Source organism: Oncorhynchus keta, chromosome 29, assembly GCF_023373465.1.
Source record: "Oncorhynchus keta strain PuntledgeMale-10-30-2019 chromosome 29, Oket_V2, whole genome shotgun sequence".
Lineage (NCBI taxonomy): Eukaryota > Metazoa > Chordata > Actinopteri > Salmoniformes > Salmonidae > Oncorhynchus > Oncorhynchus keta.
The window spans coordinates 26,113,199-26,181,198 of record NC_068449.1 but is presented as its reverse complement, the minus strand read 5'-3'; the positions used below and the strand labels follow the sequence as shown (position 1 = coordinate 26,181,198).

At 43.1% G+C, this 68,000-nt stretch overlaps 3 protein-coding genes across 4 annotated transcripts; 1 reads left to right on the top strand and 2 right to left on the bottom strand.

Moving 5' to 3' along the window:
• The first annotated feature begins 7,296 nt into the window (after positions 1-7,296).
• LOC118362180 (XK-related protein 6-like) lies at positions 7,297-17,716 on the top strand. The gene is made up of 6 exons (XM_035742363.2): positions 7,297-7,393; positions 7,504-7,633; positions 7,722-8,171; positions 11,921-12,126; positions 12,225-12,642; positions 12,765-17,716. The coding sequence occupies exons 1-6, from the start codon at positions 7,297-7,299 to the stop codon at positions 13,255-13,257; spliced, it is 1,794 nt and encodes a 597-aa protein (XP_035598256.1). The 3' UTR covers positions 13,258-17,716.
• Positions 17,717-23,190: 5,474 nt separating this feature from the next.
• On the bottom strand, positions 23,191-29,728 carry enpp4 (ectonucleotide pyrophosphatase/phosphodiesterase 4). 2 transcript variants are annotated; one of them, XM_035743102.2, is made up of 8 exons: positions 29,579-29,728; positions 27,846-28,104; positions 27,384-27,668; positions 27,005-27,124; positions 26,720-26,918; positions 26,457-26,627; positions 26,098-26,367; positions 23,191-25,795 (listed from the first exon to the last, which is right to left on the bottom strand). In XM_035743102.2, exons 1-8 carry the CDS (start codon positions 29,707-29,709, stop codon positions 25,695-25,697), a joined length of 1,536 nt encoding a protein of 511 aa, XP_035598995.1. In that variant the 5' UTR covers positions 29,710-29,728; the 3' UTR covers positions 23,191-25,694. The 2 variants fall into 2 exon arrangements, with proteins under 2 accessions (XP_035598995.1, XP_035598996.1); XM_035743103.2 differs by lacking the exon at positions 29,579-29,728 and adding an exon at positions 29,149-29,317.
• An 11,865-nt stretch (positions 29,729-41,593) lies between these two features.
• On the bottom strand, positions 41,594-60,196 carry LOC118362617 (cell division cycle 5-like protein). The gene is made up of 19 exons (XM_035743101.2): positions 59,989-60,196; positions 54,469-54,572; positions 54,182-54,343; positions 53,972-54,099; positions 53,770-53,869; positions 53,421-53,547; positions 53,251-53,342; positions 52,395-52,539; positions 52,068-52,262; positions 48,850-48,998; positions 48,607-48,775; positions 48,352-48,516; positions 48,190-48,270; positions 47,948-48,082; positions 47,772-47,876; positions 42,656-42,853; positions 42,479-42,541; positions 42,195-42,344; positions 41,594-42,063 (listed from the first exon to the last, which is right to left on the bottom strand). Exons 1-19 carry the CDS (start codon positions 60,031-60,033, stop codon positions 41,956-41,958), a joined length of 2,421 nt encoding a protein of 806 aa, XP_035598994.1. The 5' UTR covers positions 60,034-60,196; the 3' UTR covers positions 41,594-41,955.
• Between the last annotated feature and the right edge of the window lie 7,804 nt (positions 60,197-68,000).

Below are 68,000 nucleotides of genomic sequence, written 5' to 3'. Positions count from 1 at the left end.
ATCTCTCCACTGCCGCCTTCACCAAAGAAGAGAATGAAGAGGAGGGTGCGATTGGCCGACAGTGAGAGGGAGGGGATGGCCAAGAGAGTGATGGGGGTGGGAGAAACCTCTGGGTTGCTGCTGGTTTCCCCAGGCCCTCAACTTCTGTTGGGTGGGGACACACCTAACAAGACTCAGCACTGGGTACAGGAGGAGGTGGGGAGTTTTTTGTTTGGGGACTCAGCCTCCCCAATTTTTTTCCAAACCAGCTACAACACTGGGGAGGGGGAGGATTGTGGGGGTAGACCCAGTGTGCAGGACACCCCGGAGCCAAACACTATTCCTGCATCCTGGGATGGTGAGATGGAGGAAGAGGGGGGGATGTCGGGAGTACGGATGGTGTTCTCACCGGTAGATATGGAGCAGGGGAGCATCGGGTGAGTCTCCTGTTTTAGTTTTTTTTCTGTCTGGGTTTAGAATTTGAGTGTATTACATGTTTTTATTTTTTCATGGGGTCTAATTTTACTTTTGTTAGTTTAAATGTAAGGGGTTTAAGGGATTTTGTTAAGAGGAGGGAGGTTTTTAGTTATTTGGAGGGTGTGGGGTTTGATTTTTGTTTTTTACAGGAGGTTCACCTGAGGGATGGAGGGGATGTTAGTAGGATTAAGAGGGAGTGGGACAAGGGGGAGTCGGTTTGGGGTATTGGGAGGGTGCACTCATCGGGGTAGGGATTTTGTGTGGGCACAGGGAGGTAAAAGTGGAGGATTCTTTTGTGGTAATGCAGGGGAGGGTTGTAGGGGTGGATGTCACGATAAGGGATTGTAAATTTAGATTAGTGGTGGTGTATGGGCCACAGGTGGTGGCAGACAGGAGGAGATGGTGGACTGTCTGACGCCCCTGTGTGTCACAAATAGGAAATTAGTGATAGGGGGATTTTAATACAGATTTAGGAAGAGGGGGATAGCAGTGCAGGCGCCATTGCCAGGCTAATGGCTTGCCATGGTCTGATAGATGGTGGTCTGCACACTACTCCGAAAATGGACGGTCCTACATGGCGCAACTCCAGGGGGGTTGAGCGGAGGCTCGACTATATTTTTGTACCCAGGTCTTTGGGTAAGTTGTCTGGGCGGCTGTTGCCTGTTTTCTTTTCGGATCACGACGGGGTGGTCCTGCAGGTGGGGTCGCCAGTCTGCCTCTTTGGTAGGGGGTACTGGAAGCTAGATCGGGATGTGCTGGAGGAGCAGGCTTTTGTTGACGGGTTTTATGGTTTCTTTTGGAGGATTGAAGGCCTCCGGTCCATGTTTTAGTTTAGTTTATTTTATTTTTACAGGGACAGTGCACATTAATCAACGTTTCAGTAAAAGTGCTGGTTTTAGCCAGCCGGCTAATTTTCAACCGCAGTCCCTGGGCAGGTTATTAAAAACAATTACAATATAGACAATAGCACCATAGACATAGCAACATAGGACAAGTAAGACATAGCATACAGACAGAGCAACATAGAACAAAAAGCAGCAAGACAAAATTCATAAAAGCAACAAAGTGTTTCCACACCTCACAAGCTACAGACAACATGGAAAGCGGCAACACACAGCTAGGGACCATGTTCACAAATCTGATTGACCTTTAGCCATGTCTTCAAGCATTTTGTGAAAGTGTGATATGTGGTGCAGTTATGTGTGTCTGATGGCAGTGTATTCCAGACATGGGAAGCTCTCACAGAGAATGCAGATTTACTAAAGGTGCTTTTCCTTAGGGGAACTATACAGTCACCTCTCATGGCAGACCTTGTGGATCTGCTGCCATATGTCTGGGTTTTCTGTTTAACAAAAATATTGAGTGGAGGGGGAGCCAGGCCATTAAGGATCTTGAATACAAGACATGCGTCGGTGTATTGCACAAGATTTTCCCAACTCAAGAGCTCATGTTTTCTAAGGATGTGACAATGATGATGGCTATTGGGCTTCCTATCAAGCACTTTGAGAGCCTGTTTGTAGACAGACTGAATAGGTTTTAATGTTGTACAGCAAGCTTGGGCCCAACTCGTCAAGCAGTATGTTAAGTGGGGGAGTATCATAGATTTGAAGTACAGTTTTTCTACCTCTGTAGTCAAACAATTTCGTATAAATCGGAAATTAGCTAAATTGAATTTAGTTATTTGAATTACCTTTTTCACATGCTTTTTAAAAGAGAGGTTGGAATCAAGTATGATGCCAAGGTACTTAAAATCGGATACCACCTGGAGCTTCTCCCCTGACACATAGACATCTGGCTCAGTAGCATCTGTTGCCCTCTTTGTGAAGAACATGCAAACAGTTTTTTTCACATTGAGATGCAAACACGAGTCACTGAGCCACTTTGTAACCTGGACCATTACAGTAGTGAGTTCTTGTGCAGCTTGTTGTTTGCTAGTCGGAAGACTTCCAGTTTGGCAATGCAGGTGTAGAAGCATGGCTGTTAGGAAAAACTCCTTAGAAAGGCCAAAACCTAGGAAGAAACCTAGAGAGGAACCAGGCTATGTGGGGTGGCCAGTCCTCTTCTGGCTGTGCCGGGTAGAGGTTATAACAGAACATGGCCAAGATGTTCAAATGTTCATAGATGACCAGCAGAGTCAAATAATAATAATCACAGTGGTTGTCGAGGGTGCAACAGGTCAGCACATCAGGAGTAAATGTCAGTTGGCTTTTCATAGCCGATCATTCAGGGTATCTCTACCGCTCCTGCTGTCTCTAGAGAGTTGAAAACAACAGGTCTAGGACAGGTAGCAGGTCCAGTGAACAGGTCAGGGTTCCATAGCCACAGGCAGAACAGTTGAAACTGGAGCAGCTGTCACGCCCTGACCATAGAGAGCTGTTAATTCTCTGTGTTGGTTGGGGTGTGATAATGACTAGGGTGGGTCATCTAGGTGATTAATGGTTTATTTTGGCCAGGTATGGTTCCCAATCAGAGACAGCTGTTTATCGTTGTCTCTGATTGGGGATCATATTTAGGTAGCCATTTTCCCCATTGTGTTTTGTGGGATCTTGTCTACGGTTAATTGCCTGTGTGCACACCAGTAGCTTCACGTTTCGTTTGTGCTTGTTTATTTTGTTTGGTGAGTTTCATTTAATTAAAATATGTGGAATTCTACGCACGCTACGCCTTGGTCCAATCATTATGACGATCGTGACAGGAGCAGCATGACATGGGGACAGCAAGGAGTCATCAGGCCAGGTAGTCCTGAGGCATGGTCTCAGGTCCTCCGAGAGAGAGAGAAAGAAAGAGAGAAAAAGATAGAGATAATTAGAGAGAGCATACTTACATTCACACAGGACACCGGATAAGACAGGAGAAATAGTCCAGATATAACAGACTGACCCTAGCCCCCTGACACAAACTACTGCAGCATAAATACTGGAGGCTGAGACAGGAGGGTTCAGGAGACACTGTGGCCCAGTCCGACGATACCCACGGAACAGGGGCAAACAGGCAGGATACAACCCCACCCACTTTGCCAAAGCACAGCCCCCACACCACTAGAGATCTCCGCCATGGCGCCAACCCAGACACGAAGATCACGTCAGTGACTCAACCCACTCAAGTGACGCACCCCTCCTAGGGACAGCATGGAACTCAGCCCCTGTAATACGGTTAGAGGCAGAGAATCCCAGTGGAGAGAGGAGAACCGGCCAGGCAGAGACAGCAAGGGCGGTTCGTTGCTCCAGAGCCTTTCCGTTCACCTTCACACTCCTGGGCCAGACTACACTCAATCATAGGACCTACGGAAGAGATGAGTCTTCAATAAAGACTTAAAGGTTGAGACCGAGTCTGCATCTCTCACATGGATAGGTAGACCATTTCATAAAAATGGAGCTCTATAGGAGAAAGCCCTGCCTCCAGCTGTTTGCTTAGAAATTCTAGGGACAGTAAGGAGGCCTGCATCTTGTGACCATAGCATACGTGTAGGTATGTACGGCAGGACCAAATCGGACAGATAGATAGGAGTAAGCCCATGTAATGCTTTGCAGGTTAGCCCATGCCTTAACAGGAAGACAGTGTAGAGAGGCTAGCACTGGAGTAATATGATCACTTTAAAAAATCTATCATTTATCACTGCTGAAGTGAAAGCCATCCTCTCTTGAGGAATGCTGATTTTAAGTTAGCTTTGCGACAGTAATAAAAATACATTTTGGATTGTTCTTATTTTATTTTCAATTAAGTAAAATAGGATGATGGAGCAGCAGTGAGGGCTCTTCAGTACTGCATGGTGCTGTCTTTCCAAGCTAGTCATAAGACTTCCAGTTTGGTGTAGCGCCATTTCCGTTCCAATTTTCTGGAAGCTTGCTTCAGAGCTCTGGTATTTTCTGTATACCAGGGAGCTGGTTTATTATGAGAAATGTTTTTTGTTTTTAGGGGTGCAACTGCATCTAGGGTATTGCGCAAGGTTACATTGAGTTCCTCAGTTAGGTGGTTAACTGATTTTTGTACTCTGATGTCATCTATTTTGTCAGAGTATAAGTCAGGGCTTTGTGATGGCCACTCCAATACCTTGACTTTGTTGTCCTTAAGCCATTTTGCCACAACCTTGGAAGTATGCTTGGGGTCATTGTCCATTTGGAAAACCCATTTGCGATCAAGCTTTAACTTCCAGACTGATGTCTTGAGATGTTGCTTCAATATATCCACATAATTTCCTCCTCATGATGCCATCTATTTTGTGAAGTGCACCAGTCCCTCCTGCAGCAAAGCACCCCACAACATGATGTTGCCACCCCAGTGCTTCATGGTTGGGATGGTGTTCTTCAGCTTGCAAGCCTCCCCCTTTTTCCTCCAAACATAACTATGGTCATTATGGCCAAACAGTTCTATTTTTGTTTCATCACACAAGAGAACATTTCTCGAAAAATAACGATATTTGTCCCCATGTGCAGTTGCATACCATAGTCTGGCTTTTTTATGACGACTTTGGAGCAGGTTATGTCGATATAGGACTTGTTTTACTGTAGATATAGATACTTTTGTACCTGTTTCCTCCAGCATCTTCACAGGTCCTTTGCTGTTGTTCTGGGATTGATTTGCACTTTCCGCACCAAAGTACATTCATCTCTAGGTGACCGAATGCGTCTCCTTCCTGAGCGTTATGACCGCTGCGTGGTCCCTTGGTGCATATACTTGCATACTATTGTTTGTACAGATGAACGTGGAACCTTTAGGCGTTCGGAAATTGCTCCCAATGATGAACCAGACTTGTGGAGGTCTACAATTTTTTTTTCTGAGGTATTGGCTGATTTATTTTGATTTTCCCATTATGTCAAGCAAAGAGGTACTGATTTTGAATGTAGGCCTTGAAATAAATCCACAGGTACGCCTCCAATTGACTCAAATGATGTCAATTAGCCTATCAGAAGCTTCTAAAGCCATGACATCATTTTCTGGAACTTTCCAAGCTGTTTAAAAGCACAGTCAATTTAGTGTATGCAAACTTCTGAACCACTGGAATTGTGATACAGTGGATTATAGGTTAAATAACCTGTAGTAAACAATTGTTGGAAAATTAGATGTAGATGTCCTATTCGACTTGCCAAAACTATAGTTTGTTAACAAGAAATTTGTGGAGTGGTTGAAAAACTAGTTTTAATGACTCCAACCTAAGTGTATGTAAATATATGTAGATGTAGATATTCAACTGTAGATATTCCATAAAAAAATCTGTCGTTTCCAGCAACAAAAGTAATTTACAACATTAACAATGTCTACACTGTATTTCTGATCAATTTGATGTTATTTTAATGGACAAAAATGTGCTTTTCTTTCAAAAACAAGACATTTCTAAGTGACCCCAAACATTTGAATGGTAGTATACATAATTATTTGTTTTTGATACTTCAAGGGGTCTTAAAATTCAAAATCAAATAGCTAAATTATCCTTTGTATGACCTTAAAACAATTACATATAGCTTAGTAGATTGCCAAGCAACAGAAGAGGGAGGAGCTCCGGAGGCTTAGAGAGGAGGAGGGGCCACAGGGGTCAGTTAGACTGGACACACCCCAGGACCACAGACTGGACAGACAGGTACACACCATAAATACACATTGCAGAGCACCAATAGTCACATCAAATAAAATCACATACAATCCCGCTTCTAATGACCAGTCATTATGTTAATCCCAAGTGAGTACATCTTCCTCTCTCCCTCAGTCCAATTTGATATAGCATTTTGTTGGCATTATGAAATATGCAAATATTGCATAAGAGTCCCTGTAGCCAATAGACTAGTATGGTTTGTATCTGATCCACATTAGGAAAAACATGGAGAAATTGATTTTAGAATAAATTACAACCAATTACCTATCCCTACTCTCTCCATCTCTCTCTCTCTTACTCTCTCCTTCACAGACACCAAATGACCACACTCCCCTTCAGCCACACTGGGATGGTAGTCATGGCAACATCGATGCTAATCTCCAGTGGACACGGAAAGAGAGAGGCAGAAAGTGAGGAGGCTGGTTTGTGCTTCATCCCTCCTTCATCCCTCTAATTTTTAAATACTTAGATTTGCTCCTCCTCTACCCCTTACACTCTCTCCCAACTCCCACTCATATCTACCTCCTCTCTCTCCCTCATTCTCTCCATCTCTCCATCTCTTCTCCCCTCCCCTTACTCTGGCAGATCTCACGCACACACACACATATGTTATGGGTGATTAGGCTGGCTGAGCTGTTGGCCAGAAGCCTTCTGAGGGAGAGAAGAGAGGGGGGTTGGAGAGAGTGTGTGTGTGTATAGATGTTGTATCTAGATTTACCACTAGGAGGCAGAGTGTGTTGAGTTTAGCAGCGCAGAGGGCTCAAGCAGCGGGGAGGAGCAGACAGCTCATAGGCTGCTGTGGTGTGTGTGTGTGTGTGTGTGTGTGTGTGTGTGTGTGTGAGTTGATCAGTGGAATGATGCACACGGACAGACAGTCAGAGAAGCAGGCAGTGGAAGGCTGAATTGTTACCACAGCTCCACATGGATGAGGATTAATTAATTAGATTATCACACAATTACTTCTCAACACACACACACACCCACACAGGTATGTTAGCTGGAAGATGCTGCATTAACTCATTACAAGCCACTGTCTCCCTAGATGACCGTGGTGAGTCAGCCATGCAGGAGATGCAGAGGGCGAGAGAGAGAGGGGGATGAAGAGAGGCTAGAGGCGAAGAGGAACAGGAACGGATTCCACAGCTGCCGCTGGTCGCGAGGAGCACCTGGTATGAGAGGGGATAGAGTGTTTCCTAGAGAGGAGGAAGGGGAGGAGGGATGGAGAGGAGGCTGTCGTGCAGTGACAGGCTCTGATGGCTCCTCGCTCCCTGGGAGAGTCAGAGACAGAAACACAGCGGCTGAGGAGGGACAGGAGGTATTTGGAAAGTGAAGTGGGATCAGAGGAGGAGGGTGTGTTTTGGTTCGGGACGAAAGGAACAGGAGTAACATGGCCGCTCAGTCTGATGGAGGGGGATGGGGAGGAACGGGGGAGGGTGTGGGGGAGGGGGTGTTTGATGGAGACACAGAGGGAGACTGTCAGCCTCTGGAATCTGCAGCCATTCACATCTGTCTCTGTTGCCACTCTGCTGTCTGCTATTGGGGCTGTCGCTCCAACTGCCTGGGAAACCTGCTGGGGGAGGACACTACTGGGTAAGTGTGTGTGTGTAGTATGATAATTGTCTCTGCTATTCTCATTTTTACCCTTTTACCATTATTATTATGATCATTCCTATTATAGAGGGATTGGAGGGACCGGAGTTGGCAGTGGTAACGATTTAAGGGAGACTCGCTGCCCCCCAGAGGAGGGCCTGTGGCTGGACTGCCTCTGGCTGATCCTGGCTCTTCTCGTCTTCTTTTGGGATGTGGGAACAGACCTACTTCTCGCTGCGGACTACTACACCAGACAGGACTATCTGTGGTTTGGTCTGACGCTTTTTCTTGTACTGGTGCCGTCGATGGTAGTTCAGATCCTTAGCTTCCGCTGGTTCATCCAGGACTACAGCGGAGAGTGTCTGACAACCTGGCTGGGGACAGTGGACTGCAGCAAGGGAGGAGAGAGAGAAAAGCTGACCAGGCGAGGTCCAGCCGAACAAAGATGGATTTATCCCGGGACAGACCGGGTCAGAGTGGCCTCAGTGTGGCTGTGGCAGATCACCATACACATTCTACAGCTGGGACAGGTCTGGAGGTAAGGACAGAGCTGGTCACCCTGTTCTCTCCTCCTCTACTGTCCATACAATAGATGACATGTTCACCTCGCCTCACACACACTTTATGTGAGTTTGCCTGCATGCATCTGTGTTTGCAATTTACCTCCCTTAGATAATATTTTTTATTATTATTTTTTACCTTTATTTAACCAGGTAAGCTAGTTGAGCACAAGTTCTCATTTACAACTGCGACCGTGCCAAGACAAAGCAAAGCAGTGCGACAGAAACAACAACACAGAGTTCCATGGAATAAACGAGCGTACAGTCTATAACACAATAGAAAAAAAGAAAGTCTATAATCAGTGTGTGCAAATGGCATGAGGAGGTAAGGCAATAAATAGGCCATAGTAGCAAAGTAAATTACAATTTAGCAGATTAACACTAGAGTGATAGATGAGCAGATGATGATGAGCAGATGATGGTGTGTAAGTAGTGAAACTGGTGTGCAAAAGAGCAGCAAAGTAAATAAAAACAATATGGGGATGAGGTAGGTAGATTGGGTGGGCTATTTATATGTTTAAAGTTAGTGAGGGAAATGTAAGTCTCCAGCTTCAGCGATTTATGCAATTCGTTCCAGTCACTGGCAGCAGAGAACTGGAAGGAAAGGCGACCAAAGGAGGTGTTGGCTTTGGGGATGACCCGTGAGATGTACCTGCTGGAGCGCGTGCTACGGGTGGGTGTTGTTATCGTGACCTGTGAGCTGAGATAAGGCAGACCTTACCTACCATAGACTTATAGATGACCTGGAGTCAGTGGGTCTGGCGAGGAATATGTAGCAAGGGCCAGCCGACTAGAGCATACAGGTCGCAGTGGTGGGTGGTAAAAGGCGCTTTGGTAACAAAACGGATGGCACTGTGATGGCATTCAATTTGCTGACTAGAGTATTGGAAGCTATTTTGTAGATGACGTCGACGAAAGTCGAGGATCGGTAGGATAGTCAGTTTTACTAGGGTAAGTTTGGCGGCGTGAGTGAAGGAGGCTTTGTTGCGAAATAGATAGCTGATTCTAGATTTGATTTTGGATTGGAGATGTTTGATATGAGTCTGGAAGGAGAGTTTACAGTCTAGCCAGACACCTAAGTATTTGTATTTGTCCACGTATTCTAGGTCAGAACCGTCCCGAGTAGTGATGCTAGTCAGGCGGTCAGGTGCGGGCAGCGAACGGTTGAAAAGCATGCATTTGGTTTTGCTAGCGTTTAAGAGCAGCTGAAGGCCACAGAAGGAGTGAAGTATGGCATTGAATCTCGTTTGGAGGTTAGTTAACACAGTGTCCAAAGAAGGGCCAGATGTATACAGAATGGTGTCGTCTTCGTGACACTCTTGTTTGGGTCTAGCTTTCCAATTTTTAGGGATCTCGGACGAAATGAAAGAGAGGTTGAACAGGCTGGTAATAGGGGTTGCAACAATGGTGGCAGAAAGAGAGGGTCCAGATTGTCTAGCCCAGCTGATTTGTACGGGTCCAGGTTTTGCAGCTCTTTCAGAACATCTGCGATCTGGATTTGGGGGAAGGAGAAGCTGGGGAGGCTCGGGCAAGTAGCTGTGAGGGGTGCAGAGCTGTTGGCCGGGGTTGGGGTAGCCAGAAGGAAAGCATGGCCAGCCGTAGAGAAATGCTTATTGAAATTCTAGATTATCATGGATTTATCGGTGGTAACCGTGTCGCCTAGCCTCAGTGCAGTGGGCTGCTGGGAGGAGGTGCTCTTGTACTCCATGGACTTTACAGTGTCTCAAAAATTTGGGGAGTTAGAGCTACAGGATGCAAACTTCTGTTTGAAAATGCTAGCCTTTGCTTTCCTGACTGACTGTGTGAATTGGTTCCTGACTTCCCTGAACAGTTGCATATCGCGGGGACTATTCAATGCTATTGCAGTCCGCCACAGGATGTTTTTGTGCCGGTCGAGGGCAGTCAGGTCTGGAGTGAACCAAAGTCTATATCTGTTCTTAATTCTACATTTTTTGAAAGGGGCATGTTTTCTTAAGATGGTGAGACGTGAATAGCTTTGCTTTTGTGTGAGTGAAAGTCTAAGATCGAAATAGGGGGTGTTTATGTTTGTCCTATTTCAGTGCATGTCAAAGTGGGTAACCTGTAAGTGTGAGGTACGAAATGGAAATTAGTTTTTGCATATCCCAAGTCCCCCTGAGACACCCTTGGAGAGTGAGGTCACAGCCAGGGATCAGCCATTATTGATGGCGACCTTGGAGCAATTGGGGGTTAAGTGCTTTGTTCAAGGACAACGGCAGATTTTTCACCTATTCGTCTCAGGGATTTTAACCAGCGACCTTTTTAGTAACTGGCCCAACACTCTTTACCAGTAGGCTACCTGCCACCCACGCACGACGCGCGCACACACACACACACACACACACACACACACACACACACACACACACACACACACACACACACACACACACACAGAGCTCTAAAAACAGGCAACACTGAATTACAGTCAGTAGCATTAGCAAGGTTACTCGAACAATCCAAATGGCCATATAAGCGACAAAGGGCACATGTGCGGAAGCTGCATTGACCTGAATAAAGCTTATTTCCCCACTGTTTGGTAAAACAGTTTTAAACTATTTGGGCTCAATCGATTTTCATCTTCTCTTGCGTTTGCGCTACACCCTGACTAAACACCAATAGTCAAAGCCCCCCCAACCACACACACACACTCTCTCACTCCCGCTCTCTTTCAGATTAATCTTTAATGGCCTAGGTGCCTGAGGGAGATGTTGAGTGGGTTTAAGAGCGGGTGTGCATGTGTGTGTATGTGTGTGATGGGGGTTGGGAGGCAGCTCAGTGATTTGTAAATGAGAGTTGTCTGAGGAGCGTTTGGACCGTCCACGTTTGTCTAGTAATACACTGAGCATTCAAATACATGGTGGGGTGGGGTCTCTGACTGACTGGATGACACCTGTATGACTGTTTGACACACACAACGGGTTGTGTGGTTTCTTGCATGTTTTTTATAAAGGCTCACAGTGAAAATAACAACCCTGCTCCTCCCCAGTGGTGTGTGTCTGCATGTGTGCCCATGTGTAACACTTCCCCTAATGGTGTGGGCTGTCCCAAAGAGTGGTGTATGTGTGTGGAATGGTTCAGTCTGATTGAGATAGATCACTGTGAGGTGGAGCGACGGAGTAGAAGGAAGAGAAAGAAGAGCTTGAACACACATAACAGTAGTGAAGGGGGAGGGGACTGAGGGAGAGAGTGAAAGGATGGATAACAACAAACTTTTTATGCAAATTAAACACAAATCAATAAGTTCTAATATAATAATAATATATGCCATTTAGCGGACGCTTTTATCCAAAGCGACTTACAGTCATGTGTGCATACATTCTACGTATGGGTGGTCCCGGGAATTGAACCCACTACCCTGGCGTTACAAGCGCCATGCTCTACCAACTGAGCTACAGAAGGACCACAGTTCTCTCTCTCTGTTCTTCCTCTGTTGTGATGTGGCATTTTTCAGGTTTCTCTGGTGAAATGTGTTTCTAAGTGGCCAGTGAATTATTGATGTCATATGAAATTTGCTCATATGATGCAGCCCAGATGGTTGTATGAGCATGACTACGCACATGCATACACACACCCACAGCCTGGGGTACTCCGTAATTGACATTATTCATTCAAACAAGTTCTGTCTCTCTCTCTCTCTCTGGGCCATGATGGCGGTATTACAGAGACCATGATGATTGACGTCTCACCTCCAACTTCTGACCCCCAGGTATATCCGTACGTTGTACCTGGGTATCCAGTCGCACCGTATGAAGGAGCTTAAGGAGGCCCAGAGGAGGTTCTACTGGGCCATGATGTTTGAGTATGCAGACGTCAACATGCTGCGGCTACTGGAGACCTTCCTGGAGTCAGCTCCTCAACTAGTACTACAGCTCTGTATTATGATACAGCAGAACCGGGCTGAGACTCTACAGTGTACGTATACACATACAGTTCACACACAGTACACATTACACACACACTCACTCTTCAACTAGCATTACCAAGATGAGAATCAATCCCTCTCTCTCTAGGTATATCTAGTCTAGGCTCTCTTCTGTCTCTATCCTGGGTGTTGGCTTCGTACCACAAGCTCCTGCGTGACTCCAGGGACGACCAGCGCAGTCTGAGTTACCGCGGTGCCCTTCTCCACCTTCTCTGGCGCCTCTTCACCATCTCCTCCCGCGTTCTCTCTCTCGCCCTCTTCGCCTCCCTCTTCCACCTGTACTTTGGCATCTTTGTGGTGCTCCACTGGTGTGGCATGGCACTGTGGGTGGTGCATGGAGGAACAGACTTCTGTATGTCTCGCTGGGAGGAGGTGCTATTTAACATGGTGGTGGGGATCGTCTACATCTTCTGTTGGTTCAACGTCAAGGAGGGACACACCAGGGGACGCATGGTTGCTTACTACTCTGTGGTACTGGCTGAGAATACACTTCTCACCGGACTGTGGTATGTAGACAGACAGACACACCTATGTGTTTTATCATCTAATAGGTGTACCTATCTTAATCAGTGCAGAGACAAATGTGTGTGCGTGCATATCATAATAGTTGCATGTGTGTGTGTTACAGGTATGTGTATCGTGACCATGCAGACACAGACAACTACGCGGTGCCAGCGTTGTGTGGTGTCTACCTGTCCTTTGCGGGTGGAGTACTGGTGATGCTTCTATACTACGGCCTTCTCCACCCCTCTCACACACACCCCACCCCGGCCTCAACCTGCTGTGACGAGCTGCTGTGGGGTAACCCCCTGCCCCCCTCCGCCACACCAACCCCAGCCCATCTGGCCACCCTTTCCCACAGTGATGACGTCATCGCAGACAGCTGTCTGCCGGTGTTCCAGGTGCGTTCAGAGCCCCCCACCTCACGCCATTTCGAGGGTCCTCTGATAAAGATTGACATGCCCAGGAAACGTTACCCGGCCTGGGACGCTCACTACGTGGACAGACGGCTGCGAAGAACCATCAACCTACTGCAGTACCTGACACCTGCAGCCGCAGGCATTCGATACAGGGACAGATCTCTGCTCTATGAACTACTGCAGTACGAGTCTTCTCTCTGACACACATATACATATACATACAGTTGAAGTCGGAAGTTTACATATACTTAGGTTGGAGTCATTAAAACTCGTTTTTCAACAACTCCACAAATTTCTTGTTAAACTATAGTTTTGGCGGTCGGTTAGGACATTACTTTCTGCATGACACAAGTAATTTTTCAAACAATTGTTTACAGACAGATTATTTAACTTATAATTCACTGTATCACAATTCCAGTGGGTCAGAAGTTTACATACACTAAGTTGACTGTGCCTTTAAACACCTTAGAAAATTCCAGAAAATGATGTTATGGCTTCATAAGATTCTGAGAGGCTAATTGACATAATTTGAGTCAATTGGAGGTGTATCTGTGGATTTATTTCAAGGCCTACCTTCAAAATCAGTACCTCTTTGCTTGACATCATGGGAAAATCAAAAGAAATCAGCCAATACCTCAGAAAAACAATTGTAGACCTCCACAAGTCTGGTTCATCCTTGGGAGCAATTTCCAAACGCCTGAAGGTGCCACGTTCATCTGTACAAACAATAGTACTCAAGTATAAACACCATGGGACCACGCAGCCGTCATACCGCTCAGGAAGGAGACACGTTCTGTCTCCTAGAGATGAACGTACTTCGGTGTAAAAAGTGCAACTCAATCCCAGAACAACAGCAAAGGACCTTCTGAAGATGCTGGAGGAAACAGGTACAAAAGTATCTATATCCACAGTAAAACGAGTCCTATATTAACATAACCTGAAAGGCCACTCAGCAAGGAAGAAGCCACGGCTCCAAAACCGCCATAAAAAAGCCAGACTACGATTTGCAACTGCACATGGGGACAAAGATCATACTTTTTGGAGAAATTTCCTCTGGTCTGATGAAACAAAAATATAACTGTTTGGCCATAATGACCATCGTTATGTTTGGAGGAAAAAGGGGGAGGCTTGCAAGCCGAAGAACACCATCCCAACCGTGAAGCACAGGGGTGGCAGCATCATGTTTTGGGGGTGCTTTGATGAAGGAGGGACTGGTGCACTTCACAAAATAGAGGAGGAAATTATGTGGATATATTGAAGCAACATCTCAAGACAACAGTCAGGAAGTTAAAGCTTGGTCGAAAATGGGTCTTCCAAATGGACAATGACCCCAAGCATACTTCCAAAGTTGTGGCAAAATGGCTTAAGGACAACAAAGTCAAGGTATTGGAGTGACTCAGTTACACCAGCTCTGTCAGGAGGAAGGTGCCAAAATTCACTCAACATATTGTGGGAAGCTTGTGGAAGGCTACCCGAAAATTTTGACCCAAGTTAAACAATTTAAAGGCAATGTTACCACATACTAATTGAGTGTATGTAAACTTCTGACCCATTGGGAATGTGATGAAAGAAATAAGAGCTGAAATAAATAATTCTCTCTACTATTATTCTGACATTTCACATTCTTAAAATAAAGTGGTGATCCTAACTGAACTAAAACAGGTCATTTTTACTAGGATTAAATGTTAGGAATTGTGAAAACTGAGTTTAAATGTATTTGGCTAAGGTGTTTGTAAACTTCCGACTTCAACTCTATATACATGTGCGCACATGTAGCCGATTTGAAATGGCTAGCTAGTCAGTGGTGCGTGCTTGTAGCATTCGGTGACATCACCGGCTCTGAGACCTAAACTGAACAGAAATATAAATGCAACTTGCAACAATTTTCAAGATCTTACTGAGTTACAGTTCATATAAGGGAATCAGTCAACTGAAATAAATTCATTAGGCCCTAATCTATAGATTTTACATGACTGGGAATAAAGATCTGCATCTGTTGTTCACAGATACCTTTTTTTAAAAGCTAGAGGCATGGATCAGAAAACCAGTCCGTATTTGGTGTGCCTACCATTTGCCTCATGCAGCGCGACACATCTCCTTCACATAAAGTTGAACGGGCTGTTGATTGTGGCCTGTGGAATGTTGTCCCACTCCTCTTCAATGGCTGTGCGATGTTGCTGGATATTGGTGGGAAATGGAACACGTAGACGTCGATGCAGAGCATCCCAAACATGCTTAATGGGTGACATTATCAGCTTCCAGGAATTGTGTACAGTTCCTTGTGACATTGGGCTGTGCATTATCTTACTGAAACATGAGGTGATGGATTAATGGCACGACAATGGGCCTCAGGATTTCTTTAAGATATCTCTGAGCATTCAAATTACCATCGATAAAATGCAATTGTGTTCATTGTCCATAGCTTATGCCTGCCCATACCATAACCACACCGCCACCATGGGGCACTCTGTTCATTGAAATCAGCAAACCGCTCACCCTCATGGCGCCATACTGTCTGCCATCTGCCCGGTACAGTTGAAATCAGGATTCACGCTTGAAGAGCACACTTCTCCAGCATGACAGCGGTCATCGAAGGTGAGCATTTGCCCACTGAAGTCTGTTACAATGCCGGTGAGGACAACGGTGAGGACAACGAGCATGCAGATGAGCTTGCCTGAGAGGGTTTCTGACATTCTGTGCAGAAATTCTTCGGTTGTGCAAACCCACAGTTTCATCAGCTGTCCGGGTGGCTGGTCTCAGACAATCCCGTAGGTGAAGAAGCCGGATGTGGAGGTCCTAGGCTGGCGTGGTTACACATGGTCTGTGTTGTGTGACAAAACTGCACATTTTAGAGTGGCCTTTTATTGTTCCCAGCACAAGGTGCACCTGTGTAATTATCATGCTATTTAATCAGCTTCTTGATATGCCACACCTGCCAGGTGGATGGATTATCTAACACAACGTGCCATTAGCTAACACAACATGCGATTGGAACACAGGAGTGATGGTTGCTGATAATGGGCCTCTGTACACCTATGTAGATATTCCATAAAAAATCTGCCATTTCCAGCAACAAAAGTAATTTACAACATTTAGAATGTATTTCGGATCAATTTGATGTTATTTTAATGGACAAAACAATTGCTTTTCTTTCAAAAACAAGGACATTTCTAAGTGACCCCAAAACTTTTGAACGGTAGTGTATATATAAATAGCTGCTTGAAAGCGGTCTTCTAGCTGTGAGTTTATATTCCTAAAATGTAGTTGCCTCCCCTTTTGCCCTCCGAACCGCCTCAATTTGTCAGGACTTGGACTCTACAAGGTGTCGAAATGTTCCACAGGGATGCCGGCCCATGTTGACTCCAATGCTTCCCACAGTTGTGTCAAGTTGGCTGGATGTCCTTTGGGTGGTGGATCATCCTTGATACACACACGAAACTGTTGGTTGTGAAAAACACAGCAGTGTTGCAGTTCTTGACACACTCAAACCGGTGCGCCTGGCACCTACTACCATACCCCGTTTAAAGGCACTTAAATATTTTGTCTTGCCCATTCACCCTCTGAATGGCACACATACACAATCCATGTCTCAATTGACTCAAGGTTTAAAAGTCCTTCTTTGACCTTTCTCCTCCTCTTCATCTACACTGATTTAAATGGATTTAACCAGTGACATCAATAAGGGATCATAGCTTTCACCCGGTCAGTATATGTCATGGAAAGATTTTCTGTACTCAGTGTATATTTCAATGTACAGAGATGTGTGTGTGTACTATGTGTGTTGTGACTGAGCTGTGAGTTCAGCAGTCTGTTATGTTTGCTTTTGTCTGCTCAGAAGGGTACAACATTACAGAACTTTAAGATAGAAATGTATTGTGTAGAACAGATATGATTGTCTGTCATGTAGTTACGGGATATGTCGTGCTCTTTCTGATAACCTCATATCTGAGGTTGTCATGGTAACAAAGACCTTTACCTAAATTCACCTGACAATCCCTCCACCAATCAACACTAAGCCTTCCACTGATCAACTTCATATGGTGCAAATACAGAATATACATTATGTTAATATGTATGTGAAATTCATTTGTTAACTTACTTTTGGTGCAAATATGTATGAATATGTATTAACTTATTGGTGGACAAATATATATGAATTTCATATGGTGCAAATATATATTAACTTAATTTATTAAAGCAATAATACACTTGAGGGTATGCTTTTTGAGTCACAAGTGAACTCAGCATTCTACATTTGACTTCTAACCTCTCTCTGTTTCTGTTCTGGGTCTAAGGTAACAGAAGGGTCTCGTTTTGTGCCCAAATTCTGAGACTCAATCAGTTCAGAGATGAGGCTGTATTGATGCAGGTTCACATCAAAATCTAGTTTATACAGTACCAGTCAAAACTTTGGACACATCTACTCATTCCAGGGTTGTTCTTTATTTTTACTATTTTCTACATTATAGAATGATAGTGAAGACATCAACATTATTAAATAATACATATGGAATCATGTAGCAACCCAAAACTGTTAAACAAATAAAAAATATATTTTATATTTGACATTCTTCAAAGTAGCCACCCTTTGTCTTGATGACAGATTTGCATACTCTTGATATTCGCTCAACCAGCTTCATGAGTTAGTCACCTGGAATGCATTTCAATTAACAAGTGTGCCTTGTTAAAATGTATTTTGTGAACTTTCTTTCCAACCACAGTCCATCAGTCAATCCGGAACATTTCAAGAATTTCTTCAAGTGCAGTCGCAAAAACCATCAAGCGCTATGATGAAACTAGCTCTCATGAGGACCGCCACAGGAAAGGAAGACGCAGAATTACCTCTGTTGCAGAGGATAATGCCACGGATCCATCCCCTACTGCTGCTCATTCTGTTACCAGTTCCGGAGGTCGAGGTCACCGGCCTTCTAGGCTGCACTGAACTGTGTCATTACGCACACCTGGTTCAAATTCCTCACTGATTGTATTTGTATAAATTGCCCTTTGTTTGCACATTGGGCTGTTGATTATTGTTCCCATGTCCATTGTTTGTGTGAGTACCTATGCGTTGTCTCAGCTGGTGCTGCATGTTTTGTGTATTGTGTATTTCAGGTCTCATCCCGTATCGTCCCACGAGGTTTACCCTCACTCTTTTGTTTGGGTACATCCCAGTGTTTTCTATACGTGTTTGTTTTGGGTTTATTAAAAACCCAGATGTATTCCTTCCCTGCATGTCTCCAAATCCTTTATAACAGCGTGACAGAATAATCGACCCAACATATGGAGACAGCAGGGAAGGCCGAGCTTGCGACCATTGAAGGGACAGTACAGCACCACGAGGACTGTCTCTCCAGACTTGGGGTCGCCATGGACAGTGTGCTGGCAACCATCCTGCTCTTGGCGCCGATCCGCAGAATACCCCTGTCCCTCCCGGAGCGCTTTGACGGTGCACCAGCAAGATGCAAGGGGTTCCTTCTACAATACAACCTGTACCTCGCTCTCTACGCCGGACTGGAGTGCCGGGGTCTGGGAGACTGGTTGAGTCCTACGAGCGCTTCACCCTTCTCTTCCGCTCGATGTTTGATCATCCAGTGGAGGGCCGAGTGGGAGGTGAGCGTCTACTCCGACTACGCCAGGGAGCTAGGACCGCCTCGGAGTTCGTCCTGGAGTTCCGGACCATCGGGGCTTCCAACGGATGGAATGAGTTGGCTCTGGTACCGTTTTCTGCAGCGGACTGGGGGAGGAGGTACAGCTGGAGTTAGACTGCCGTGATGACAACCTGTCACTCGACCAGCTCATCAGCATGGTGATCCGGTTGGACAACCTCCTGTAGTCCCGAAGTAAACCTGCGAGGAATCCGGAGCCCATGGCTACACCTGCTCCGTGGTGGGCTCGGCACGTGGTGGACTCAGCTCGGCAGAGCATAGGAGAAGGAGGAATCTGGGCTTCTGCTTCTATTGTGAGGAAAGGGGTCATTTCTCCCCGACCTGCTCTTTATTCACTAGGAGGCAAGGAGCTGACAAGCCAAGGACTTCTCCTGCGCTAACCCAGGTAGGAGGCAAGGTCTCCTCTCCTTGTCTGTCAAATCAACCAGTGTGTTTTCCTGTTAAATTCCCTGAGTACTCTCGCCCTTCACTCCGTTAGCTCTGATTGATTCCGGAACTGCCGGGATTTTTTAAGATAGCGCACTAGCCACAGCATTACGCATCCCTTTGGTTCCCCTACAGTCACCCATTCCGGTTCGATCCCTGGATAATCGTCCAATAAGGACAGGGCTCATACATCACATTACTGTTCCTGTTTCTTTGCTGAACCAGGACACTCATTCAGAACAGATCACCTTCTTGATTATAGACGGGTTGAGTTTGCATCCAGTTATTTCCTGGTCCGATAGGAGACTGCTGGGTTGGTCGCAGGAGTGTCAGGGGAGGTGTCTTGTGGTGTCTGTCAACACCGCTACGGTGGAAAGTCCGGACTGTGTTCCTCAAGTGGATTTACCGGAGGAGTACCAGGATCTGCACCACGTTTTTTTCTAAGACCCAGGCTACACGCCTGTCTCCCCATCGCCCCTGGGATGGTGCCATTGACCTGCTGTCTGATGCAGCCCTCCCAAGAGGACATCCCCTCTCCTATGCGAAGGCCAAGGCCATGGAGACCTACTGTATATATATGACAAAAATATAAACGCAACATGCAACAATTTCAAAGATTTTACTGAATTACAGTTCATATAAGGAAATCAGTCAATTGAAATAAATGAAGTAGGCCCTAATTTATGGATTTCACATGACTGTGCAGGGGCGCAGCCATGGGTTGGCCTGGGAGGGCATAGTCCCACCCACTCGGGAACAAGGCCCACCCACCGGGGAGCCAGGCCCAGCCAATCAGAATTAGTTTTTCCCCACAAAAGAGTTTTAGTACAGACAGAAATACTCTTCCATTTAATCAGCTTTCCGTGTGGCTGGTCTCAGACGATCCCACTGGTGAAGAAACTAGATGTGAAAGGTCCTGGGCTGGCGTGGTTACTCGTGGTCTGCGGTTGTGAGGCCGCTTGAAAGTACTGCCAAATTCTCTAAAACGGCGTTGGAGGCAGCTTATGATAGAGAAATTAACATGCAGGAACATGCAGGAACTGAATTGAATTCTCTGGCAACAGCTCTGGTGGACATTCCTGCAGTCAACTTGCCAATTGCACGCTCCCGCAAAACTTGAGACATCTGTAACGTTGTGTTGTGTGACACAAATGCATATTTTAGTGGCCTTTTATTGTCCCCAGCACTCATGAAACATGGGACCAACATTTTACATGTTGCATTTATATTTTTGTTCAGTATTTATATAACATTTTTTAAAAGTCAGTCAGTGAGTCATTTCTAACTGGTGGTCAGGACATTCGTCTGTCAGGCTGCCCTGGAGTCAGCTCTTATAAGCACAGAGCAGGTTAAAGGTACACTCTGCTATATGACATCATCATACAGGTCAACTTCCTGCTTACAGAAATCAACCGTAAAATGTATTTCTGCAAAGACTGCCACTATCACTCTGTCTAATGGGGACATGTCTCAAGGGAAGGTACACATTGAGAAGCAACCAGAGTGACAGATTTGGAAATCACACCTCTGTGTCTGATGACGTCATATTGATGAGTCTACCTTTTACCAAACTTAACATTGTTGTATTGTAAAAGGGGTGACATAAAATGTATGACATGAAAAGTCATAATTTCATTTGAACTCACAGGACCCACTAGAAACTTTTTATATTTTAATCTAAAAGTATTTGTTTTGCTTGTAAATATCTTTAAGGTACTCTCGTTGCCCCTATCGCTTTTGGTTCTAACTACATACTGCTGATTTATGTTTTTCTGTCATTTAGAATATCCAAACTGAATGAGAATGATGAACACAGTGTTTAATAGGACTGTGATGTTGTTGTCCTGGGTCTGCTGTATGTGGGTTTGTTCAGGAGGGTTCAAAGTTTAGCTGGCTAACTTATTGATCTTGCTTGGTGGCATACCCCTCTGATGCTAATGTTGGGAGATTGTCACACTAAACTTGATGTTGTGGGATGGGTTATTGCTGTTACATTACCTCCTGAAAAGACTATTAACCTGTGACAATTCTGACATACTATGATATACTAGTAGTTCCTATCTATAGTGATATCGGTAATAAGACATAAGAAAAACCATGTTTTAAAACATAGTTCAATCTGAACAATACACAAATGTTACATGAGTCCATATCTACGAACATTTTGTATCTTTCATTTTAATACATTATGTTGTGAGTGAATTGAAGATTTTCCAAAATGTGTGTGGTTCTTTTATTTTGTTGGTTTCCTGGGGCCTCATTTATCTAAAGGTGCGTGTGCACAAAAAAAGACTCAACTTTGCGTGCGCCAGTTTATCCGCAAATGTTGGCACTTATCCATTTTGAACTTGATAGGAAAATGTGCATATCTCCACGCAAATCTTAGAAATGGCATATGCACAACTTCTAGTGGTTGATCAACTGTATTGAAAGCAAATATTGTTATTTTTGGGGAAATGTAGGAGTTTGAGACACAGGAAGTATAATAATGGTAGGCTAATAAAATCATTCAAACGTAGGCCTAATGAAAACCAGACGCCTTTGCCGTTGGTAAGAACATCTCATAGGGCATGTTGCCTAATATATTTATTTTACTTTTATTATATAGACCTAAATCATAATCATATTGCAGAGCATTTTTCTATTTTCCTGACATAACTGGTTTATTACCTCTACACAACAGATATTAGGCCACCAGTTATCCATTGCTCATTCAATAGCAAACAAAACCATGCCCGAAAGGAAAAAGACCAGTAGCCTATGACAGTAACAGCAGATGGAAACCCAATTAACTTGTATTTTTTTATTAGGTGCATGGGAACTATTTGTATGTGCTCTACTTCATCACGCGTATCCTTTAATCAGCAATAAGTCCGTTTGATGAAAACACATCTCTGGTGGGAAAATGTACATATTGTTTTATGCAGATTTTACAACATTTGCATAGAAATCTGCCACCTATCGGATGGAAACCTAGCTACACACACACCCTGTCAATTATATTAATCAATTGTAATGATTAAGCATACCGTTGAAGTCGGAGGTTTACATACACCTTAGCCAAATACATTTAAACTCCGTTTTTCACAATTCCTGACATTTAATCAGAGTGAAAATTCCCTGTCTTAGAGGTCAGTTAGGATCACCACTTGATTTTAACAAATGTGAAATGCCAGAATAATAGTAGCGAGAATGATTTATTTCAGCTTTTATTTCTTTCATCACATTCCCAGTGGGTCAGAAGTTTACATACACTCAATTAGTATTTGGTAGCATTGCCTTTAAATTGTTTATCTTCGTCATGATTTTCCTTCCTCGTGTTGCCATCTATTTTGTGAAGTGCACCAGTCCCTCCTGCAGCAAAGCACCCCCACAACATGATGCTGTCACCCCCGTGCTTCACGGTTGGGGTGGTGTTCTTTGGCTTGCAAGCACCCCCTTTTTCCTCCAAACGTAACGATGGTCATTATGGCCAAACAGTTCTATTTTTGTTTCATCAGAGCAGAGGACATTTCTCCCCATGTGCAGTTGCAAACCATAGTCTGGCTTTTTTATGGAGTTTTCTGAGGTCATGGCTTATTTCTTTTGATTTTCCCATGATGTCAAGCAAAGAGGCACTGAGTTTGAAGGTAGGCCTTGAAACACATCCACAGGTACACCTCCAATTGACTCAAATTATGTCAATTAGCCTCTCAGAAGCTTCTAAAGCCTTGACTTCATTTTCTGGAATTTTCCAAGCTGCACAGTCAATTTAGTGTATGTAAACTTCTGACCCACTGGAATTGTGATACAGTGAATTATAAGTGAAATAATCTGCCTGTTAACAATTGTTGGAAAAATTACTTGTCATGCACAAAGTAGATGGCAAGTCCTAACCGACTTGCCAAAACTATAGTTTGTTAACAAGAAATTTGTGGAGTGGTTGAAAAACGTGTTTTAATGACTCCAACTTATGTGTATGTAAACTTCAGCTGTAGGTAGGGGGAAGCGATAGTGGGTGGGGGTGGAGTCTAAGCATTTTGAAGAATAATGATACAATGTGTACACTTTATACTTTTATTTGTCCTTCAATGACAATATGAGCAGAAACACACAGAGGACCAATTCAGTAAACACCTGGAGGTGGGACATCAACTGGTTCGCATAGTAATAACACAGTAACAGCACAGTAATCATAGTACTGCAAACATAGTAACTATGGTATAGTACCCACAGTAACAGCAGATCTTCAACTTCTCTACACAACTACAATCATGTAATAATGGAAGATCTGAGCTATCTGGAAACAAACCACACAAAATAAACATGTGCATAAAAAGATTAAAGAATAATAAAAAGACATTGGACACCCTTTCTCAGCCGACACACACACACACTGTAGCTTGAGAATCAAACAAACACAAAACAATGACTTATTTTTAGATAAAGGACCTGGGGCTTCATTTATAACCGCTGCGTAAATGTATAACAAAATATCTGCGTGCGCTATTTCTGAAAACGAATACCTAAGTCTAAAAATAGAGATTTCTAAACTTGGCGCACACCATACATACACATATGTCCAGTTATAAATCCGAACCATCCTAAAACTGTGCGTGTGTGAACGAGCATTATAACGGCACCAGTCACCATTTATGGTGACAATAACACCTTTTATTTACTGTATATAATTTGGAACTATTGGAATTAGGCCACGACAGTTTCTAAAAAATAAATAAATAAAACGGGTAATGGTTAATTTGATCACATTTCTGTAGAGGTGTGGGCAGAACGTTTTAATATTTTGCGGTGACTTTTTCTAAATAAACATGCTTGCTGCCTAAAGGGAGTGCTAGACACTGTGTGTTCTGCAAGATTGATTATTTATTTGAAACAATTTCAAAGTAAATGCTACAGCAAAAACGAATTGTTCAATATTTTGTTTTTCAATAGACTGTTTATTTCCTGCCTTGGTAGGTATAGGCTCTGAGATTAATTATTCTATGATGCTGCGCTCCTATAGAACAGCAATACTGTAGCCTACTGTCAAAAATGTTACATACGCTACTGGTCTATTTAATAATATATGCCATTTAGCAGACGCTTTTATCCAAAGCGACTTACAGTCATGTGTGCATACATTCTACGTATGGGTGGTCCCGGGAATCGAACCCACTACCCTGGCATTACAAGCGCCATGCTCTACCAACTGAGCTACAGAAGGACCATGCAGTGTTGGCAGAATGTTTTAATAATTTGCAGTAACTTATGTTGTATTTGGCAAAGGACTGACAGTGTATGGAAAAAAAAAAAAAAGGCAAATTGTTGTGGACCTGTCAGCATAACGTTTGAATTCAACATGTTTTGCATAGACTTTTCCCTCAACCAAAATATGCTGGACTGTCCGCAAATTCTGAAACGTCTAGGCTACAAAAAAAATTATAATACAGTAATCTAGGCTACTGCAATCATTAATAAAATAATAAGGAAATAGATTCATAGGTCTAATTATTTTACATTCCAAAAATAAAACAGTGCGAAAAGCCTAAATCTGACAGCATATGGCTCCTGGCAGCCTACTTTCCGTACATGCCTGCTTGCAATAGAAAACTTTAACCACTAGATATTGAGCATATGCATGGTCTAAAGTTTGTGGGGAGTTAAGCACATTCTCAAGTCAAGTTCAGTTTATATAAATGCCAACTTTTTCATGAAAACTGGAACATGCATGTTTTGGGGTATTCTTTGTACTTACGCAACATTTATAAATGCCGCCCCTGAACATGAATCTAACAGCATAACAGGTCTCCTTAACACTACAGGAGGCCATATAGTGCCAGTGCTATAGCTTAGCTCAGAAAACACACATTACTAAATAAAATCAAATTAAGTGACTAACAGAAACATAGCATCAGTCCGGTTTTTGACTCTACTCCCTGGCTCAGTAGTATACAGAATATCTCATAAAACCCTTAATAAAACCTATAACAACTTTACAGCATGACTGCTGTTCAATATACTACTGCAATATAGCGGTACTCTTATGAACTATACTCTTCAATATTCAGATTTACCTCCCTTTACTAGAATCTCTCTTAAACAATGATGAATACTTCTTTATGATTGTCTGCAAATCCTTTTTTTTTTTTTACATATATAACATATCATTCATTATAGGTGGCTTCTTTGTATATAGACATATTCAAGTAACCCCAGTTTGTTTCTACCAACTGACTGTTCTCTTTGGTGTCTTATTTCTTTATTTTTAACTATTTGTGGTTTAATATTTGTTTATTTATAGTTAATGCATTTATTTGAAAATGTCATGAGTATGGTACCACAGAGAAAGAGGAGTGTGTGAATCTGAAATCTGACAACTGCTCTGTTTAGTCTCATAACAGAGTATGGCTGTGTCTGAAATTAGACACTCTTCCCTATTTAGTGCAAAACGTTTGACCAGAGTACCGATTGGTTGTTGGGAGCGAGGTGGTGATGACCTCTGGTTGGATGTGATATGACGTTCTGATCTGTGATTGGTCAGTCTAGTCGAGCTGGGAGTTGATTACTCTAGTCCAGCAAAGGGTCATCATCATCATCGTCCTGTATAGAGAGGCGTTGGAAGGGACGAGAGGATGACTGACGCCGTGGCCTCCACAACTTGAAGAGTCCTGACAGAGAGAGAGAGATCAACTCAAAGTTTATTTGTCACATATAAGAGGATACAGAGGTGTAAACGGTATAGTGAAATGCTTACTTGCAAGCTCAACAGTGCAATACAAATTTCAATAATAAAAAGTCAAATATTAAAGTCAATGACAAAATATAAGTAGTATATAGAAAAAGAGAGCGAGAAAGGAAATTTAAAGGAGCACCCTTCTCTCTCTCTTTTGACTATTACAAAAACGACATAGTTCACTTACAACATGATGATATTGCAACGTATATATTACAAGCAATACCGCAGACTAACCAGTGAGTGTGGTGAGAACCAGAAGTACCCCCACCACCAGTCCCACCACCAGGGGTATGTCGACACAGTCCTCCCCAGCCAGGAAGCAGCGTGCCTGGGACAGAGATCCGTTGTTTGGTGCTGGTGGAACCCCAAGCAGCTGACACATTATTGGGTAGACATCAACACTCTGTAACAGCGGGAGACGGTAACCAGGAAGGAAGCCTGGGCCCACTGCCACCAGGAAGGGGTGCATGCTGGGTAGAGTGTTGTCATAGCCGTGGTCTCCCACTAGAGTGCACACAGAGACAGATGGTTAATTATATAAATATATATAAATATATATATATGTGTGTTTGGGTCATGTGTGAAAGCCTTACGATGTGGTAGCCCTCCCCTCTGTACGATAGTCCATCCCTCATCAGCGACTAATATGATTGGTTGAATCCTGTCATTGTTCCTGTAGTGCAGCCTATCAGGAATGTCTTTCTTCAGGTACGCAGTCATGTGGGTATGGCAACCACTCAGTAGGGAAAACACAGCCTTGGGGTCTGACACACACACATACACATTAACCAACCTCTCCTTTAACCAGTCACAAACTTTTCACTCATAGCAAATGTGTGCGTTTGTGTGTATACACCTCTGTTGGGTATGATAGCAGCGATAGGGGTTAGGTCTACTACTGAGTAGTTGTCAGGGTGCAGACAGTCATCCAGCCTGATGATGCGATCAGTGGAACACTGGGCCATTCCATGGTCACTGGTGATGATGACATTGACATGCCCCCACAACCCTGCACGCATCAGCTCTGACATCAGCAGACCCACATTGTCATCTACCTGTTAACACACGTCACACAGTTCAAAATCAGTAGAACTGAGCACAATATAATGCAATGTAATATTGTGTGACACACGTACAGTACCTCTTTAAGAGCCTGTCCTATGTGGGTGGTGTTGTCTGGTCCATACATGTGACCTGTCCTGTCTGGCTCCTCCCAATACAGAGCTGCAAACGATACTGGCCCCTCCCCTTTACCCTGGCCCTGGAGAGAGGAATGGAGAACAAATGAAGATGTCTTACTCAGGCCGTTTACCATTGAATTTTTTTTTGTCACACTTCCCGTCTGCTTAAGGGGTTGCTCTCCCATAGACACCAATGCAATAGCAGTTGGGACTGGTCTGCTTAGTTCATTGACTGTATATGAACCATAAAAGATTAGGGAGTGGGATGTCTCACTTCCATCTCTGAAAGCACTACTCAGTGAAAACAATAACTGGGATTATGGGTCAGAAGTTACATACCCCAGTCAGCCAGTCAGTGACATTGGCCAGGCGTTGACTAAAGGTCACGGAGGGGTTGTAGGGCATGAAGTGAGTCGCTGTTCTGTTCCTGATCGGCAAGTCTGACCCCGGCCACATGGCCACACCCGTCTTGTACCCACAATCCAGTGCAGTGACCCAGAGGGGTTCAGCTTCATTCCACCAGAAAGGGTCGGTGTCATTGAAGATAGTGAAGTGCTTATGAGTCACGTGGTCATACATATTGCTCGCTATGACGCCATGAGACTCTGCATACAGACCTGTCACCTGGAGGGCATAGAGGTAAGAGGTTAGCATTTAGGGGTCATACAAACTGCTATCGAATTCCCATACTACTTATTTAGTAGGCTTTTTGGGTATTCAACTTCTGAAATGTTTGTAGTACACCATCCCCGCAATAACTCACAAGGGGTTATAGGTCAGGGGTGAAAGGTTATATATTACCAGGCTGTAGTGGTTAGGGAAGGTCTTGGTGATGAAGACATTAGTAAGTTGTTCCACCAGGACTCCCTGCGAATACAGCAGCTTTAGGTTGGGTAGAGTGAACCGTTGAAGGTAGTCAGCTCTGAAACCATCAAACGACACGAGCAGCACCGGAATGGGGGCCGCAACACCCGCGTCACATCTTTTTCCACTTCTTGTCTGCCCCACTGAAGCAGCCAATGAAGCGAACGTAAAGAGGAAGTACAGCAGGACTAACATCCTGAGAGAGAAATAGACCAGATTAGTGTTGTGGAGTAGACACTTTAAAGCATAGGAGGTTGGTGGCACCTTAATTGGGGAGAACATGGTTTCCAGGTGTTTGATGCCATTCCATTTGTGCCGTTCTGCACCATTATTATGACCCTCCTTTGCTTTAGAGTCAATAAAGCCTTTATATGTCAGTGTTCAAGGTGATGTACAAAAGAAGACTAAAGCAGAAGGAGGCCGATGATTGCGGTGGGGGTGGGGGTGGGGGTGGGTGCATCTGCTTCAACCAAAAAAGTCTACACAAACTTACCGAAAGACCAAATTAGGTTTGTGGCGTAGACACCAATAAAACCTTGTTATACATGTATTCCAAGCTTAAACTTTCTATAAAAAGCTCCCTCTCTCCCTGAGGGAGACGCTTCCCATTCCAAATGTAATTTTCTAGTTTGTGTTTCCATTAGATGAAGTTAACCATCTTTCTGAGGAGAACAGAGAGGGCTCTGATCTTTTACACTTCTGTGAAATTTGACTAATATACTGAATTAACGCTGATGTGATCTGGCACAGGCTCACCCGACTGGCATAGGCTCACCCGACACACACACAGGGCTCACAAGACACACACACCTGCGTCGATTGTCAAACAAGTCCCAGTGAACCTCACCACCTATAAGCAAAGTGTGCAGACTAGTGTTTAACATGGACATCATATGACAGACAACCTTGGGACCAAGATAATGGACCTAGCTAGCTAGATAATCAGGAAGTCCTGTGCTGTCCCGGTATGACATGACACACTATAGTTTGCAAGCTATGTTTTTTGACACCACCCCGTCCACATCACATATCCCTGACAAGACAGTTGATTAGCTCTCTTGCTGTGTAACGTTAGTTATCTAAGCGTTGACGACTTGTACTCCAAGCTAAAAGTAAACTAGCTAACTAGCTACCTCTGCCAGGTAGCCGACATTGAATATTTACTAACGTCGTTACCCAGCCGGCTCAACGATTGCGCAAGATCGTCATACGAACCTTGTTTGTCAACAATTCTACGTACCTGACAGCTTTCTCATTAGATTGTCGTTCTATGGAGGTGCTCAGTCTACGTTCCTCCAAAAGCAAAGTTTTTGGTTTTATATATACCCGCTTTCACTTCCTTAGCTTGCTGTTGTCATTTCAATTTCACAATGGGCGCATTCGATTATGCTGAGCCGCGGGGCAACGGAAATATGCCCGCCATGTCATTGGGTGAAAGCGGGGAGGGGGGCACGCCCCTCTCAAAATCGAACAGTGATCTGCGCGGCTCCGTCATTTTGTCAACAAGGTAGCATCGTGCAGAAACATACATCTCTTTTCCATAAAATACATGTTTGACATTTCTAACTACCTTTCATTGCGAAGGCAGATAAATCGTTTTTATCAAAAGCAAATCCCTTTTGCATGGGAAAACACAGAAGCCTACTAATTACTACTACGTGCTTAATTACCTCACTTCCGTTTTGAGCCGACTTGTCCATGGGCTTTGAACCGGGAACCTGCCCGGGAGGCAGCCCAGTTCCAAATCGAATGCATCAACTTTCAGCCGATGCAAAACACGCCTACACGGGCGATTAATCATACCCCACAATGACAATAATCGTAAAATGTACTCAAAATAGAGGCGTTCCGTTGACAAGCACCTCAGTCAACCAACTGTCATTTAGAAAAGGTTGACAGCAGTTTCACACCCACAACAGATGCTTCCTGATTGGTCCAGTGTACAGAGGGCTGATCAACAAGTCTCTTCTCCTCTCTTCCTCTTCCCCGGAGAATGTCATTTGCATAATCCTAAAATTCTCTCTCCCTCGCCTCCTTCTTTTGAGATGGAGGCAAAGAAAGAGGGCGCGAGGAGAATTACAATTGAGTTTTCCCCACTGTTTCTCCTCTCACTTATTCTCTCTTCATCTCCTCTCTTCCTTTCCTCCCCTTGCAAAAATGTACCATGGTGATACTATGGTACTTTCATTCATACCATGCTGCTACTATGGTACTTTCACTTATACCATGGTATAGAGCTGAATCATGGAAATGTACCATGGTCTTAGCTTTGATGTATGAAGAATGATAAATAGTACCAGAAATGATAATCTTTATTAATTGTGCGTTACCATAGTATAATGGCAGTATAATGCAATAAATAAATAACCCACCCCCAAGGTCAAAAGAGGTAGGTTGGTATAATATTGATTAATTTATATACCAGTATGGGCAAGTTTCAGATAAAGTCAGAGGCAGGCTACTATTGTTGGACCTAGTTTGTTTGTAACATCACAGAAAAAGGGAACTAGTTGCTGTGAAAAAGGGATGATACTTTCTGTATGAATAGTACCGTTTTTCGCTCACGTTTGGGTTCCCTGTGTTGCCAACCTGCAATGTGGGAGAATGTGAGATATATGCAGTGGGGATTTTAGCATGTAAATCTTGGTGGGGCAGACTTAACAACAACACAAATGATGCATGTCAGCAAAGCCTCTACACAACACAACACTGAACGTCACTTTTGTTTTAAGACGGACTTCGCCATGGGCTTTGAACAGGGCACCTGGCGCACGACTGCGAGGCAGCCCAGTTCCAAATCGAATGCATCAACTTCCAGCCGATGCAAAACACGCCTACACCGGCGCCCGGGTGGGACGAATCATACCCCCACAATGACAGAGTCGTAAAATGTACTTAATGCACTATAACAGTGACTAACAGTGGCCACAAACTGTTAGGGCCTACATAAAGCTGTCCCAACAGCAGATCTTTCTTTTCAGCACCATGGAGAGAATCCACTGCAACAAGCGGAGCCTTGTCTGTCAGCCTCATTTACTGCCTTTTTTTAAAACATAGCTGATAAGGCTGACTTGCTTAAACAAATGTGCTTTCTACTGACAATTGAGATCTACAAACTATGGCATAAGGGAACGATGAGCGGATAAGAGGCAATCCGTAATTTAGATTAAGACATTAATGAGCGAGCTAAAACAGACCAAGTCAATATAACTATTTGTTCAGCACCTTTGAAATGCACAGAATTCAGAACATGGGCCGTTCTTATAGATTTCTCTCTGTACACGAAGTCAGAACCGTAGTATAAACAAAGGGGCATTTCTCTGAAATATGCTATAGTCTATGTGCATCACCAAGTCTAAGCTAAATTATGAAGGGGAAAGCGACCAATTTATTATGGTGAGCCACATGGGCTACTAACAGCTTACTCCACAACATACAGGTAGTATTAAGTACAGTATACATATCTCCCTGGCATATTACATCATGCAACAGCATACAATACATTTTTGGACCGTTCTGCTGTGCTCACTTGAACAGGAAGGTGGCGCGGCAGCCCTTCTTGAGGGCAAATTTTGTCATCAAAATCTGGCATTCTCTAGATTTATGTTGCTTTCAAGACAACTGTGAACTATGAAAAAAAACAAGGTTGAATCATGACATCGGTGATCTTCAGGTCAGAGCTCTAGAAAGAGGCCCAAGTTCCCGACTCTTTTTTTGTTGTTGTTCCCAGTTGTCTTGAACTCACTGAAATAAACAATAAAAACTAACAGTATGGTATTATGGGGTAACTAGTCCTCCCTTGTCTAATTGATGACACAAAAAAAGCAACATTTGGGAAGAAAAAAAAAATGTTCACAAAAATCAAATTTTTTAAACAAAAAAAACAAAAAGCGCTTTTATTGATAAATAGGATCTAGCAGAGGTAAATGGCAAATATTAAACATGTATGCTGTCTATATTGCTTGTAATTGATATACGTCAACATCTAAGTATTAAGTATTTTTACATAAATTGTTATGGCTGTATTTTTTTTAAAACCCAATAATGTTGTGGTTCCATCAGTCCCACGAACATTGGGTAAATAACAAAACACCACACAAGGGTTAAACATGACACAAAGTTCCAAAGGAATAGATACATTTCAAATGTCATATTATGGCTATATAAAGGCTTATAACGATGTGCAAATAGTTAAACTACAAAAGGGAAAATAAATCAACATAAATATGGGTTGATTTACAAGGCTCTCGTGTTAGCCTGCCTAGTCAGTGAGTCAGTTGAATGAGAGAGCCAAGCCAACTGAAAGCTAAAGCACCAGATAAACAAAATATTTTAAACGTTATCATCACGCTGAGCGAGTTATGAAGCACAGGCTATAAAACACCAAGTTAAGCAGAGTATAATTAAATAATTGTTGTTATTTTTTGATGATGTTTTGATAGTTTGATTATTTTATAAAAGTCAGTTAGCATAGAAGCTAACATTGGCTAAAGTTAGCTCCAGTCAACCTAATATAATAAATAATAATATATGCCATTTAGCTGACGCTTTTATCCAAAGCGACTTACAGTCATGTGTGCATACATTCTACGTATGGGTGGTCCCGGGAATCGAACCCACTACCCTGGCGTTACAAGCGCCATGCTCTACCAACTGAGCCACAGAAGAACCTAGGCTGTCATCATGTCTATAGTACCAAGGGAAACAATGTAACTTGCTGTTTTTAGGGATATGTTGAGAATGACATGATGAAAATGTATCTATGCGAAAAAAAGATGATAATTAATACCTTTATACAAATTATTTAGTATGTTGGCTATTGTATAAGAGTAGCCAAGTCAGTTGAGTGAGAGCCAACTAAAAACTGTATTGAAGAGAGAAGCACCAGATAAACTAACTATTTTAAATCTTCAAGGTTTCAGATTTCCTTCATTCTTCTCACCATACCCTATCCAGGTCCCAAAGTTCAAAACTTTTTTGGGATCGGTATCGTAGGCTAATGCGATTAGCATGAGGTTGTAAGTAACAAGAGCATTTCCCAGGACATAGACATATCTTATATTGGCAGAAAGCTTAACTTCTTGTTAATCTAACTGCACTGTTCAATTTACAGTAGCTATTACAGTGAAAGAATACCATGCTATTGTTTGAGGAGAGTGCACAATTCTGAACATGAAAAGTGATTAATAAACAAATTAGGCACATTTGGGCAGTCTTGATACACCATTTTGAACAGAAATACAATGGTTGATTGGATCAGTTTAAAATTTAGCACATACACTGCTGCCATCTAGTGGCCAAAATCTAAAATGCAACTGGCCTGGAATAATACAATATAGCCTTTCTCTTGCATTTCGAAGATGGTACAAAAAAATTACAAAGGAATGGTTGTTTTTGTCTTTGTATTATCTTTTACCAGATCTATTGTTATATTCTCCTAAATTCCTTTCACATTTCCACAAACTTTAAAGTATTTCCTTTAAAATGACACCAATAGTATGCATATCCTTGATTCAGGGCCTGAGCTACAGGCAGTTAGATTTGGATATGTTATTATAGGGGAAAAGGGGCGGATCCATTAAGAGTATACAGTCGTGGCCAAAAGTTTTGAGAATGACACAAATATTAATTTCCACAAAGTTTGCTGCTTCAGTGTCTTTAGATATTTTTTGTCAGATGTTACTATGGATAACTGAAGTATAATTACAAGCATTTCATAAGTGTCAAAGGCTTTTATTGACAATTACATGAAGTTGATGCAAAGAGGCAATATTTGCAGTGTTGACCCTTCTTTTTCAAGACCTCTGCAATCCGCCCTGGCATGCTGTCAATTAACTTCTGAGCCACATCCTGACTGATGGCTGCCCATTCTTGCATAATCAATGCTTGGAGTTTGTCAGAATCTGTGGGTTTTTGTTTGTCCACCTGCCTCTTGAGGATTGACCACAAGTTCTCAATGGGATTAAGGTCTGGGGAGTTTCCTGGCCATGGACCCAAAATATCGATGTTTTGTTTCCCGAGCCACTTAGTTATCACTTTTGCCTTTTGGCAAGGTGCTCCATCATGCTGGAAAAGGCATTGTTCGTCACCAAACTGTTCCTGGATGGTTCGGAGAAGTTGCTCTTGGAGGATTTGTTGGTACCATTCGTTATTCATGGCTGTGTTCTTAGGCCAAATTGTGAGTGAGCCCACTCCCTTGGCTGAGAAGCAACCCCACACATGAATGTCTTCAGGATGCTTTACTGTTGGCATGACACAGGACTGATGGTAGCTCTCACCTTGTCTTCTCCGGACAAGCTTTTTCCGGATGCTCCAAACAATCGGAAGGGGATTCATCCGAGAAAATGACTTTACCCCAGTCCTCAGCAGTCCAATCCCTGTACCTTTTGCAGAATATCAGTCTGTCCCTGATGTTTTTCCTGGAGAGAAGTGGCTTCTTTGCTGCCCTTCTTGACACCAGGCCATCCTCCAAAAGTCTTTGCCTCACTGTGCGTGCAGATGCACTCACCTGCCTGCTGCCATTCCTGAGCAAGCTCTGTACTGGTGGTGCCCTGATCCTGCAGCTGAAGCAACTTCAGGAGATGGTCCTGATGCTTGCTGGACTTTCTTGGGCATCCTGAAGCCTTCTTCACAACAATTGAACAGTTCTCCTTGAAGTTCTTGATGATCCAATATATGGTTGATTTTGGTGCATTATAACTGGCAGAAATATCATTGCCTGTGAAGCCCTTCTTGTGCAAAGCAATTGCCTGTGTTTCCTTGCAGGTAACCATGGTTGACAGAGGAAGAACAATGATTCCAAGCATCACACTCATTTTGAAGCTTCCAGTCTGTTATTTGAACTCAATCAGCATGCCAGAGTGATCTCCAGCTTTGACCTCGTCAACACTCACACCACTGTTAACGAGAGAATCACTGACATGTCAACTGGTCCTTTTGTGGCAGGGCTGAAATGCAGTGGAAATGTTTTTGGGGGATTCAGTTCATTTGCATGGCAAAAAGGGACTTTGCAATTACTTTTCATAACATTGTGGAGTATATGCAAATTGTCATCTTACAAACTGAGGCAGCAGACTTTGTGAAAATGTATATTTGTGTCGTTCTCAAAACTTTTGGCCACGACTGTACAATACACTACTATACTATGTGTGATGTGGTTTTCACTATGAGCTAAAGGGATTTAAGAGAGTACTAGGCCTAAGCTTTTCCATTGAAGAGCAAGTAGTCAATGTTGCATTTTGTAAGTACCATGAATTACGTTTTTGGTCACTTTACCAAAAACAAACAGTGGGACGCAGACCATCATAATACATTGTAAACAACTTCCATGCTTTCATGTTCCACTACATGCTGCTAGTACAAAACCATGGTATTTTTTCATTGTACTACCATGGTTAATTTTTGTAACATGTGAGCCAGTACAATGACAAAAATAAGTTTATACCATGTTATTTCCTGCCATGGTAGTGACCATAAAACCATGATACTACCATTGTATTTATTTCATGGTACACCATGGTAAAAAAAAAATGTAAGGGTCCTCTCTCCTCTCTTCACTCCTTGGGTGAACTCTTTCTCCTGGTTCAAAGTTCCCAAATAATCACAGCAATGACTGTTGTTGGGGGCAGCTCTCATGTGCACACAGGGCCCCTAGGTCATTTACAATCTCATCAACCTTCCTTCCTCCTTTCTCCCTCCCTTCCTTCCTCTCCAACCTCCAGCCCCTCTCTCCGCCTTGTCAGAAGCACCTGTTGCATCGTGGCGAGAACATTAACATGGAGGAGCAGAGTAAGAACATTTATGAGATCCCCTGGACAGAGACTCAGATAGCCCAACGGAGGTTACCTACTAGAACCAGAACCAGTAGTATGAGATGCCTAGTGACGTGGTGAATGATTCTGTTTCCTAAAACTTTACTCTATCCCCAGGCAACGGAACCGGTCTAACGGTGAAGTACGAGAACAGGAAGCCTGAGAAAGGCACCTATGGTTCCTCTGCCCAGACGGGAGAGCAAGAGCAGCTCCTCCAGCTCATCAGAAGATGAGGAGAACCCTTTGAATAACCCTTTTTGGTTGCAAGTAGAACCCTTCTGGCTCCAGGTTGACACCTTTTGGGTTCCATGTAGAACTATTTCTATAGTGTGTTCTACATGGAACCCAAAGGGTTCTTCCTGGAACCAAAGACTTCTACCTGAAACCAAAAATGGTTCTCCTATGAGGACATCTGAAGAACCCTTGTGGAACCCTTTTTCTAAGAGTGCAGTGACTCAACTGACGGACATGGTAGCATGATCGTGTTACTGCTGTGTGTCGATGGTATTTACTGTATGTGAGCATACTGTATGGGTGCTTGGGGCATGGGGGGATATGACAGGTATGGTCCTCCTGGTTTCTCTCAATGTTTCTTCCTTTCAGAAAGTTTTATTGTTTAATTGATTGGGCAAGTGTGAGTGTATAGTTGAGGGCTTGACAAAGCGGAGTAGCAGATTGGTTGATGTTTTATAATCCTCCTACGATCTGATGGAGCTCTAACATCCGCTTCACACTTATCTAGAGTGGATTTAACACAACAACACATCTCATTAAATAAAAACACGGTCACTGGTATAACACACACATACACACCAACTGTTCCCGACTTATCAAGGTGCATTTGAGTTTAAGGATGAGTCCCAAATGACACCCTCTTCCCTTTGTAGGGCACCACCTTTGACCAGAGCCACATAGGGTTATACTCAGGGCAAAAGGCTCTGGCCAAAAGCAGTGCAATATAGGGATAGTGTCATTTCAGATCTAATTGTGTTGATAAGGGAACATGATCCATCCTGTTCTCATTTTGACTACACTACAATCCCAAAGCACCTCTCCTTTCCACCCTCTACCACTTTCCTCCCTCTATCCCTCCTCTCCCCCCTTCTTCCTGACACCTCAACCCCCCTCCCTATGGCTATTTTTGACTGACACACTCATTCTGCAGAGCACACGCACACACAGAGTCACAGTCAGGACAGAAGCTGACACACACACACACACACACGCAGCACAACCAGGAGTTGCTGGGTACAAGATATGTGACTGGGGACAGACCAAAGACTGAGAACACACACAAACTATTACACACATACACAGTTCTGTACAGGAGAACGTAACGTTATGACTATAACTACTGTTCCCTGAAGGAGGTAAATGAGGTACAACATACTATGGGGAGTCACACTCTCGCAACTTCGGTTAAATGATCTACAACCACGCATGACAAGGCCAATGAAATCCGCACCTCGCTGGAAGCCCCGCCTTTCACATGTGATAAGTGTGAGGCTCAGATTCATTCGTTCAATTTAATATCGCTCTTCACTGCCCAGGAACAGGCAGTGCAAAACAGGTGTTTTCCCTCATTCAGTCAACTTCGGTACAACATACATATGAGGAATGTGGTAGTTAGCTGGTATATGAGGTAGTTCTAGGGGTAGTTAGTTTAGGGGTAGTTAGTTTAGTACAGAAGAGTAATATGGGGTAATATGGGGTAGTTAGCTGGTATTTGAGGTAGTTCTAGGGGTAGTTAGTTTAGTACAGAAGAGTAATATGGGGTAATATGGGGTAGTTAGCTGGTATTTGAGGTAGTTCTAGGGGTAGTTAGTTTAGTACAGAAGAGTAATATGGGGTAATATGGGGTAGTTAGCTGGTATTTGAGGTAGTTCTAGGGGTAGTTAGTTTAGTACAGAAGAGTAATATGGGGTAATATGGGGTAGTTAGCTGGTATTTGAGGTAGTTCTAGGGGTAGTTAGTTTAGTACAGAAGAGTAATATGGGGTAATATGGGGTAGTTAGCTGGTATTTGAGGTAGTTCTAGGGGTAGTTAGTTTAGTACAGAAGAGTAATATGGGGTAATATGGGGTAGTTAGCTGGTATTTGAGGTAGTTCTAGGGGTAGTTAGTTTAGTACAGAAGAGTAATATGGGGTAGTTAGCTGGTATTTGAGGTAGTTCTAGGGGTAGTTAGTTTAGTACAGAAGAGTAATATGGGGTAATATGGGGTAGTTAGCTGGTATTTGAGGTAGTTCTAGGGGTAGTTAGTTTAGTACAGAAGAGTAATATGGCGTAGTTAGCTGGTATTTGAGGTAGTTCTAGGGGTAGTTAGTTTAGTACAGAAGAGTAATATGGGGTAGTTAGCTGGTATTTGAGGTAGTTCTAGGGGTAGTTAGTTTAGTACAGAAGAGTAATATGGGGTAGTTAGCTGGTATTTGAGGTAGTTCTAGGGGTAGTTAGTTTAGTACAGAAGAGTAATATGGGGTAGTTAGCTGGTATTTGAGGTAGTGCTAGGGGTAGTTAGTTTAGTACAGAAGAGTAATATGGGGTAGTTAGCTGGTATTTGAGGTAGTTCTAGGGGTAGTTAGTTTAGTACAGAAGAGTAATATGGGGTAGTTAGCTGGTATTTGAGGTAGTTCTAGAGGTAGTTAGTTTAGTACAGAAGAGTAATATGGGGTAATATGGGGTAGTTAGCTGGTATTTGAGGTAGTGCTAGGGGTAGTTAGTTTAGTACAGAAGAGTAATATGGGGTAGTTAGCTGGTATTTGAGGTAGTGCTAGGGGTAGTTAGTTTAGTACAGAAGAGTAATATGGGGTAGTTAGCTGGTATTTGAGGTAGTTCTAGGGGTAGTTAGTTTAGTACAGAAGAGTAATATGGGGTAGTTAGCTGGTATTTGAGGTAGTTCTAGGGGTAGTTAGTTTAGTACAGTAGGGTAATTATAATATCATAGTAGTTATATGGCAGCGTGTCCAGTGAGGTGTGTAATTAAATTGTTCTTTAGTATTCAAGGTGTGTCTGGTGTCCCCTTACAAGATCCTCTTTCAGCTCCACACAGATACACTAGCACACAGTCAAGAGTGGGAATAAGATTGTGTGTGTTGACGCTGGTGTTCCTCAGGTATCCTAAAATGGCAACTAAGAACAGGGAGACCTCTTTGCCAAGTTCTCCGCTTACAACAAACACACCAGGGCAGAAAACAACGCAGGTACAGATACACACACCCTGCTGATCTAGGTGGGTTGCTTGGGTTTGTGTGTGTGTGTTCACGGTGTGGCTCTCTAGGTCTGTCTACAGTAACTTTGATTGCTCTGTGGTACATGGCCACCTGGGGAGAACTGTTGAACATGGTTATGGTCAGAGTAAAGTGTTTACCTACAGAGAAAAATATGTTAGACACAAACTAACCCTATATACACAGAGAGTGAGAGAGAGAGAGAGACTGCATTACCAAAAGTATGGGGACTACTGCTCGAAGAATATCTCATTCCAAAATCATGGGCATTAATATGGAATTGGTCCCCTCTTTGCTGCTATACACTCTTCTGGGAAGGCTTTCCACTAGATGCTGGAACATTGCTGCGGGGACTTGCTTCCATTCAGCAACAAGAGCATTAGTGAGGTCGGGCACTGATGTTGGCCGATTAGGCCTGGCTCACAGTCAGTGTTCCAATTCATCCCAAAGGTGTTCTATGGGGTTGAGGTCAAGGCTCTGTGCAGGCCAGTCAAGTTCTTTCACACCAATCTTGACAAACCATTTCTGTATGGACCTTGCTTTGTGCATAGGAACATTGTCATGCTGAAACAGGAAAGGGCCTTCCCAAAAACTGTTACCATAAAGTTGGAAGCACAGAATCATTTAGAATGTCATTGTTTGCTTTAGCACTACGATTTCTCTGCACTGGACCTAGCCCGAACCATGAAAACAGCCCAAGACCATTATTCCTCCTCCATCAACCTTTACAGTTGGCACTATGCATTGGACCAAGTAGTGTTCTCCTGGCATCCGCCAAACCCAGATTCGTCCGTCGGACTGCCAGATGATGAATCACTCCAGAGAACGCATTCCCACTACTCCAGAGTCCAATGGTGGCGAGCTTTACACCACTCCACCCAAGGCGCGGCATTGCGCATGGTAATCTTAGGCTTGTGTGCAGGTGCTCGGCCATGGAAACCCATTTCATGAAACTCCAGACAAACAGTTATTGTGCTGTAGTTGCTTCCAGAGCTAGTTTGGAACTGGGTAGTGAGTGTTGCAACTGAGGACAGATGATTGTTAGGCACTTCAACACTCAGCAGTTCCATTCTGTGGGCTTGTGTGGCTTACCACTTCACAACTGAGCCGTTGTTGCTCCTAGACGTTTCCACTTCACAATAACAGCACTTACAGTTGACCAAGGTTGCTCTAGCAGGGCAGAAATTTGGCAACCTGACTTGATGACGGTGCCAAGTTGAAAGTCACCGAGCTCTTCAGTAAGGCCATTCTACTGCCAATGTATGTCTATGGAGATGGCTGTGTGCTCAATTTTATACACCGGTCAGCAACGGGTGGCTGAAATAGCCGAATCCACTAATTTGAAGGGGTGTCCACATACTTTTGTATATATAGTATATGAGTCACTCACTAAGTGATTGTACAATGTACACACATATATTATGATTTCAGTTTGTGTGTGATATGGGGGTGATACACATGTTTATTTCAACATTATAAAGAAAACCTTTAACAATTCGTAACCGTGTCACGTTGATCTGAGCCTTGCTGTTGGAAAACCACATTAGTGTCTGACTTTCATGTACCAATTCCGACTTCACTCCTTGATTTTCGCCTACAGTTGTTTTCCATACCACTCAGTGCTGATTTTGGCAACGTCATCTCGCAGAATCTACCTTTAATTATAAAGTCACTCTCCCTCCAGATTCAGAAGCTTCTGATTTAAACATTTTAAAAATTTAAATGAGGAAAAAAAAGCTAGAAAAGTCCATTAAATGCAGCAGTTGTTTGTAAAGAAAACCAACGAGGGACAAAGTCTATTAAATTGTGGTAGGATTGCATTACTCTAACACCTTCGACTAGCCAACTTTACTCTTTGCCCCTCAATCTGACTGGGTCCTGGGAGAAAGTGGCAGACCTGTTGGCTAGTTAGAGAACGAGAGCAAAAATGATTAGAAAACTCTGATGGGTGTGTGCGCGTGTGTTGTACATTCCCTTTCGCTGTCTGTAGCCACAAGAGTGAATACTGGAACGACTGTCCCACAGGATTCACTCATGCAAACACTGAGGGGGGTTTTCTGTTCAAGAATGTATCAAGAATGGTCCACCACCCAAAGGACATCCAGCCAGCTTGATAACTGTAGGAAGCACTGGCGTGAACATTGCAGTCCATCCCCTGAAGAATTGAGGGCAAAAGGGGGTGCAACTCAATATTAGAAGTGTTCCTAATGTTTTGTACACTCTGTGTATATCATTATTCAGATATACATTTGTCTCTTTAATTAAGCTATTTGATTAGACTGACTCCTTAGTTATTTAACACTGTCAATATGGCACCTTCAACACTTCTGTGATTGTATCAAAATGGATTATCATCCAATAGCCCCTTGACAGAGGAACAAGAAGAACAAGTGTCTCTAGGTATCTCATGGGTGCTGAAGTGCAACTGGGCACAAAGGTCACATCTCGTGACCTAGGGCCTAGTGTCTTTAGCACAGACAGGTACAATTACTGAGCTCTTTCAAAGCAGGAATGTAGTTATTGGAACAGTTCCTGGCGCATGTTTTCAACACTTTATAGCTAACAGTCACAGATAAGAGTGAACACGGTCAGTCAGGAATTTTAAGGTTAACATCAATCTGTCACCATGGGACAAACACCAGAAGAGAAATCAGATTTCTATTGATCTATTTTATTCCAATGACATGAACCACTGATCACTAGTCAGAGGACAAACTGACACAAGGTAACTACTTAGCATGCTCACAGCACTGGGCCATGACATCAAAACATAGAGGCGGAGTTACAATAGGCCATTCACTTGCATGTCTTTTTAACCTTGGAAAATAAAAAGCAAATCAGCACAATATTTATTTTTTCTCACAGATTTGCTGAGGGAGACGAGGGTGGCTATGATCCTGTGCTTTAGCAGACACCTCCAGCAGCGTGTGTGCATTTACTCAATGTGTCTTCGTAGTATGTGTTGGTCTTATGTGTTTGCTGTGTCTAGTAAGCACGTATGGTGTATGCATGTTAGAATTTGGCAGACAGCAGAGCGTCTTTCTCCAGCAGCAGGTCTCCATATCTCTGTTGCAGCTCCTTCTCTCTCTCCTGCTGTCTCTCCACATCCTCCCTTAGAGCCTAGACAGAATGAGAAAATTAAGTCCATTAAGCAACTTCACATGCCTCCAGTTTGTGTCAGCTGCTGTGTGTGTGTGTACGTAACCTGATGTTTGTGTGATATGGCCGGGTGTGTGCGTGAATGTGTGTACCTCTTGTCTGCGGGGTATAGCTGTGTCTTCTTGTTTCTTCAGCTCAGTGAAGGTGTGGAGCTCTGTAGCTGCCTGCTCAACCTGCTCCCACAGTTCACCATGCTGCTTCAGTAGGCCTACAGCACGGGACTGGTACCCTCCTAGTAACACCTACACACACACACACACAATATAACTGCTCCCACAGATCACCATTATGCTTCAGTAGGTCTAGAGCACACACATGGTGCTGTTTAGAAACAACTTTAGACACATACAGAAAGAGTATAGGTGTATATATTCACCTTGAGACGGCGCTCCAGACGAGCAGCACGACGGGCCTCGCATGTCATATGGCCTCGGTTTATCTAGGAATATACAGATTCACACATCATAAGACACACACACTTCATAATATAAGCCACCTATGAATCACCAGCTTCTAGGGTATAAAGAACATGATAGTGTGTGCATGGTCTCACCTCCAGTTTCTTCTCCAGGGAGTCTATTCTGTCCTTCTTGGAGGCCAGGTTGGCCCTGGTGTAGCGGCTCTGGGCGGAGAGGTACAGCACCTGGCCGTAACACTCCTCCCACACCTGGCTGTAGGCCTCCATGGACAGGTCCCCGTGACCCATACCTGCCCTCACCACCTCCATCTCCTGGCTCAGCAACTCACTGGCCTGGGGTGAGGGGAGAAGACACCTTTGATCATTTATGCATTTCAAGCAAATTTTCACATTGCGTGGATAGGGCTGTGGTGGTCATGACACTTTGTCAACCGGTTATTGTCATGCAAATAGACAGTTTCACGGTAATTGACCATTAAATCAACAAACATGTTAGGCATCTCAAGGCCTCCATGCATACAAACCACTGATGCACACCTTTGGAATACCTACATTTAAAAAAAGTTAATTTAATATACACCATCACAATAAATCCATTATTTATTAGGCATGTCTAAAGCAACATAAGGACATGCATTTCAGAAGAACCGAATACGAGTTGGCCTACTGTTTGTTATCTGGTTATGCCATAGGCTGTAGGCTTGTTCATTTAGCAGGCAGGATATACTTAAGTCTCGTGCCATTATTTTATTTTAAGAATAATATAATTGAACTTTGAATTTAGTAAAATCGAAAGGATATTTTATCCCATTCCGGAGTGCGTGCGCATATGCCTTGCCTCAGGCTTCACACCCTGTTCTCTCATCAAGTGATTACATTTTCACCCATCAGGCTATTCTCTAACAATAAATGTCAAATTTGTTTTGATTTAGAAGGGCCCCATTATCAAATGGGTAGGAACAAGGGCAGGGGAAAATACATGGCATCTGTATGCACTCCAATTGCCCGGCTATTCCGGTTTTATAACTGAGGAGCTGAGAAATAAATATACAGTGAGCTCCATAAGTATTGGGACAGTGACACATTTGTTGTTGTTTGGCTCTGTACACCAGCACTTTGGTTTTGAAATTATACAATGACTGAGGTTAACGTGCAAACGGTCAGCTTTAATTGGAGTGTATTTTCATCCATACCGGGTGAACCATTTAGAAATTACAGCATTTTTGTACGTAGTCCCTCCATTTTAGGGGACCAAAAGTATTGGGACAAATTAACGTCTATTAAAGTAGCAAATAGTTATTATTTGGTCCCATATTCATAGCACGCAATGACTAGATCACGGTCGTTAAGACATTAACAGCTTACAGACGGTAGACAATTATGGTCACAGCTATGGAAACTGAACACTAAAGAGGCCTTTCTACTGTCTCTGAAAAACACCAAAAGAAAGATGCCCAGGTTCACGCAGATGAGCAAGGACCGTGCCTTGCTGCAAGGAGACATGAGGACTGCAGATGTGGCCAGGGCAATAAATTGCCATGTCCGTACTGTAAGACACCTAAGACAGCGCTACAGGAAGACAGGACGGACAGCTGATCATTCTTGCGGTGGCACGTGTACCAAAACACTTGCACGGGATCGGTACAATCAAACATCACACCTGTGGGACAGGTACAGAATGGCAACAACAACTGCCTGAGATACACCAGGAAGGCACAATCCCTCCATCAGTGCTCAGACTGTCCGCAATAGGCTGAGAGAGGCTGGACTGAGGGCTTGTAGGCCTGTTGTAAGGCAGGTCCTCACCAGACATCACCAGCAACAATGTCGCCTATGGGCACAAACCCACCGTCGCTGGACTAGACAGGACTGGCAAAAAGTGCTCTTCACTGACGAATCGCGGTTGTCTCACCAGGGGTGATGGTCGGATTCGCATTTATAGTCGGAGGCAATTGCAGGCAATCTCAACACTGTGTTACAGGGAAGACATCCCCCTCCCTCATGTGGTACCCTTCCTGCAGGCTCATCCTGACATGACCCTCCAGCATGACAATGCCACCAGCCATACTGCTCATTCTGTGCGTGATTTCCTGCAAAGACAGGAATGTCAGTGTTCTGCCATGGCCAGCGAAGAGCCCCGATCTCAAGCCCATTGAGCACGTCTGGGTCCTGTTGGATCGGAGGGTGAGGGCTAAGGCCATTCCCTCCAGAAATGTCAGAGAATTTGCAGGTGCCTTGGTGGAAGAGTTGGGTAACATCTTACAGCAAGAACTGGCAAATCTTGTGTGCAAAGCTGTCAAGGCAAAGGGTGGCTACTTTGAAGGATCTCAAATATATTTTGATTTGTTAAAAGCTTTTGGTTACTACATGATTTCATGTGTGTTATTTCATAGTTTTGATGTCTCCACTATTATTTGCTGCTGCTTGACAAAAAAACTAATCGACCAGTTGACGAATTGGGGTGAACCCTACTACTACTAAACACATACATTCTGTGTTGTAGATATGTGATGTGAAATGTAATCAAATGTTTTTAATTGTATATAAACTGCCTTCATTTTTCTGGACCCCAGGAAGAGTCGATGCTGACATGGCAGCTGCTAATGGGGATCCATAATAAATACATATCTAATCAGGATAGTCTTATTTTGAATGTTTAAAAAAATATATATTTTCTTTAACTTTGTATTTTAATCCCACTTTGTAACAATATTCCGGAAAAAGTCAAGGTGTGAATATTTCCTGAAGGCACTGTATAGCTAAAAACTAATAAGTTCTACTTTCAATTTCTTAAATGCTTTGAAATAATCATCACATTAGAAAGCACTGTCCATTTTGTTGTTTGGCTTTGAAACACCTACAACTTTTCTTCAAATTGATCATCTGAATTGGTTTAGAGTTCTTTTAAAAATTCTTCTGTAAGTAAAAATGTCTGTTTCCATTTATTGTTTATTTGGTTTTGTTTTTCATGTGAAGCACATTCCATGTCTGAAATGTGATGCATAAATAATGCTTGATTTGATACAGTGAGGTAAAAAAAATGTAGCCGAATGGTGAGTTTTAAAAGCATGAGTCTCTTATGATATATGTTTGTGATTTTCAATTGCATTTGCATTGATGTCAGAGTGGTTAGTGGGACAATAGAGCCCTGTGTTTGAGGCCATTAGAACCTGATGATCATTAGCGAGTTGGATACTAGTAATGTCCGGAGTGCATAAGAGAAGATAACCATGACTCAATGGTCACTTGGAATTTGACTGGTCACCGCAATAGCCCTTTGCATGGACAATGATGTCATTGTACTCTACCTAGACAGTGTCCACCTTTCCTATTCATTTTAGGATTGAGGCATACTAGAATAGATGAAAACACAGCTGATGGAGACTAGAGGAGTGGAAACATTGCCATACTCGGAATCGTATCCATAAATTGAAAGTTGATAGTCGGATCGGATATGACTCGTGATCGGAAAAAAATTTGAGTGTTTTAATATGACTAAGTACAGGGCATTCACTTTCCCCCCACACTGTTAATTTAACAGCCTTATTAAAAAATGTATTAAATAGTCCCCCCACCTCAATCCACACACACAATTTCCTATAATGACAAAGCAAAAATAGCTGGGAAAAAATGTAGCTAATTTATTACAAATAAAAAACTGAAATATTACATTTAATTTATTTACGTAAGTAAATAATTATTTACCCAAGTATTCAGACCCTTTACTCAGTACTTTGTTGAAGCACCTTTGGCAGCGATTACAGCCTGGAGTTTTCTTGGGTATGATGCTACAAGCTTGGCACGGCTGTATTTGGCGAGTTTCTACCGTTCTTCTCTGCAGATCCACTCAAGCTCTGTCAGGTTGGATGGGGAGCATTACTGCGTAGCTATTTTCAGGTCTCTCCAGAGATGTTCGATCAGGTTCAAGTCCAGGCTCTGGCTGGGTCACTCAAGGACATTGAGACTTGGTTTCAGACAAGAGAATCTTGTTTCTCATGGTCTGACAGTCCTTAAGGTGCCTTTTGGAAAACTCCAAGAGCTGTCAGAGTGACCATCAGGTTCTTGGTCACCTCCCTGACCAAGGCCCTTCTCCCTTGATTGGGCCGGGCAGTCAGCTCTATGAAGAGTCTAGGTGGTTCCAAACTTCTTCCATTTAAGAATGGAGGCCACTGTGTTCTTGGGGACCTTTAATGATGCAGACATTTTTTTGTACCCTAACTCACATCCGTGCTTCGACACAATCCTGTCTCGGAGCTCTACGGACAATTCCTTCGACCTCGTGGCTTGGTTTTAGCTGACATGCACTGTCAACTGTAGACAGGTGTGTGCCTTTCCAAGTCATGTCCAAGCAATTGAATTTACCACAGGTGGTCTCCAATCAAGGATGATCAATGGAAACAGGATGCACCTGAGCTCAATTTCAAGTCTCATAAAAAAGGGTCTGAATACTTGTGTAAATAAAGGTATCCGTTTTTTTGTTTGTTTATACATTTGCAAACATTTCTAAAAACCTGTTTTTGCTTTGTCATTATGGGGTATTGTGTGAGGGACCTTTTTTATTTAATTTAATATAATCAATTTTAGAATAAGGCTGTAATGAAGGGGATAGAGTCTGAATACTTGCCGAATGCACTGTAGATGTTGGTAAAAAATACCTCTACACATTCTCATTGCAAAAAAGATGCAGATTAGGAGAAGCATGTGTGTGTCCTAAACTTGCAGTGGGCAGCCAAGCACACATTGGTTTAATCTTTATTCCCTACCCTTGCTCTGCATGTTAAATATTATGCACATTAATAGCAAACCTCTTCGCCATGTGATTTAGCAGGCATAAGCAATCTAAATGATCAGACCGAAAACATGCAAGGAAAACTGATCAGGTAAAATTACGAAGCAAGTGGACGTGAAATACAGCTTCACTCTATCCAATCAGAGCAGCAGGATCAACTTACAGCCAACACTTCTCTTTACAGACAACCAGTTGAGTTATTTAGACTACATAGAACCGCGCACATAACTGACTGACATGAGAAAGATGCGTGCTGGCACCCGACAATTACTCCCCCCCCCCAACAACGGATAATTACAAAAAATACTTGGATAATAATAGTTTTCAGAAAATTGCCTATATCCGTTATGATACTTGTTTTGCAAGACTACTCAACACACCCCTAATGAAGACCATTGCGATTAAGTAAAAACCGGTTGGGCAACACTGGCTAATAGGTGTGTGTGTGTGTCTTTGTTTTACCTGTGCCAAATCCTCATTGCTGATTGGCTGGTAGGGGTGTCTGTCCAGGTGGGCGATGTGTTCTGCGTTGTTGGAGGTGGAGGAAGGCCCTCGTTGTTTGCTGCGCTGTGGTTGGATAAACAAAGAATGTCAGTTCTGCGCCAAATGCAGCCCTGTGTGTGCACGTGTACACATACCTGTTGGTTGGCTGGTGGGTGGTGTAGACAGTCAAAGTGCAGCATGGTGATCATCTCCTTCTTGATCATCTCCTCAGCATGCTGCAGCTCTGACAGAGGATCTGTTCCCATTGGACGCAGGATGGACTCATTCACCTACACAATTTTGCATTAGTATTGTCGCTAATGTCAGGGCCGGGAAGGGGAGAAAGTGATGCACTGGAACTCGGTGTGTGTGAGATAGTGTGTGTGTGTGTGCATACCTCTGATGGTCTGGGTAAAGTCCTCTGTACAGCAGTGTGTCTCAGCTTCAGCTCTTTCTCTCTCTCTGCGTCCCGAACAGCCTGCAACACACACACACACAGACATAGGTAGGATAGTCTACAGTAGAGCTTTATGAGAAGTATGCATGCGTTACAGTATACCTGTCTGCGTAGCTCTATCTCCGAGGCATCCTCTATGAATCCGGTCTCTGTCTCCATTTCCTCCAGTTGAGTCTCTGCATTTTCTGGTAGAACAATCTCAAAGTCATTCTTCGGGACTGGCAGCGACATCAGACCCAGCTTCAGCTGCTCCCTCGACTCTCGTTGCTACACACACACACACTAAACAGTTACACACACACAAACACATAAAAACTCATACAAAACAGTAGCCAACTCAGAAGTAGTTTTTGTTACCAGATGTTTTGCGTAGGCAGGATCTGCTAGTTGTTCCTCAGTATTGATGTTGAGTTTGTCTCGTAGAGGGGTGCGTCCCGGGGTTACTCCAGGGGTAACAGTACCGGGTCCTTTAGGGGTTAAACCTCCCTGGGGGGTCATACTGCCCTCTGACCCCGGACCGGGGGTCCTACAACAAAAACAGTGCATGTCAATAGCCTGTCGGGTGTGTGTGTGTGTCTGTGTGATGGCTCGCGTGTGTACCTGAAAGGTGTGGTCAGTACAGTATTAGGTGTCTGTACTGCCTGTCTTTGGGGTGTGACTCCTGAGAAGTCACTCTGGTGAAGAGGAGTGTTCAGACCTCCTTTCAGAGGAGTGTCTACGTTAGTCAGAGCCATAAGGTTCTGGGCCTCCTAGAGAGAGAAAGATATACATACAGGTAAACTGGTAAAATAAAGGAAACACTTGAATAAATGAGGGATACAAACTATTTAAAGCAGGTCATTCCACACAATTGTGGTTCCTCAGGTAATTAAGAAATTAACATTCCCTCATGCTTCGAGTCATGTATAAAAATGAACAGCTGGCCATTATTTTGGCTACAATGGCTAGAAGAGATCTGAGTGAGAGAGGGACTCAAAGGAGCATAGGGAGTTTAAAGGGTGTGTGTCTCAGTCACCAGATCTCAACTCAATTGAACACTTATGGGATATTCTGAAGTGGCGCCTGAGACAGCATTTTCCACCACCATCAACAAAACACCAAATTATGGAATTTCTCGTGGAAGAATGTTGCCGCATCCCTCCAATGCGGCTATTCCCGAACTGGGGTACGCGTACCCCCAGGGGTGCATGCAATGCCATCGGGGGTACGCCAAATATACATGTGATTCACATTTTCAAACAGTCCATTTAGATATACATTTGGGTGATGATTTTTTTCACCTGAGTAGCCTCGTTTCACTGGCAAAAAAAATCTAATTAAACCATCTAGTGTTCAGCGAAATAACAACAAAGTCAAATACAGGTAGCCTTGTCAAATGATGAACATGCAATCACATTAACCGTTACTCTCTTGCAGGAATTCCACTAATGGTCGGTATGTAGCCAAACGTAGCTGCTGCTCATTCCGTTTGCTCGAAAACGATGCCAATTTGAAAAATAAGCCACAGCAGTTTGAGCGAGAATTAAGACGACTTTTGAGTAGTAAGACATGTATAAAAGCAACAGATACCATTAATAAAAAAGGGCTAAAAGCGTCTTTTATGGTGAGCTACCGAGTGGCTAGGACCGACAGGCCCCATACTACTGTGGAGGGCTTCATTCTTCCTGCTACCGCAGATATGGCTGGGCCAATGCTGGGGAAAAAGGCCCAAAAAAAACTACACAGACAATGCCTTCATCAAACACTGTTTCACAACACATCAGTGACATGGCAGGAGATGTTTTGAAACAATTACTGCTTCGCATACAAGCCAGTGAATTTTATGTGTTACAGCTGGATGAGTCAACAGATGTGGCGGGCCTGGCACAGCTCCTGGTATATGTCTGTTACGTATATGGGGGGTCAATTAAGGAAGACATCTTCTGCAAACCAGAATAACAGGAGAGGATAAGTACTGGACAGCTTTGTGACATCAAATGGACGTGGTATCTGTACTGATGGTGCAAAAGCCATGACAGGGAGAGGGGTAACGCGTGTGCAAGTAATTGCCACTTGTGTACACTGCAGCATCCACGAGAGGCTCTTGCTGCCAAGGGAATGCCTGACAGCTTGAAAGACATTTTGGACAATAACAAAGTTAACCATTTTCACTGTAAAGCAAGGCCCCTGAACTCGCGTGTATTTTCTGCATTATGCAATGATATGGGCAGCGACCATGTAACGCTTTTACAACATACAGAAGTTCGCTGGTTATCAAGGGGCAAAGTACTGACACGTTTTTTTTTTAAATTGAGAGACGAGCATAAAGTTGTTTACTGACCATCATTTTCACTTGTCTGACCACTTTCATGATGACGAGTTTCTCACACGACTGGCCTATCTGGGTGATGTTTTTTCCTCGCCTGAATGATCTGAATCTAGGATTACAGGGACTCTCCGCAACTATATTCAATGTGCGGGACAGAATTGAGGCTACGATTAAGAAGTTGGAGCTCTTCTCTTCTCGGTCTCTTCTCTGTCTGCATTAACAAGATAGGATTTTTTTGTGTGCAAGCGAACAAGCTTACAGACAATGTCAAATGTGATACAGGGAAGCACTCGAGTCATCTGGGTTCACAATTACGCAGGTGCTTTCCTAAAATGGATGACACAAACTGGATTCATTATCCCCTTCATGCCCTGCCTCCAGGCCACTTACCGATATCTGAACAAGAGAGCCTCATCGAAATTGCAACAAGCGGTTCTGTGAAAATTTAATTTAATCAGAAGCCACTGCCAGATTTCTGGATAGGTTTGCTGCCTTGGCAAATTTAATTTAATCAGAAGCCACTGCCAGATTTCTGGATAGGTACCCTGCCTTGGCAAATCGCGCTGTTAAGACACTGATGCCCTTTGCAACCACATACCTATGTGAGAGAGGATTCTCGGCCCTCACCAGCATGAAAACTAAATACAAGCACAGACTGTGTATGGAAAATTATTTAAGACAGACTCCAATACAACCCAACATTGCAGAGTTAAGTGCATCCCTTCATTAACCTGTGATGAGTTATTCCCAATTTTCGCTGAACAAATTAATTTTTTATTTAACTATACAAGTCAGTTAAGAACAAATTCTTATTTACAATGAGGGCCTACCCCGGCCAAACCGGGACAACGCTGGGCCAATTGTGCGCCGCCCTATGGGACTCCCAATCGCAGCCGGATGTGATTCATCCTGGATTCGAACCAGGGACTGTAATGATGCCTCTTGCACTGAGATGCAGTGCCTTAGACCGCTGCGCCACTCGGGAGCCCATACAAATAAGGTTTTATATGTAAGATTGATAAATAAAGAGCAAAATTATTGCTTACAATTATTTGTGCCCTAGTCCTATAAGAGCTCGTTGTCACTTCCCACGAGCCGGGTTGTGACAAAAACTCACTCATGCTTATGTTTAATAAATGTATCGTATAGTGCGTGTGGCAGGCTTAGAGTGAGCTGACCCTGGTGCTACAGGGGGTACACAGCCGGAGGTTGAATGTCTAAAGGGGTACGGGACTATAAAAAGTTGGGGAACCACTGCTCCAATATATTTCCAGACATTTGTAGAATCTATGCCTAGGCGCATTGAAGCTGTTCTGGCAGCTCGTGGTGGACGAACCCCCGATTAAGACATGTTGGGCGTTTGTTGGGTGTTCTTTTATTTTGGCAGTTACCTGGATGATGTCAGAGATATTGTGTTGGCATTCATTTGATGTCATGACTCACATTGTAGTATGGTGAACAGCTTGCTTCATGTTATATCCCGTGAAAAAGGGAGAGTGAATGTGTGTACCTGTAGTATCTTGTCCTGTGCAGCAGGGGTCTTGGGGGTGCGTAGCCCAGTTGCCATAGCGCTGTTGGTGAGGCTGTATTCTGATAGGAGGGCTGAGGAGGCGGAGTTAGTGATCCCAGACTCCTCTGCGGTCTGACGAGCCACTTCACTGGCCTGACCCAGCTTCACCACCTCCTCCAGCTCCGCATCAGAGATCTACACACAGTGTCAGAAAGACAAGTGTCAAGACACACACAACATCAGACACAGTCAAACTTCACTGGCCTGACCTAACTCCACCACTTCCTCTAGCTATTCATCAGAGATGAACACACACAGCAGTGTTACCTGCGGTGCAGGCAGCACCAGTTTGCTGCGTTTCTTGGTGAACTCTGCTACTCCGCTGGTCTGCAGGATGGCTGATGGAAGATCACTCTCCTTCTTCTTCTTGATCTTCTGTCTATCCCTCTTCCTCTCCTTCTCTTCCTTTTCACTGAGGACACAAATAATGTCAGACACACACACACACAGGTCTCTCCTCTTCACATTCAAATGAAAAACATATAACCTATACACAGCTCGACCCACATCACACATGTAGCGTGACATGCTGACTACACCGGGCACACACGTGCATCTGCATGCGCATATCGATTTTGTCCATCCACACCAGACGCAATCAGGACATTCAGGTTGAAATATCAAAACGAACTCTGAAACAACTATATTAATTTGGGGACAGGTGGAAACACATGAAACATTAATGGACATTTAGCTAGCTAGTTTGCGGTTGCTAGCTAATTTGTCCTGGGATATAAACATAGGGTTATTATTTCACCTAAAATGCACAAGATCCTTTTTTTTCTTGGATCTTTGTAGAATTTTGTCCCATATTTACTCCAACAATTAATCCACAGATAAAAGGGTAAACCAGGTTAGTTTCTATTAATCTCTTCTCCTTCTTCAGTCTTCTTCAGACTTTATATGGTAGTTGGCAACCAACTTTAAAAGGTGCATTACCACCACCAACTGGACTGGAGTGTGGACATCACATGCTCCTAAAAACCAATGAGGAGATGAGAAAGGCGGGAATTGCAGCATGTGAAGCTTAAAAAGCCAGGCGCTGAAATAGGTAGATGCACCTAACGCGAGCGGTGTAGACAGCATGTTAGCCCAGAGGAGTTAGTGTGTTTGTGTGACTGACTTGCGTAGCTCTCCATCCAGGTGTTGTTGTCGCAGGCGTTTGAAGTTTGGTTCCAGACCTTCGTAGAGCTCCATGCTGGTGTCATAGAAACCCTGGAATCATACTGAGCATTTAGCACCCAAATAATACATTGATGTGTGTGAGATGTCTGCGTGTGTGTGGTGTGTTACCTGAGAAGGCTTCTTCTCAAAAGGGATCTCAGCATTGTAGTCCACTCCTCTCTTCTTCTTCCTCTTCTTCTGGGCATTGATGCCTGCGGCCCGCAACTCCCTGCGCTTCTGTAGAGCAGCCAGACGTCTGGGAGGGGGAAAGAGGGCGTGTGTGTTTGTCAGGGCTGTACATTTGTTTTCTTTATTTGGCGCTAGCACAGAGCAAATTATGAAACGTCTCTCTGAATGTTGTGCTGAACGTTATGCAGCAAGTGCCACAGCATAACAGTTTGCCACAATCACAAATACTGCATTTGTTGTATTCACAACACAGCTCTTATTGAAACACAGACGTGTGCAAAAGATGTACCTGGCCTCCTCCAGCTGTTTCTCTCTGGCTTTCCTCTTAGCTTTCTTCCCCTGAGTGTTGGCCAGACGAGCTCTGGCCTCAGAAAGCATCTCCAGCTCATCTACACACAGAGGCATGTACGGCTGGTTTAGTCTCATTCATTTATTTTTACCATACAAAATGACAACACAACAATGGCCCGAGGATAAGTTGCACTGCGTACCTTCATCCATGTCCACAGGGTCAGGCCTAGCGGGCTTGGTTTCAGGGTTGGGGTCGATCTCACCAGGTTTCAGTTTCCTTGGATCGTCAGCTGTATCCTCCTCATTGTCCCTCTGGGCCGCTTTGTCTCTATACACACATCAAGAAAGAGCATAAGAACACTCCAATAAGTCTTCTCTGAACAAGAAGACAAAGTGTGTGCGCGTCTTACAGCAGGAACTCGTAGTGCTCCAGACACTGGGCAGCGGTGCGTCCTATGATAGGAGCAATGGTCCTCCACTGGGTGGGCATCAGCTTGGCCAGATGGAGTAGTTTCTCCTCTTCCTCTCTGGACCACTCAGTTTTCTTAATGCTTGGATCCAACCACTCATACCTACACACAAACAACAGATTAGACACACACACACACAAACCACTCAGTCTTCTTTGATGTTGGGGCTCAGCTTCTAATGCCACCCACACACACACACACACACACACACACACACACAGACTGACCAGCGGGCCTTGCACTGCTTGGCAGACTTGCGGTGCAGCAGGGAGGCAATACGAGACCACTGGTTCTTCCCATATTTCATCACCGCTGCCTTCAGGATCTCATCCTGGGAGAAAGAGGGGGAGGGGCATTGTTTTATTGATTAATTAATTGTTTAATGATCCCAGAGGGAAATTCACCTTCAACTGCAGACAAACAATTTTAAAAGATAGACAGCATAGACAAGTGTTACAGGGATACTTTGGGATTTTGGCAATGGGGCCCCTTATCTACTTCCCCAGAGTCAGATGAACTTGTGGATGCTAATGCTTTCGTGAGCCGATGCCTGGAAGACTATGGGTAGATATATTTCCAGTAATTGCACTAAAGCTATTGCACGCAGGTACATAAAAATGGTATCCACAAGTTCATCTGACTCTGGGGAAGTAGAGAAAGGGCCTACTAGCCAGTGTCAACTAGCTAAATTGAAGTTCAGCTTGCAAGCTACTTTTAGCAACACCAGTATATTTACACACTAGCGTGGCTCATTAATGGGTTGCAAAAAACCGAATGGTCCACGGGAAGCCAGAAGTTAAATGACATAGTCTGTAGTTTTTGTTATAACTTAATTTTCTGTGTAGTCATAACTCCGGTTCGTCCACACTAGTTGCCGCTCAACTCCATTGTAAATCGTTGAGTTTAGTCGGCTAGCCCTGGAGGCAGCTCCGCAGCAGTCACTAGCTGACACAGCCACAAAGTCATAAAATCAGATTTTAAACCTAAACACAATGCTAACCCTAACCTTAAATTAATACCATAAAGCAACAAAAAAAGAAAGTGTTTTAATTCATTGATTTTTACGATATAGCCACAGGATTTTAGGAGTTGACTCAGACTCCTGTGGTGTGAGTCGAAGTAGTCGACTCTTATTCGAGTCGCAAAATAAACAAACTGTTGCGCACACACAACCTAATTATTGGAGATTGGAGTCCTACTAGGAACTAGGAAGACTAATATTGCATTCGAGGGAGGATTGGCAAGAACATGATGCTGCCCATTTGCTTAGCAACTTATAAAAGGCCTATTCAGTTAGAATATATAAGATGATGTTCAGGAACTATAATATTTGAGTGATGTTTCTGCTCTGTGTAGCCTTAACAGATCCCATGGGATGATGTGGCACACTATGCCAAAAAGCCTACTCATATAGCCATATCATATAGCCTAGCCCTGATTGGACGGGACTAGTATTACTAGAGACGGTTGTTATCTAAATATTATGCAAGCGTGTGTTAGTACAAGTCTCAAAGGATTTGTTTTTACAAACGGCCCCCTGTATAATTATAATTATTTCAATTTTAAACTTCCCTCAATTGGCTTATGACGGAAGCCTGGGCCTCAGTTATTAATCATGCGTAGGCACAACTCACGCGAAGGGTCATTTCCATACAAAGTGTGAGATTTATCAAAACGAACATACGCTTGTGTGCGAAAACATGTTGAAAATGTGTAAAATTGTGAATGTAATAATCAAGACATTATTTGGTTTCATTGTATTTCCATTGTGAATTCATGAAACATTTTGACAGGCATATAATTTGACCACATCAGTGCATTTGTTATGACAATAATCCATATAAAGTACAGTCATTTTTTATTTTAGAGGCATGTGTGAAAGTGAAACCGTTGTTGAAATACTATAGAAGATATAATGGGAAATCGAATGAGAGCCTGATGTTGCTCTGTTTAAAGAGTTAGCACACGCTGCATTTCATAGAGCGTGTTTTTAGAGACACGTGAGTCTTTTTCTACAGAAAGCACAGATTGGCTCATCATATCTTTTCCCAAAACCAATGTTAACGATTTAAAACCTCCTTTAAAAAAAGCCAACATGCCATTCCAGTGCACATCCAAGTGCTCTCCAGCGTCTGATTTTTGACAATGGGCACTTTGAACGGGAGCTTGCCGACAGGCATCGCATAGCCCTTGACGAGCCAATGTTTTGGATGCAATCAGCAAAACGAACAGTAACGCATACAATTTCCATACACCATCACACAACAGATTGACGTCAAGAGGGGTTTCTTTGCCATGATGCCATCAATGGGTTCCCAAATACAAAAGGCACAGTAGACGGCAAAACTATTTCAACTATGTGAACAGAAAAGGCTTCCACTCTTTATGTGCAGGTGATAAGTTATGTGATGTGCAAAAGACACTGCTGAACGTGGTGGCCAGGTAGAACTCTAGACTCGTTCATTTTTCAGAACAGCAATGTTGGCCTATATGCCTACAGGGGGGAGGAGGATGGATGGCTTATTGGTGAGTGTTGCTTACTCATTTGAAGTAGGCTATATTTGTCATTGCTAAAGCAACTTGTATTGTCCTAATGGTCCTCTCTTTGTAGCTTTGTTTTTATTTTTACTGGTCAAGCCACAACTAAGCGAACCAAATAAATCCTTTAGGTTGTACTCAATCTCTGACACTAGCACCTCTATTTCAGTCATTTTTCGTATCTTTTTTGGCTGCTCCCTTGTATTTCATGGTGTGGCGTTGAATATTCTCCACGGGTTTTAAAGGTATGATTTTGAGCATATATGTTTAATCAGGGGCATTTGAAAATGCTAACAGCCAAGGTCATGCACGAGCACTGTGAACAATTAGTATTTATCAATGTTTTTATTTTATTTAACTAGGCAAGTCAGTTAAAAACAAATTCTTATTTACAATGACGGCCTACCCCTAACCCGTACGACGGTGGGCTAATTGTGCGCCGCCCTATTGGACTCCCAATCACGGATGGATGTGATACAGCCTGGAATCGAACCAGGGTCTGTAGTAACGCCTCTATCACTGAGACGCAGTGCCTTAGACCTCTGTGCCACTCAGGAGTCTACTGGTAGGATTGTTTGATAAATTACACTTTCTATTTCCATTCTAAATCCTGTTCGTAAATAGTATTTTCGAAGTTTCTACACAATATTTATTTGACCTTTATTTGACTAGGCAAGTCAGTAAAGTACAAATTCTTATTTATAATGACGGCCTACAACATGTTCATTTAATGCATTACAGTTTTTTCTGAATGCTTAAACACCAACTGATTCTTGAAGCATTGTCTCTGAAACCATTAACACTTGTAGCCAATGCATTTCCCAAGTGTGCCTAACTAACCGCACGTTCTCTGCTTTACACCCAGTCTGTAATTTAATAACACGTTCAGCAAAACTGTAAACTCTTGTCTCTACATTGCTACACTATTTCACCAATTGCCTTTCCACATTGACACATGTGAAAAACCTTTTGGTTAATGAGTTGACTTTCAAATCAGAGCTTGAGCACTATAAATAGGCCACAGGTAGACATTTGGTTTACACAACAATGGAGGCCAATATTGGACAGAGAGTAAAAGGGGTGAGAACTAGAAGAGGACGAGAAGGAGGCGGTGAAGAAGGAGAGGACGAGGAGTCAGGAACACAATAACTGATGAAATCAGAGCGAGTGTGTTTGACAATGTTGCCAACCATGGGATGAGCATGAGGGACGCTGGGCAAAGGGATTCAACCAAATCTGAGCCGCTATACTGTTGCAGGTATCATCCGGATATTTCAAAATGATAGCGGTAAGTAACTGCAAGTGCTGTCTTACTGGTACAGTAATATGTAAGATACACGTTCATAACGAGAAGGATCTATGACTAAAACCATTCAAATGTTTTTACAGACCTGCAAGAAAACCAGTATCTGGAGGAAGAGGTCGACTTTTCACCTCAGAGCAGGAGACCAACATTGTAAATATGGTCATTCCAAATAACTGTATCAGACTCAGAGAACTACAGGACCACATAGCGGTAGATAACACCATATTCCAAAACGTCAACAGAGTGAGTCTCTCTCTCTCTCTCTGCACTGTCTCGTCTACTGAAACGCAATTTTCTCTAAGGAAATCTGTTCAAAAGTATCCCCACGCATAATAGAGATATGTGAGAGTATACACATGTATGCAAGGTTTGAAATTATTAAGTTTTACTCAAATATTATGTTTGGGCATCCTGCGTTAAATTATTTGTAATTATGCTCCAGCCCCCTGACCATCCGCCCAAGAAAAAAAAAACACCCGTGGCTTAGAGAACAATAACAGCCAGAGTTTAATTAAATAAGCTATAGGCACCATACTTTATATTGCACATTTACTGCCTAATTAAAATGATGCATTTGGTGATGTTTAATATCAATAAATAGTTTTATATTCATTTTATGTAACTAGGCAAGTCAGTTAAGAACAAATGCTTATTTACAATGTCAGACTACACCAGCCAAACCCGGACGACGCTGGGCCAATTGTGCGCTGCCCTAATGGGACGGTTGTGGAATCGAACCAGGGTGTCTGTAGAGACGCCTCAAGTAGTGGGATGCAGTGCCTTAGAACGTTGCGCCAAATTAACTGGCACAATGTAGAATATGTTAGCCATTCTCATTGATAGGCTAATCTATACTTTAATATACTTTTGGTGAGTCAAGACATTGCGAGATACAGTTTACCAAGATATAGTTTATGCACACTGTTTCAACCGTCTACCCCTAATTTCCCTCCCTCGTGGGCTCGCCTGCTCTCTCTTTGTTAGGAAAGATACTAGTGTGTGTTCAACTTTCGGTATGTTGCGTGTAGAACAGTCCACTCATTTATATCCCCTACTTTAGTGACTTGCGAGAAATGTCAAGCTATTGCGAAATACAGCTTTTGATGACCAAATGTCAATCACCACCGGTTCTGAAACCCCACTCTTTAAGGAATACCTAGGATAGGATGTAATCCTTCTCACCCCCCTTAAAAGATTTAGATGCACTATTGTAAAGTGGCTGTTCCACTGGATGTCATAAGGTGAATGCACCAATTTGTAAGTCGCTCTGGATAAGAGCGTCTGCTAAATGACTTAAATGTAAATGTTAAATATGACCAATGCACGGTTCTGACCGTCTGCCTGGTGACCGACCGACCTGCCTGACCCCTATCCAGCTCGCTCTTTCTTTGCTATGTAAAATGTAAGAGTTTATTCTCGGAAGTAGATTTCGGCAAAATACTCAGTCTCCACTGTTGTAAAAAATACTGAATCTTATGAGTTGATTCCTAGCGGGACGGAGACTTCATACAAATAAATGGGAGTCGATTGGGAATCGATTATTTTGTTAAATCTTCATCAACCGTCCGGACCACCAGCAACATTTTTTCACTTCTGGCACCGCGGACTCAAGTTTTTTTGCAACCATATTACGAGCAACGCTTATGTGTAAATAACATTAAATACACCAGCTATAAACAGCTAACGTTACTAGCTAGCTACCTTAAACTAGTTAATGTTGTTAACTAGCCAACTAACGTGATCCAGTGAATTACACGATGTTGAGTAGCTAAATCAATACATTTACATGGTAGCTAGTTTAACCTGGCGTAAGAGTTGACTTAACGTTACCTATCTAAAGCTATTTGAATATTAGTTGGAAACTAGCTAGCAGCACACCGTAGCGTTAGCCATGCCAACTTACCTCGGTGTTTCGCCATACACCCCCCTTGATCATTATACGCGGCATCTTGGCTGTTGTGTGTTGCTACCCTTCAGGTAGTAATTATAAAGAAACAACTAAGATATCCCAAAATAAAACAATACGAAGAGTTGGACAAAAATTTTAACCACGATACACGAACGAGGTATGTTTTCAACATGGACAGAAATGCAATATGGCGGACACCGGAAGTGCGCAAAGTATTGGGGCTCCATAGAAATATAATTAATAGCTAGATTGTTCCTCCATAGTGTCACATATATTTATTTATTTTATTCAGGACCTCTACTGCTGATTTTCGACTCTTACTCTCGTCACTAGTGTATACACCCTTATCAGACATTCCTTTCACTTATGTTAAACTAGGGCAACCTGTAATCAGCGGTAGACATAACATAGTAAAGGTAAATCGGTGTTCCTTTTAGTGTGATAAGTTACGTTTCGTATGATGTATTCATTTGTAGCTGTCCATCATCCATTTAGTATATCATGTTATGAATTACTTACTATATGTATGATGCTACAAATTGCAATTTGTACAATATATTACGAATTTGCAATGTTACGAATTCCAATTTGTTGTGGCTAACGTTAGCTAGGTGGCTAACGTAAGCTAGGTTCGGGGTTATGGCCCGCAACCTCATTTTCATATAAACATTTCTTCCTGACCCCACAATGTAAAAAAAAGTTATGTAATCAACGGCCAATGTTTACTTTTTAAATTTGGGCTATGATAGTCTATTACAAATCAGTCTGACACAGTGGAGGTTCTGCAGAGGAGGAAGGAAAGAACCATCCTCCTCAGTGAATTTCATTTAAAAAAAATATTGAAACGTTAAAAAAGAGATTAGATAAAACTCTACCAAATATATTCACGTCACCAAATCATTTATTACAACACAATGAAGGTCTACAGTAGCCTCAACAGCATTCTGTCGGGTAGCACCATGGTGTAGCCGGAAGAGAGCTAGTTTCCGTCCTCCACTTGGGTACATTTACTTCAATAAAAAACCTAGGAGGCTCATAATTCTCACCCCCTTCTGTAGACTTACACAGTAATTATGACCTTCAGAGCACATAGATGCAAAAAGGAATTATACAACAAGCAAAATGATCATGCTGTTTGTATGTGGATGCTATGAAAGTGAACTGTGTTTGTTTGCAACCAGCGCTGTATTCATTCTGTCAATTCCGTTGAAAAACGTTTCTTAAAGGAAAGCAAACAGAATGAAACAGGGATAAACATACCTGAATTTGTCCAATAGAAACTCTCAATTGTAACTGTTGGACTAATGATTTCACCCTTTTCATGTACAGAATAAAATCCCAAATTCAATATGTTTCCATTGCATTTTCAACAGTTTTGTCACAAAAAAACTGTTGCGTTAAATAGCAAATGCACCTACTCTGGTCTTGGCACGTGAGTTCCAGCCAACAGCTCGCAGATACACTGCGGCTAGGCTTTGCGGGTAGGCTAGTCTATGATGAGATTATTATGGATAAGAGGAAGAATGTTTTTATTTTTCAAACGGCAGTCAAGCATTGATCATCATGTCACTAAAATCAGACCCTCGATATTTATTGGAAAGGAGCATCAAGATCACTGTTTACTTTCACCATCCTGTGAAGTTCATCATAATTTATTTAATCTGTAGTCAAATAAACTGCATGTTTTCCAAGTTGTAGTGGAAGGACCCCACACCATATCATTACATGACTCCAAGTTTACTTTCATATTTGTATTTATTTTTATTTCACCTTTATTTAACCAGGTAGGCCAGTTGAGAACATGTTCTCATTTACAACTGCTACCTGACCAAGATAAAGCAAAGCAGTGCGACAAAAACAACAACACAGAGTTACACATGGGATAAACAAACGTACAGTCAATAACACAATAGAAGAAAAAAAACACAATACGAAAATCTATATACAGTGTGTGCAAATGTAGTAAGATCAGGGAGGTAAGAAAATAAATAGGCCATAGTGGCGAAATAATTACAATTTAGCATTAACACTGGAGTGACAGATGTGCAGATGATGATATGCAAGTAGAGATACTGGGGTGCAAAAAGAGCTAAAATAAATAACAATTTGGGGAATGAGGTAGTTGGGTGAGCTATTTACAGATGGGCAGTGTACAGGTGCAGTGATCAGTAAGCTGCTCTGACAGCTGATGCTTAAAGTTAGTGAGGGAGATATAAGTCTCCAGCGTCAGTGATTTTTGCAATTCGTTCCAGTCATTGGCAGCAGAGAACTGGAAGAAAAGGCGGCCAAAGGGGGAGTTGGCTTTGGGGATGACCAGTGAAATATACCTGCTGGAGCGCGTGCTACGGATGGGTGTTGCTATGGTGACCAGTGAGCTGAGATAAGGCGGGGCTTTACCTAGCAAAGACTTATAGATGATCTGATATAATGGTTATTATATAAATATTTGTGCATAACGGTGTTCCCACCGCCATTTCTCGCATAATACAGTTTACAGACACAAAAAGACATGCCCGGTCAGCAGCTGGGGACCACGTGAACGGACCCTTGGGTGAGGTGAGTGCAGAGAGGGGGCAAGCCAGGGTGCTGTAGCCCCGGATGAAGCAGTGGTAGCAAATCCCGGGAAACATTGCAGCTGCACTCTGGATAGGGTTGAGGCCACTCCACCACCGCTCTCACCTTGTCCAGATCCATCTGAATGTTCCCGGCAGCGATGACGTATCCCAAAGAGGAGATAGTGGAGCCATAAAATTCACACTTTTCTGCCTTGACAAACAATTGGTTCTCCACGAGGCGCTCGCGGAGGACTTGTTGGACATGGAGAACATGCTCCTGAACCGAACGGGAAAAGACAAGGATGTTGTCGAGGTAGACAAACACGAACCGGTTTCAACGTGTCACAGAGCACATCATTGACCAGAGCCTGGAACACTGCGGGAGCGTTAGTCAGTCCGAAAGGCATAACTAGATACTCGTAGTGCCCACTAGCTGTGTTAAAGGCTATCTTCCATTCATCTCCTTCCCGTATCCAAACCAGATGGTACGCGTTCCGAAGGTCCAACTTCGAGAATAGAGTCGCCCCCAGGAGAGGCTCGAAAGACGAGGAGAGGAGTGGTAGCAGGTAACGGTTATATTCTGTGATATCATTAAGTCGGTAGTCGATACACGGGCGCAGGGTTTTGTCCTTCTTCTCCACCAGTGGTGTAAAGCACTTTAGTAAAATTACTTTAAAGTTCTACTTAAGTAGTTTTTGCGGGGTATCTGTACTTTACATTACTATTTATATTTTGGACAACTTTTACTCTCACTTCACTACATTCCTAAAGAACATATTGTACTTTCTACTCCATACATTTTCCCTGGCAACCCAAAGTACTCGTTACATTTTGAATACATAGCAGGACAGGAAAATGGTGAAATTCACACACTTATCAAGAGAACACATGGTCATCCCTATTGCCTCTGTTCTAACAGACTCACTTAACACAAATGCATCTTTTGTAAATAATGTCTGAGTGTTGAGCTTGAGGATCGGAAAAAAAAGTGGGTATTGGGAATATTATGGTCAACCTTCAGAGTACCAAATGAGATGAATGTGTTATCAACAAGTAGGTCACAAAAAAACACCAGACCATATACCAGAACTGGAATGCTGTGTCAATCTGTGATGCTGGTAAGAGATGATTAGATGTTAATGGAGAAAAGTAGCTTGCTTGTTTAAGGCTAAAGTGATTTCGGAATTGGGACCAGATTTTAAGGGAGTTCCTGACAATGGAATTCAAAACATGGGTACCAAGGTTCATGGGCATTGGGGAGCACAGGAGTGAGACAGGAGAAGTTGGCAGCCTTGACTTACTCCATGATGGCCCCAGTGGGACCATCCTTATTTTCAAATGTAGAAACTCAAAACACATTTAGATATATTTGCTGACCAGTAGTAGTGTAAAAAAAAATGGCCTGCGGGATTAGGTCTCTCTAAATATACCTTTCTCATTCGTGGATTTGACTTATTCCAAATGAAGTTGGAAATGTAGCTGTCCAGTTGTTTGAACATTGACTTTGGCAGAAAAATGGAAATAATTTGGAATAAGTACAAAAACCTAGATAGTACAGTCATCTTAACAGAATTAATGCGACCTGCTAATGAAATGGGAAGACACGACCGCCTTGTGAAATCCGGGTTAGTGCACTCCAGGAGTGTTTTGAGGTTGTCACGGACGTCGTCGTGGAAATGACCGGACCAAGGTGCAGGGTGGTGAGTGTACATTTTCCTTTATTTATGTAAATGTCTCCAACAAAACAAGAAACAAAGACATGACCGTGACGCTTACTAGGGCTATAGTGCCCCTAACAAGGATAACGACCCACAAAATACAAAAAGGAAAAAAGGCTGCCTAAGTATGATTCCCAATCAGAGACAACGATAGACAGCTGTCCCTGATTGAGAACCATACCCGGCCAAAACATAGAAATAAAGAAACTAGAATGCCCACCCTAGTCACACCCTGGCCTACCCAAAATAGAGAATAAAAGCCCCTCTATGGCCAGGGCGTGACAGAAGTTATGTTTAAACAGAGCCTTAAATGAGCATGTGACCTTTGTCCCCAAATAAGTAAAAACCTGATGCTCCACCTTAAATTGAGCATAACTTAAGGTGATTAATGGGGAGGAGCACAGTTTTTTGTTAGGTTTAACTTATAAACAGAGAATGTCCCAAAACCTTGTAGCATGTCCAAGAGATAGGGTATATACTCCACGGGGATATACATGTATATAAGAAGATCATCTGCATACAAGAACACCTTGTGAGTTAGTATTCCCTTAATCCTCTCCTCCGTGCGCAGGGCGATAGCAAGAGGCTCAATAGCTATATCAAATAGGAAAGGGGATAAACAGCAACCCTGCCTGGCCCCCCTGTGGAGAGGGAAGTAGCTGGAGGTAACATTGTTGGTGCAAACAGAAGCCACTGGGGACAAGTACAAAATCTTAATTCAGGAAAGGAAGGACGGGCCAAACCCCAATCTCTAGTACTGTAAATTGATATTCCCACTCAACCCGGTCAAAAGCCTTCTCAGCATCAAGAGAGATGACAACCTCTGGCTGTTGAGTTGAGTGGGCAGAATAAAGAACATTAAATAGCCGGCACATATTATAGAAAGATTGCCTACCTGAGATAAATCCGGGTTGGTCAGAGTTAATTATATTAGGTGTTACTGTCTAAATGGCGTGAGAGGACCTTAGTGAGAATTTTATAATCGCAGCACAAAAGACACAAAAGGCGGTATGAGCCACAGTCTAGGGGATTCTTGTCCTTTTTAAGCAAAACTGAAATAGTTGCCTGGGTAAGTGTCTGGGGCAGTTTCTGACTAGAAAGGATTTCATTGTACATTGAGCTGAGGATAGGGGATAGAGGAGAATGCTTTATAAAATTCAATAGGGAAGCCATCAGGCCCAGGAGCTTTGCCGTTCTGCAAGGACTGGATTGCCAGAGTAGCTTCGAACATCACTTATTGAGGCATCCATGCTGGTTTGATCATCTGAATTGAGACAGGTGTTGCCCAGATTGTCTAGAAATGCATGCATACGAGATATCAGCAAGAGCCTCAGACGAATAAAGAGCAGAGTATAATTGCTTAAATTAATTGTTGATTTCTTTGGGCTTGATAGAAGTGTCACGCCCTGATCTGTTTCATCTGACCTTGTGATTGTCTCCACCCACTCCATGTGTCGCTTATTTTCCCTGGTGTATTTATCCCTGTGTTTCCTGTCTCTCTGTGCCAGTTTGTCTTGTATGTTCAAGTCAACCAGTGTGATTTTCTCATATGCCTGCTTTTCTATTCTCATTTACTAGTCCTCCCGGTTTTGCCCTTTTCTTGTTTTTCTGGACTCCATTCCCGCCTGCCTGACCATTATGCCTGCCCTAACCTCAAGCCTGCCTGCCATTCTGGAACTCTGAACTGGTTTTGACCTTTTGCCTGTCCACGATCATTCTCTAGCCTACCCCTTTTGGATTGTTAATAAACATCTTGGACTCTAACCATCTGCCCCCTGTGTCTGCATCTGGGTCTTGCCTTGTGCCCTTATAAGAAGTTAAATCAGCTGCAACACAGATTTTAGGAATGGTGCAGCTAGCAGCGGATTGTCGAAGCTGGTGAGATAACAACTTTTTTTTTTTTCTCTGTATTCATAAAATGTTTGCCTTGACTTAAACAGAAGCTGTTCCGTTTGTTTAGTGGAAAGATTACAAAGAGAGACTGCTACACCAATCGGAATTTGACAGAGTTCAGGAGTTGGAGAAGAGGCATACCTGTTGTCCACTGCTAGAATGCGATAGCTCCGATAAGCGTTTAGAGCACTGATCAACTGCAGTAGTAGGTCAAGTCGCCATGCGCGTTGTGACGCAGTACTGTCCGGAAAGGGGATATCTAACTGGGCTATAGTCTAAGATAAAGATGCTGTGATATTGGCTATTAGTTACAAAAGGAAGAATTCTACTGTCCAGCAGGAAAAAGTCAATCCTAGTGTATGAGTGATGGACTGGAAGAAAAAAAGGAGTACTGTTTAGCAGTGGGATTGCTCCTCCATGGATCAGACTAATTATACACAGTGTCTCCTGACCCCTCCTGTCTCAGCCTCCAGTATTTATGCTGCAGTAGTTTATGTGTCGGGGGGCTAGGGTCAGTTTGTTATATCTGGAGTACTTCTCCTGTCCTATTCGGTGTCCTGTGTGAATCTAAGTGTGCGTTCTCTAATTCTCTCCTTATCTCTTTCTTTCTCTCTCTCGGAGGTCCCGAGCCCTAGGACCATGCCCCAGGACTACCTGACATGATGACTCCTTGCTGTCCCTAGTCCACCTGGCCATGCTGCTGCTCCAGTTTCAACTGACCTGAGCCCTAGGACCATGTCCCAGGACTACCTGACATGATGACTCCTTGCTGTCCCCAGACCACCTGGCCATGCTGCTGCTCCAGTTTCAACTGTTCTGCCTTACTATTATTCGACCATGTTGGTCATTTATGAACATTTGAACATCTTGGCCATGTTCTGTTATAATCTCCACCCGGCACAGCCAGAAGAGGACTGGCCACCCCACATAGCCTGGTTCCTCTCTAGGTTTCTTCCTAGGTTTTGGCCTTTCTCGGGAGTTTTTCCTAGCCACCATGCTTCTACACCTGCGTTGCTTGCTGTTTGGGGTTTTAGGCTGGGTTTCTGTACAGCACTTTGAGATATCAGCTGATGTACGAAGGGCTATATAAATACATTTGATTTGATTTGATTTATAGGATTCTAGAAATTAGTTGATTACTGAGCCTGACAATTACGTTGTTGAGCTTCGGTCTGGATCTGTCTAGACTTGGATGCAATACACAATTGATATCTCCGCCCAGTAACAAATGATGAGAGTTAAGGTCGGGAAGTGTTGCAATGAGGTCAGAAAGAAATTGAGCGTCATCCCAATAGGACCACAGAGGTTAGCCAGTATAACATGTGTGCTAAACAATTTCCCCATCACTATAATATATCTGACATTATCTGGAATTACTTTGGAGACAAACGGGGTGCCTTTTTCTGGCACCAAAGTTGGAGTCAAATATTTGGTCAAGCTATCCTCTTTGGTTTATCATGGTCGCTGGACCGGAGATGGGTCTCTTGGAGAAAACAATGTCTGGATTTAAAGACTTAAGATGAGCATACACTAGGCTACGCTTAAGTTCCAGCTGATAAAGCAAGTGGAGCCTAGAGTATGTGAATTAGTCATAGTAATTAGAAATTAATGTTAGTACAATCACATGGCCAGTGTGCTGAAAGGTCAGAGTAATAAAATATAAAGAAAAAACAACATAATACCCAGAAGAAAATCTTGGAACCCTATGCTGGCCTCTCCCTGTTGGAGGGCTGCATCTACCTCTCCTAGACTAGGGGAAAATACTACCATGTTAAACCGAACCTCAGTAGAGCTCTATCCAGGGAGAACGTAATCAAGTTTACACAGGGAAGGGATTCTG

Excerpts from the sequence above, each read along its gene's own strand:
- LOC118362180 (XM_035742363.2), top strand. The coding sequence starts at position 7,297 with ATGGCTCCTCGCTCCCTGGGAGAGTCAGAGACAGAAACACAGCGGCTG. Across the intron at positions 7,394-7,503 it reads AGTGGGATCAGAGGAGGAGG|ACACAGAGGGAGACTGTCAG; the intron begins GTGTGTTTTGGT and ends TGTTTGATGGAG. Across the intron at positions 7,634-7,721 it reads CTGGGGGAGGACACTACTGG|AGGGATTGGAGGGACCGGAG; the intron begins GTAAGTGTGTGT and ends TTCCTATTATAG.
- LOC118362617 (XM_035743101.2), bottom strand. The coding sequence starts at position 60,033 with ATGCCGCGTATAATGATCAAGGGGGGTGTATGGCGAAACACCGAG. Across the intron at positions 54,344-54,468 it reads AAGCAGTGCAAGGCCCGCTG|GTATGAGTGGTTGGATCCAA; the intron begins GTCAGTCTGTGT and ends GTTTGTGTGTAG. Across the intron at positions 53,548-53,769 it reads AAACAGCTGGAGGAGGCCAG|ACGTCTGGCTGCTCTACAGA; the intron begins GTACATCTTTTG and ends TCCCCCTCCCAG.
- enpp4 (XM_035743102.2), bottom strand. The coding sequence starts at position 29,709 with ATGATTAATCGCCCGTGTAGGCGTGTTTTGCATCGGCTGAAAGTTGAT. Across the intron at positions 26,628-26,719 it reads TGCTATCATACCCAACAGAG|ACCCCAAGGCTGTGTTTTCC; the intron begins GTGTATACACAC and ends TGTGTGTGTCAG. Across the intron at positions 25,796-26,097 it reads GGTTCTCACCACACTCACTG|GACTCTTCAAGTTGTGGAGG; the intron begins GTTAGTCTGCGG and ends TCTCTCTGTCAG.